Source organism: Brachyhypopomus gauderio, chromosome 1 (genome assembly GCF_052324685.1).
Source record: "Brachyhypopomus gauderio isolate BG-103 chromosome 1, BGAUD_0.2, whole genome shotgun sequence".
In the NCBI taxonomy this organism is placed as follows: Eukaryota; Metazoa; Chordata; class Actinopteri; order Gymnotiformes; family Hypopomidae; genus Brachyhypopomus; species Brachyhypopomus gauderio.
The window spans coordinates 48,815,942-48,888,030 of record NC_135211.1 but is presented as its reverse complement, the minus strand read 5'-3'; the positions used below and the strand labels follow the sequence as shown (position 1 = coordinate 48,888,030).

General features: G+C 38.7%; 4 long non-coding RNA genes across 10 annotated transcripts in view; 2 read left to right on the top strand and 2 right to left on the bottom strand.

Annotated features, from left to right (window-relative positions):
• The window catches only part of LOC143523340 (uncharacterized), a 2,539-nt gene extending 774 nt beyond the window's left edge, over positions 1 to 1,765 (top strand). Inside the window, exon 2 of the long non-coding RNA XR_013133314.1 lies at positions 1 to 1,765. This exon is cut by the window's left edge and continues 606 nt beyond it. This is a non-coding gene — a long non-coding RNA (uncharacterized LOC143523340).
• Positions 1 to 4,242, bottom strand: part of LOC143523333 (uncharacterized) — a 12,029-nt gene extending 7,787 nt beyond the window's left edge. The window contains exons 1-3 of one of the 3 annotated variants that reach the window (XR_013133308.1): positions 4,228 to 4,242; positions 2,819 to 2,844; positions 1,604 to 1,658 (exon numbers count right to left, since the gene is read on the bottom strand). This is a non-coding gene — a long non-coding RNA (uncharacterized LOC143523333). Of the gene's footprint in view, positions 1 to 1,603; positions 1,659 to 2,818; positions 4,170 to 4,227 lie in introns of those variants that run through there. The other 2 variants (XR_013133309.1, XR_013133307.1) reach the window with 2 other exon arrangements.
• Positions 4,243 to 38,035: 33,793 nt separating this feature from the next.
• Positions 38,036 to 52,649, bottom strand: LOC143523306 (uncharacterized). Of its 5 annotated transcripts, none has more exons than XR_013133289.1 (9): positions 52,635 to 52,649; positions 51,226 to 51,251; positions 50,011 to 50,065; positions 42,294 to 48,088; positions 42,034 to 42,149; positions 41,464 to 41,555; positions 39,481 to 40,841; positions 39,186 to 39,371; positions 38,036 to 39,084 (listed from the first exon to the last, which is right to left on the bottom strand). It is a non-coding gene; the product is annotated as an uncharacterized LOC143523306 (long non-coding RNA). The 5 variants fall into 5 exon arrangements; XR_013133293.1 differs by lacking the exon at positions 52,635 to 52,649 and having other exon boundaries at positions 39,481 to 40,136; positions 40,438 to 40,841; positions 51,226 to 52,551; XR_013133295.1 differs by lacking the exon at positions 52,635 to 52,649 and having other exon boundaries at positions 39,481 to 40,500; positions 40,745 to 40,841; positions 51,226 to 52,551.
• On the top strand, positions 47,629 to 50,172 carry LOC143523324 (uncharacterized). Its single transcript, XR_013133303.1, has 2 exons — positions 47,629 to 47,740; positions 47,778 to 50,172. It is a non-coding gene; the product is annotated as an uncharacterized LOC143523324 (long non-coding RNA).
• Positions 52,650 to 72,089: the final 19,440 nt, after the last annotated feature.

Here is a 72,089-nt window from a genome sequence, read left to right as displayed (position 1 = left end):
AGAATACAATGAGCAAAACCACGCTTTACTGCTCATTTAAAAGCTGTATAGCTTTAAAACAAATAACCACATCAGAATACTTGATCAGACAAGCTTAAGTTGCAAATATGTACATCACTAAACACTTTCAGCTCAACAGTTTAAAAATGTATTGTGTGTGTGAGATGTGTTCAGCAGGCTTTGCTTCAACAGGACATTCTTGCTTCTTCCTTGGAACGCCAACATTCATTCTTCATCTGATTCAGGAGCTTGATGTCAGCAGCACCTGTGTAACAGCTGTTTCATATACTCTACTTGTGCTAAGCACTGATCACTTAGTGTATATATAAATAAACAATTTAACACATTAAATGTCTTTGTTCCAATAGCGTAGTTAATCTAACAGACAAGTTAAACAAAAACATTCCATTTGGTTCCACTTTAGCAATTAAAACATATTACCACATAATGCATTGTGAAACAGAATATGTATTATGAAAATGTTGCTGGGTGTTATCGTGCCCATGCTAACTTCTAAGCATTAATTTCAATAGTAGTTAAATTAATAATACATTGTTCAGCTCATCATTTGTGCACTTACTCAACTGGACACTAAACTCAACCATGTTTACTCACTATATAATAATTTTGTATACCACCACTCAACACTAAATCAACTTCACAGCTAAAATGCATGTGTGTGTCATCTTCATACAGCAGGCATTGCTCCAAGATTAATCTTGTGTGTGTGGCACATCATCTAGCAGGCGTTGAGTGGCATCCTCAACCAGCAGGCGTTGAGTGGCATCCTCAACCAGCAGGCGTTGAGTGGCATCCTCAACCAGCAGGCGTTGAGTGGCATCCTCAACCAGCAGGCGTTGAGTGGCATCCTCAACCAGCAGGCGTTGAGTGGCATCCTCAACCAGCAGGCGTTGAGTGGCATCCTCAACCAGCAGGCGTTGTGTGTGTGTGTGTTATTCTTGTGTCTTAATTGTCACACCAACAGCACATTTCACATCTTTCAAAGTTGATCAGTATCATGTAATCAGCAGCACATGTGATACCTGTTGCACATACTCACAAGTGTATTACCATTTGATGGGCTATTTTATAGCATGCATTAAATATTTCTAGTGCAAATACTACACATTCACTGCATTAATGTAATTACTGCTGCATAATCTTTAAACTATTGGACAGAATATTCATGAGCCAATTAAACTGTGAGAATGCATCAAATTGTCCTCAACACAGAATACAATGAAGACTACTTCAAGACATCCGCTACACTGCAGTTTACTCTGTTCCAAATAGGAGTATAAATTTAGTCTAGGCAATAAGCAGGTTAACTTACTGTACCTAATCAAGTTTCAAACATCAAAGCACAATTAAGACAGGGTACACATTGAACAGGACTTTGAGAAGTTGGAGCTGCAGTTTCTGAGTTCTCTTCTATACATTTTACATTATTGCTTCCAAGTGTTTACATATCACTACAGATACTCATCATAAATGAACAATTATTCTGCAACACATCAACTACTCTCACCATTCATTGTGTGCACCGTTTTATAAAGGTATACCAGTTCAACCACTGTTCATACACGATACACTTCAAACGTACCTTTAATGTGTTCCAGCACAATTCTCCTTCACCACAATTCTCCTTCACCAACAAGCTATTCATACAAAATAGACAAAACACATTTGTAACAGTTAGTAAACATTAAGGGGTTAAAAAATTCATATGTATAATTTTAAAAAGCTGCTATAACGACATGAATCATCAATTGGACAAACACTTAGAATCTTTCTATTCTACTTAAGGCTACAGTTATACAGCATTACTAAAGCCCCATACTTATCAAGTTATTTGGCTAGTGTATATAAGTATGGTATGGAAGTTTATCTATGTTAATTTTAAAATGAAAATGTGAAAATAATTAAAATATTAGTCCATTCTAACTTCTAAGCATCAATTTCAACACAGGTTGTTAAATTAATAATACTATATAATAATTTTGTATACACCACTCAACACAAAATCAACTCCACAGCTAAAATGCATGTGTGTGTGTGGCATCTTCATCCAGCAGGCGTTGTGTGTGGCATCTTCATCAAGCAGGCGTTGCTCCAAGATTATCGCGTGTGTGTGGCATCTTCAACCAGCAGGCGTTGTGTGTGTGTTATTATTCTTGTGTCTTAATTGTCACACCAACAGCACATTTCACATCTTTCAAAGTTGATCAGTATCATGTAATCAGCAGCACATGTGATACCTGTTGCACATACTCACAAGTGTATTACCATTTGATGGGCTATTTTATAGCATGCATTAAATATTTCTAGCGCAAATACTACACATTCACTGCATTCATGTAATTACTGCTGCATAATCTTTAAACTATTGGACAGAATATTCATGAGCCAATTAAACTGTGAGAATGCATCAAATTGTCCTCAACACAGAATACAATGAAGACTACTTCAAGACATCCGCTACACTGCAGTTTACTCTGTTCCAAATAGGAGTATAAATTTAGTCTAGGCAATAAGCAGGTTAACTTACTGTACCTAATCAAGTTTCAAACATCAAAGCACAATTAAGACAGGGTACACATTGAACAGGACTTTGAGAAGTTGGAGCTGCAGTTTCTGAGTTCTCTTCTATACATTTTACATTATTGCTTCCAAGTGTTTACATATCACTACAGATACTCATCATAAATGAACAATTATTCTGCAGCACATCAACTACTCTCACCATTCATTGTGTGCACCGTTTTATAAAAGTATACCAGTTCAACCACTGCTCATACACGATACACTTCAAACATACCTTTAATGTGTTCCAGCAGAATTCTCCTTCACCAACAGGCAATTCATAGAAAATAGACAGAACACATTTGTAACAGTTAGTAAACATTAATGGGTTAAAATAATTCATATGTATAATTTTAAAAAGCTGCTATAACGACATGAATCATTAATTGGACACTTAGAATCTTTCTATTCTACTTAAGGCTACAGTTATACAGCGTCACTAAAGCACCATACTTATCAAGTTTTTGGGCTAGTGTATATAAGTATGGAAGCTTTTCTGTGTCAATATTAAAATGAAAATGTAGCCTAACACGCATGTTCCACACATACAAGCAACTTTGAGCTCAAAATTCAAATGCAATAACTCCATTTACATTTGCAATGTGATAGACGTCTATTCATATTTCACATACATTTTGGTGCTGACAAACCACCGACACAAAAAAACATTCACATTCAGACTAGTATAAAAAGCACAAATTGCCTCTGCAAGCACGTACATTTTTATACACAACGTAAAAAATTATATACATAACATACTCATAGTCCATTATTTTGACTAAAAAAATTAAAACCTGTGCGTGACCAGGTTTTCCAACGAGCACAAAACATGCATAGCAACACTCGACCCAGCAGACGCTTCATTTACCCAAATACACCATTATCTGGGCTACATTAAACCATATACACGAATCGCCCGATTGTACAGTTATAAATCAGTACGTGTAAGTGCTACTACTTCACTACATCTACAACCACGCCTACTCAGCCAGCGCCCTCGTGGTCAGCTGCACTGGGCGCCGCCATTACAGGCACAAGACCCACACGCCATCTTAGAGCAACTACAAAACCGCTCTTACTCATACATATACAAATCATGTATACTTGCTCATACATGTACACTGCAAATATATGTAACATCAAATAACTCGTTTTCATGAAAGAACTAGGCAATATAAATGAAAACTGATGGCACTCTGGACAACTACAACAGCACAAAAACGTTCCGCTAGCATACGCACGGAACATGCTAGCGTTGTACTAGCGAACGCACTAACCACGTTATAACATACTTTAATCCTTTATTTAGCTCATTTGCCATCTCATACACTAAAACGTCCATCTAAACACAATTAACCAAACAATCTAGAGCAAAAATCCGACGTCAAAAACAACACATTTCTGACATTTGTCTAATCGGACTAGCATGCTAAGCGCAAACAGCATGATAGCATTGAACTAGCACACGCGCTAATTACATTATAACATACTTTTATTCTTAATTTATCTCATTATCTCCCTCACTAAACTTTACGTCCACACAAGTAACTTTATCACAAACAAGAACATTAACCCAGCATATTAAAAAACAGCACATTTTAGACAATTGTCTTACACTACTTAAGAGACCAAAGCACATCTTACCTCAACAAGAGCAGAATGCACGAAAGAACCTGATCGCACGTGCGAGGGAACATTCTGGGGCGGGGCCATCGACCAGAACAGGATACACGGGCAGCAGACACCCTTCAACAACCACAATGACTTTAAGTCCACATTAGTCAGTCTTTTAAAGCCATCACATTTGTTGTGATCCTAATATTTATGATTCTGAAAATCAAATAATTAGAAGTAAATGTCTTGTGTGGTTTTCATGTCCCATGGCCTCAAAAACGCACACACACAGCCCTGTAAGTAAACATGCACTCACTTTCTTTATTATACTTGGCTACCACAAGAACACCATGACAAACCAAAATAAGTATTTGTCAGCATGTTGATAAATTCTGTTTTTTTTTTATTATTATTTAGTCATGTTTTTTACTGCCTCATAGGCCTATTGTCTAGACTTCTCATTAAGAAATCCACTTCAAGCATTCTAATCAAAACGTATCACATATAGCATAAACACTCACAGATCTACCTACAGTACTCACTACACATGGTCTTTTCTCCCTCTTATCTCTCTCTGTATTACACACTCCACCATATTATGTCAGACATGCTCACTGTGACAACTAACACTGCCCATTATACACACACAGACACACATTCACATACAGCCCTTACTCATGAACACTTTCACATAATCACAACAAACCTATCTCTCTCTCTCTCTCTCTCTCTCTCTCTCTCTCTCTATCTCTCTCTCTCTCTCTCTCTCTCTCTCTCTCTCTCTCTCTCTTATTATACATGCACACACATGCACTGGCCTACCTATTGGTTTCATATACACATTGCTTCACCCATACCTACCCAGTGATTACATACATGCTTACGCATCTCAGTCATAGGTTCAGCACATACACTACATACACCATCATCAGACATGTGAGTTGTCTGTGACAACTGACACTCCTAAAACCTCTTCATGACATATATATTTCATATTGCAACTGCCCCATAACTACACTGCCCTAGCCATTCTTATCCATACTTCAGGGACTAACAATCACATGCACAAACTAACATTTAGTTTGTTTTTGATAACACTCACACACTCTCTCTATCACACACACACATACACAAACAAATACAGCTCTAGCTCATGAATGCTTTCATGTACTCACACCAAACGTCACAGGCACACTCCTGTCTTGTCAGACATGTGAGTTCACTGTGACAACTGACACTGCCCATTATACACACACTCACTGCTGTGTAGTGAAAGTCTAAACAGCGAATGCCAGGGTGAGTCTGACTCCTCAGCCCACAGCTCTGCCCAGTTTTGGGGAGGGCTTGATTTCAGAGCTCAACTAGGTGAGGAAAAGCAATATGTAGCCTTTCCCTTTTACTCTTCCATCTAGAGGTTGCTGAGCACTTAACCACTTAACGCACGCACACACACACACACACACACGTGCAGTCAAAGGCCAAGTGGTTTATATATGCAAACTGAGTGAAAGTCACAATGTACACGAGTAGATGATTGGCAAATATTTTTATTAAAGATGAAATGATGAGTGATGGGTTTGTTTTGGTTTACAAAGATAAACAACTGACAATCAATAAGAGCTGTGTGAAGGATATATACAGCATGTTAAACAATGTAGTCCTACAAGAAATAACTAATAATTATGATTACGACAAGCATAGTCATCTACTTAGTTGTCATTCCTGAGAAGTCGTAGGCACTATGATAGTGCTTCTGTATGTGGTATGAGAAGACGACTAAACACCAGTAGCCAATCTGTGCAACAAATGTCATGGTAGAGGTGCAAATGTGCATAACAAGTGGCCCATTAATTGCAGTATTTTTCAAGCATTGTGTGAGTCCTGTAGTGCTTCATAGTGTCTTACGATGAAAGAAAGTCCACGTGAATGCAGAAATCATCAGTGCACTGGAGTGTACAGATTTCTCAAGCTGTTCATATTTCAATTCACATCCAACTCACATAGTATGTTAAGGCATAATATTGCCCATTATACGCAAACACAAACACACACATTCACATATACAGCCCTAATTCATGAACACTCTCAATCACACCAAGCCTATCTCTCTCAGTCTATTACACATGCACACACACATGTACTGGCCTACCTATGGGTTTCAAATACACATTGCCCTAGCCATACCTACCCAGTGACGACACAAACACACACGTGCACAAGCACAGGCACACACATGCTTACTCAAGTGTTTGCATCTCAGTCACAGGTTCAGCAGGGAGTGACACAGAGCCACAGTCTCCCACACACGCTGCCACTCACACAAACATCCCCCCGTCAACCACCACACAATACGTGGGAAACATATTGTAATTGCTGAAATTTTTCTTATTATTAGGGTTCACACACATAGTGTGGGAAACCTATTGTAATTGTTAGGTTGTTTCTTCTTCTTTTGGTCCATATCTCCCACACTGTAGGTCCTAGAAATAAAATTCCACTTCAGTTGCATTCCTTGGCTCAAGCCAAACGAAAAAGCCTCAAGAACCGCCCACTTAGATTTTTTGCTAATTTGCATAATAAGCAAAACTACTTTTTTATACGATTTTGGTGTCAAAATATTCACAAGAATCTCATTATCAAACATTTCGACATTTCCATACAGTCTGGTTGTCACATGTCAATCAATAGCTCAGAGGAGTGGCCAAATTTACTTAAGAAGCTGTATCTCAGCAACGCTTTGACCAATCTTCATGAAAATTTATCAGTTGTTAGGGCAAATGACTCAGAGGTAACAGGTCAAAGCTGGCCACGATTGTCCAATAGGGGGCGCTATAACATGGGAAAAACTGTTTCTCAGAAACCATTAGTCACATCAAGCCAAAACTTTACAGGCATCATCAGGGGCCCAAGTGATATCAAGACACACAATGATGACATCATCACTCAAAAAACCATTTATAGCCTGAGGTCTTTGTGAGGTATACCAAGTTTGGTTCAAACTGTCGGGGGCGCTACAGTACCCAAAAACCTATAAAATCATAAAAACGCATGCTGCAATCTTGTTATGCATAATACAGACAAGTAATTGGCCTTGTATGATTCAGCTCAATGAGATCTATAACATTGCAATTACATCTCATAACAAAAAGTGCACTGCCTGACCAGAAATGAACCTTTTAATTCACCAAAATGTCATTGCATTACTGAGATTAATGAGTTATCAGTATGATAGTACTTGGGCTCCATCTAGTGGCCAAACACCGAAACTGACTGAAAACTATTGCTCACATGAAACACCACACAAACACACACAAAGCTGATCTCAGCATGTGATTTAGTTCTGTGATCTGAATCATTTTGCCAATACACATTATTTTGATCCTTTTGGGCCTTTAGTGCCTCAACTGAATCTTTTTTTTTTACATAAAGTACACTGCCTGACCAGAAATGAACCTTTTAAGTCACCAAAATGTCCTATTTCATTAATGAGATTAATGAGATATCAGTATGGTAGTACTTGGGTCCCATCTAGTGGCCAAACACCAGAACAGACTGAAAACTATTGCTCACATGAAACACCACACAAACACACACAAAGCTGATCTCAGCATGTGATTTAGTTCTGTGATCTGAATAATTTTGCCAATACACATTATTTTGATCCTTTTGGGCCTTTAGTGCCTCAACTGAACCTTTTTTTGCACATTGATTTATTTGTGCATTTTTTCCATTCAAACAGCTTCTTTTCACATTTTGGGGTCTAAAGGACCTTTTGGGCCTCTGCCTATTGAGGCCAAGAAGCCTATTCGTGTGTGAACCCGCCAATTGCCGCTTGCGGCTATATTTAGGGTTCACACACACAGTGTGGGAAACCTATTGTTATTGTCGGGTTTTTTCTTTCTTTCTTTCTTATTAGGGTTCACACACACAGTGTGGGAAACCTATTGTTATTGTCGGGTTTTTTCTTTCTTTCTTTCTTATTATTATTATTTTTCTACTGATAAAACGCATACTGCAGCCTAGACCGTAAGGCCCAGGGAGACCAAACTTGGCAGGATGGTGTAGTCTCTTTGCGAGACCGTGCTAAAGCACAGAGACCCACATTGGCCTGATGGTGGCGCTATAGCGCACCATTTTGCGTTTTGGTCCATATCTCCCAAACCGTAGGGCCTAGAAACAAAATTCCACTTCTGATGGATTCCTTGGCTCAAGCCAAACAAAAAAGCCTCAAGAACCATTAAGCTCCGCCTACTTAGATTTTTTGCTAATTTGCATAATATGCAAAACCTACTTTTTTATACTAGTCCCTGGTTTTTTATCGGATCACCACAACCTTGGTGTCAAAATATTCAGGAGAATCTCATTATCAAAGTTGCTTAAAAACATTTTGAGATTTGCATATAGTCTGGCTGTCACATGTCAATCAATAGCTCCAAGGCGTGGCCAAATTTACTTAAACAGCCATATCTCAGCAACGCTTTGACCGATCTTCATAAAATTTTAACAGTTGTTAGGGCACATGACTCTGAGGTCACAGGTCAAAGCTGGCCACGATTGTCCAATAGGGGGCGCTATAACATGGGAAAAACTGTTTCTCAGAAACCATTAGTCACATCAAGCCAAAACTTTACAGGCATCATCAGGGGCCCAAGTGATATCAAGACACACAATGATGACATCATAACTCAAAAAACATGGCCGCCATGAGCCAATTAATTTTTATTTGAAATAATTGGCCATTTGACAGACTTACCATTGGCCAAACAACATGAAACCTCACCACTTTGCACATCTCAGGACTTCGTGTCATGCTGTGCAGTTTTGAAACTATTGGCCACTAGGTGGCGCTATTTGTGAAAATCATGCATAACTCCTCCAAATTTTCACTTAGGAACATGCAACTTGTTTCATTTTATTCCTTGCAGTAGACCTGACAACTTTGCAATTACAAGTCCTATTAAAAAATGCATACTTTTGTCACATTCATCAATTGTTTGAAAATAGCTATTTACAAACTAGTCATAGGAATTTGATCCAATTATGGAAAAATTGCTATGAGCATAATCAGTAGACTCTGATGATAAAAAGTGATTAAAAAAATGTTGGATTTTTATTTTTCTGATTGGTCCATTTTCCCATTATATCATTGTGGCCATGCCATATATGACCTATATTGCTATAACTCATAAAGCATGTATGCAATCAACTCCCAATTTGAAAGGCTTTTATATCCTGAAGTCCTTGTGAGGTCTGCCAAGTTTGGTTCAAATTGGCCTGTCGGGGGCGCTACAGTACCCAAAAACCTAAGAAAACATATAAACTCATGCTGCAATCTTGTTATGCAGAATACAGACAAGTAATTGGTCTTGTATGATCCAGATCAATAAGTTCTATAACATTGCAATTGCATCTTATAACAAAAAGTGCACTGCCTGACCAGAAATGAACCTTTTAATTCACCAAAATGTCATATTGCATTACTGAGATTAATGAGATATCAGTATGGTAGTACTTGGGCTCCATCTAGTGGCCAAACATCGGAACGGACTGAAAACTATTGCTCACATGAAACACCACACAAACACACACACAAAGCTGATCTCAGCATGTGATTTAGTTCTGTGATCTGACTCAATTTCCCAATACACATTATTTTGATCCTTTTGGGCCTTTAGTGCCCCAATTGAACCTTTTTTTGCACATTGATTTATTTGTGCATTTTTTCCACTCAAACAGCTTCTTTTGGGTCTAAAGGACCTATTGGGTCTATTGCCTATTGAAGCCAAGTGGCCTATTCGTGTGTGAACCCGCCAATTGCCGCTTGCGGCTATATTTATTATTATTATTTTTCTCCGCATAAAACGCATACTGCAGCCTAGACCGTAAGGCCCAGAGACACCAAACTTGGCAGAATGGTGTAGTCTCTTTGCGAGACCGTGCCAAAGCACAGAGACCCACATTGGCCTGATGGTGGCGCTATAGCGCACCATTTTGCGTTTTGGTCCATATCTCCTAAACCGTATGGCCTAGCAACAAAATTCCACTTCAGGTGCATTCCTTGGCTTCAGCCAAACAAAAAAGCCTCAAGAACCATTAAGCTCCGCCTACTTAGATTTTTTGCTAATTTGCATAATATGCAAAACCTACTTTTTTGTACTAGTCCCTGGTTTTTCATCGGATCACCACAACCTTGGTGTCAAAATATTCAGGAGAATCTCATTATCAACGTTGCTTAAAAACATTTTGAGATTTGCATACAGTCTGGTTGTCACATGTCAATCAATAGCTCCAAGGCGTGGCCAAATTTACTTAAACAGCCATATCTCAGCAACGCTTTGACCGATCTTCATAAAATTTTAACAGTTGTTAGGGCACATGACTCCGAGGTCATAGGTCAAAGCTGGCCACGATTGTCCAATAGGGGGCGCTATAACATGGGAAAAACTGTATCTCAGAAACCATTAGTCACATCAAGCCAAAACTTTACAGGCATCATCAGGGGCCCAAATGATATCAAGACACACAATGATGACCTCATCACTCAAAAAACATGGCCGCCATGAGCCAATTAATTTTTATTTGAATTAATTGGCCATTTGACAGACTTACCATTGGACAAACAACATGAAACCTCACCACTGTGCATATCTCAGGACTTTGTGTCATGCTGTGCAGTTTTGAAACATTTGGCCACTAGGTGGCGCTATTTGTGAAAATCATGCATAACTCCTCCAAATTTTCACTTAGGAACATGCAACTTGTTTCTTTTTATTCCTTGCAGTAGACCTGACAACTTTGCAATTACAAGTCCTGTTAAAAAATGCATACTTTTGTCACATTCATCAATTGTTTGAAAATAGCTAATTATAAACTAGCCATAGGAATTTGATCCAATTATGGAAAAATTGCTATGAGCATAATCAGTAGACTCTGTAGGTAAAAACTGATTTAAAAAATTTTGGATTTTTATTTTTCTGATTGGTCCATTTTCCCATTATATCATTGTGGCCATGCCATAAATGACCTTTATTGCTATAACTTATAAACCATGTAAGTGATCAACTCCCAATTTGAAAGGCTTTTATATCCTGAAGTCCTTGTGAGGTAGGCCAAGTTTGGTTCAAATTGGCCTGTCGGGGGCGCTACAGTACCCAAAAACCTAAGAAAACATAAAAACTCATGCTGCAATCTTGTTATGCAGAATACAGACAAGTTATTGGTCTTGTATGATCCAGATCAATAAGTTCTATAACATTGCAATTGCATCTTATAACAAAAAGTGCACTGCCTGACCAGAAATGAACCTTTTAATTCACCAAAATGTCATATTGCATTACTGAGATTAATGAGATATCAGTATGGTAGTACTTGGGCTCCATCTAGTGGCCAAACATCGAAACGGACTGAAAACTATTTCTCACATGAAATACCACACAAACACACACAAAGCTGATCTCAGCATGTGATTTAGTTCTGTGATCTGAATCATTTTGCCAATACAATTTATTTTGAACCTTTTGTGTCTTTACTGCCTCAACTGAATCTATTTTTTTTTTACATAAAGTACACTGCCTGACCAGAAATTAACCTTTTAAGTCACCAAAATGTCCTATTTCATTACTGAGATTAATGAGATATCAGTATGGTAGTACTTGGCCTCCATCTAGTGGCCATATTCCGGAACTGACTGAAAACTATTACATGAAACACCATACAAACACACACAAAGCTGATCTCAGCATGTGATTTAGTTCTGTGATCTGACTCAATTTCCCAATACACATTATTTTGATCCTTTTGGGCCTTTAGTGCCCTAATTGAACCTTTTTTTGCACATTGATTTATTTGTGCATTTTTTTTCCACTCAAATAGCTTCTTTTCACATTTAGGGTCTAAAGGACCTTTTGGGCCTCTGCCTATTGAGGCCAAGAAGCCTATTCGTGTGTGAACCCGCCAATTGCCGCTTGCGGCTATATTTATTATTATTTTTCTACTGATAAAACGCATACTGCAGCCTAGACCGTAAGGCCCAGGGAGACCAAACTTGGCAGGATGGTGTAGTCTCTTTGCGAGACCGTGCTAAAGCACAGAGACCCACATTGGCCTGATGGTGGCGCTATAGCGCACCATTTTGCGTTTTGGTCGATATCTCCCAAACCGTAGGGCCTAGAAACAAAATTCCACTTCTGATGGATTCCTTGGCTCAAGCCAAACAAAAAAGCCTCAAGAACCATTAAGCTCCGCCTACTTAGATTTTTTGCTAATTTGCATAATATGCAAAACCTACTTTTTTATACTAGTCCCTGGTTTTTCATCGGATCACCACAACCTTGGTGTCAAAATATTCAGGAGAATCTCATTATCAACGTTGCTTAAAAACATTTTGAGATTTGCATACAGTCTGGTTGTCACATGTCAATCAATAGCTCCAAGGCGTGGCCAAATTTACTTAAACAGCCATATCTCAGCAACGCTTTGACGGATCTTCATAAAATTTTAACAGTTGTTAGGGCACATGACTCCGAGGTCATAGGTCAAAGCTGGCCACGATTGTCCAATAGGGGGCGCTATAACATGGGAAAAACTGTATTTCAGAAACCATTAGTCACATCAAGCCAAAACTTTACAGGCATCATCAGGGGCCCAAGTGATATCAAGACACACAATGATGACATCATCACTCAAAAAACATGGCCGCCATGAGCCAATTAATTTTTATTTTAAATAATTGGCCATTTGACAGACTTACCATTGGCCAAACAACATGAAACCTCACCACTGTGCATATCTCAGGACTTTGTGTCATGCTGTGCAGTTTTGAAACATTTGGCCACTAGGTGGCGCTATTTGTGAAAATCATGCATAACTCCTCCAAATTTTCACTTAGGAACATGCAACTTGTTTCTTTTTATTCCTTGCAGTAGACCTGACAACTTTGCAATTACAAGTCCTATTAAAAAATGCATACTTTTGTCACATTCATCAATTGTTTGAAAATAGCTATTTACAAACTAGTCATAGGAATTTGATCCAATTATGGGAAAATTGCTATGAGCATAATCAGTAGACTCTGTAAGTAAAGAGTAATTAAAAAAATGTTGGATTTTTATTTTTCTGATTGGTCCATTTTTGCATTATATCATTGTGGCCATGCCATATATGACCTATATTGCTATAACTCATAAACCATGTATGCAATCAACTCCCAATTTGAAAGGCTTTTATATCCTGAAGTCCTTGTGAGGTATGCCAAGTTTGGTTCAAATTGGCCTGTCGGGGGCGCTACAGTACCCAAAAACCTAAGAAAACATAAAAACTCATGCTGCAATCTTGTTATGCAGAATACAGACAAGTAATTGGTCTTGTATGATCCAGATCAATAAGTTCTATAACATTGCAATTGCAACTTATAACAAAAAGTGCACTGCCTGACCAGAAATGAACCTTTTAATTCACCAAAATGTCATATTGCATTACTGAGATTAATGAGATATCAGTATGGTAGTACTTGGGCTCCATCTAGTGGCCAAACATCGGAACGGACTGAAAACTATTTCTCACATGAAATACCACACAAACACACACACAAAGCTGATCTCAGCATGTGATTTAGTTCTGTGATTTGAATCATTTTGCCAATACACATTATTTTGATCCTTTTTGGGCCTTTAGTGCCCCAATTGAACATTTTTTTGCACATTGATTTATTTGTGCATTTTTTCCACTCAAACAGCTTCTTTTGGGTCTAAAGGACCTATTGGGTCTATTGCCTATTGAAGCCAAGTGGCCTATTTGTGTGTGAACCCGCCAATTGCCGCTTGCGGCTATATTTATTATTATTTTTCTCCGCATAAAACGCATACTGCAGCCTAGACCGTAAGGCCCAGAGACACCAAACTTGGCAGAATGGTGTAGTCTCTTTGCGAGACCGTGCTAAAGCACAGAGACCCACATTGGCCTGATGGTGGCGCTATAGCGCACCATTTTGCGTTTAGGTCCATATCTCCCAAACCGTAGGGCCTAGAAACAAAATTCCACTTCTGATGGATTCCTTGGCTCAAGCCAAACAAAAAAGCCTCAAGAACCATTAAGCTCCGCCTACTTAGATTTTTTGCTAATTTGCATAATATGCAAAACCTACTTTTTTATACTAGTCCCTGGTTTTTCATCGGATCACCACAACCTTGGTGTCAAAATATTCAGGAGAATCTCATTATCAAAGTTGCTTAAAAACATTTTGAGATTTGCATACAGTCTGGTTGTCACATGTCAATCAATAGCTCCGAGGCGTGGCCAAATTTACTTAAACAGCCATATCTCAGCAACGCTTTGACGGATCTTCATAAAATTTTAACAGTTGTTAGGGCACATGACTCCGAGGTCATAGGTCAAAGCTGGCCTTGATTGTCCAATAGGGGGCGCTATAACATGGGAAAAACTGTATCTCAGAAACCATTAGTCACATCAAGCCAAAACTTTACAGGCATCATCAGGGCCCCAAGTGATATCAAGACACACAATGATGACATCATCAGTCAAAAAACATGGCCGCCATGAGCCAATTACTTTTTATTTGACTTAATTGGCCATTTGACAGACTTACCATTGGCCAAACAACATGAAACCTCACCACTGTGCATATCTCAGGACTATGTGTCATGCTGTGCAGTTTTAAAACATATGGCCACTAGGTGGCGCTATTTGTGAAAATCATGCATAACTCCTCCAAATTTTCACTTAGGAACATGCAACTTGTTTCTTTTTATTCCTTGCAGTAGACCTGACAACTTTGCAATTACAAGTCCTATTAAAAAATGCATACTTTTGTCACATTCATCTATTGTTTGAAAATAGCTATTTACAAACTAGTCATAGGAATTTGATCCAATTATGGAAAAATTGCTATGAGCATAATCAGTAGACTCTGTAGGTAAAAACTGAGTAAAAAAATGTTGGATTTTTATTTTTCTGATTGGTCCATTTTCCCATTATATCATTGTGGCCATGCCATATATGACCTATATTGCTATAACTCATAAACCATGTATGCAATCAATTCCCAATTTGAAAGGCTTTTATATCCTGAAGTCCTTGTGAGGTACGCCAAGTTTGGTTCAAATTGGCCTGTCGGGGGCGCTACAGTACCCAAAAACCTAAGAAAACATAAAAACTCGTGCTGCAATCTTGTTATGCAGAATACAGACAAGTAATTGGTCTTGTATTGTCCAGATCAATAAGTTCTATAACATTGCAATTGCATCTTATAACAAAAAGTGCACTGCCTGACCAGAAATGAACCTTTTAATTCACCAAAATGTCATATTGCATTACTGAGATTATTGAGATATCAGTATGGTAGTACTTGGGCTCCATCTAGTGGCCAAACATCGGAACGGACTGAAAACTATTTCTCACATGAAATACCACACACACACACAAAGCTGATCTCAGCATGTGATTTAGTTCTGTGATTTGAATCATTTTGCCAATACACATTATTTTGATCCTTTTGGGCCTTTAGTGCCCCAATTGAACATTTTTTTGCACATTGATTTATTTGTGCATTTTTTCCACTCAAACAGCTTCTTTTGGGTCTAAAGGACCTATTGGGTCTATTGCCTATTGAAGCCAAGTGGCCTATTCGTGTGTGAACCCGCCAATTGCCGCTTGCGGCTATATTTAGGGTTCACACACATAGTGTGGGAAACCTATTGTTATTGCTCGGATTTTTCTTTCTTATTATTATTATTATTTTTCTCCGCATAAAACGCATACTGCAGCCTAGACCGTAAGGCCCAGGGAGACCAAACTTGGCAGACTGGTGTAGTCTGTTTGCGGGACCGTGCTAAAGTACAGAGACCCACATTGGCCTGATGGTGGCGCTATAGCGCAGCATTTTGCGTTTTGGTCCATATCTCCCACCCCGTAGGTCGTAGAAACAAAATTCCACTTCAGGTGCATTCCTTGGCTCCAGACAAACAAAAAAGCCTCAAGAACCATTAAGCTTCGCCTACTTAGATTTTTTGCTAATTTGCATAATATGCAAAACCTACTTTTTTATACTAGTCCCTGGTTTTTCATCTGATCACCACAATCTTGGTGTCAAAATATTCACAAGAATCTCATTATCAAGGAACATCAACAAAACTGTGACATTGGTATACAGTCTGGTTGTCACATGTCAATCAATAGCTCTGAGGCGTGGCCAAATTGACTTCAGCAGCTATATCTCAGCAATGCTTTGACCTATCTTTATGAAAATTTATCAGTTGTTAGGGCACATGACTCAGAGGTCACAGGTCAAAGCTGGCCACGATTGTCCAATAGGGGGCGCTATAACATGGGGAAATTTGTTTCTCAGAAACCATTAGTCACATCAAGCCCAAACTTTACAGGCATCATCAGGGGCCCAAGTGGTATCAAGGCACACAATGATGACCTCATCACTCAAAAAACATGGCCGCCATGAGCCAATTAATTTTTATTTGAATTAATTGGCCATTTGACAGACTTACCATTGGCCAATCAACATGAAACCTCATCACTGTGCATATCCCAGGACTATGTGTCATACTGTGCAGTGTTGAAACATTTGGCCACTAGGTGGCGCTATTTGTGAAAATCATGCATAACTCCTCCAAATTTTCACTTAGGAACATGCAACTTGTTTCTTTTTATACCTTGCAGTAGACCTGACAACTTTGCAATTACAAGTCCGATTAAAAAATGCATACTTTTGTCACATTCATCAATTGTTTGAAAATAGCTCTTTAAGAACTAGTCCTAGGAATTTGATCCAATGATGGCAAAAATGGCATAGGCATAATCTGTAGACACTGTAGTTAACTAAATATGGAAAAAATGTTGCATTTTTATTTGTCTGATTGGTCAATTTTTCCATTATATCCTTCTGGCCATGCCATAAATGACCTTTATTGCTATAACTCATAAACCATGTAAGTGATCAACTCCCAAATTGAAAGGCTTTTATACACTGAGGTCCTTGTGAGGTAGGCCAAGTTTGGTTCAAATTGGCCTGTCGGAGGCGCTACAGCACCCAAAAACCTGAGAAATCATAAAAACTCACGCAGCAATCTTGTTATGCAGAATGCAGACAAGTAATGGGGCTTGTATGATTCAGATCAATGAGGTCTATAACATTGCAATTACATCTCATAACAAAAAGTGCACTGCCTGACCAGAAATGAACCTTTTAATTCACCAAAATGTCATTGCATTACTGAGATTAATGAGATATCAGTATGATAGTACTTGGGCTCCATCTAGTGGCCAAACACCGAAACTGACTGAAAACAATTGCTTACATGAAACACCACACAAACGCACACAAAGCTGATCTCAGCATGTGATTTAGTTCTGTGATCTGAATCATTTTGCCAATACACATTATTTTGATCCTTTTGGGCCTTTAGTGCCTCAGTTGAATTGAATGTTTTGTCACATTGATTTACTTATGCATTTTTTCCACTCAAACAGCTTCTATTCACTTTTGGGTCTAAAGGACCTATTGGGCTTCTTTTTGCCTATTGAGGCCAAGAGGCCAATTTGTTGGTCTAAAAGACCCTTTGGGCTTTTTTGCCTTTTTTTGTGTGAACCCGCCAATCGCCGCTTGCGGCTATATTTATTATTATTTTTCTCCGCATAAAACGCATACTGCAGCCTAAACCGTAAGGCCCAGGGAGACCAAACTTGGCAGACTGGTGTAGTCTGTTTGCGGGACCGTGCTTAAGCACAGAGACCCACATTGGCCTGATGGTGGCGCTATAGCGCACCATTTTGCGTTTTGGTCCATATCTCCCAAACCGTAGGGCCTAGAAACAAAATTCCACTTCTGATGGATTCCTTGGCTCAAGCCAAACAAAAAAGCCTCAAGAACCATTAAGCTCCGCCTACTTAGATTTTTTGCTAATTTGCATAATATGCAAAACCTACTTTTTTATACTAGTCCCTGGTTTTTCATCTGATCACCACAATCTTGGTGTCAAAATATTCACAAGAATCTCATTATCAAGGAACATCAACAAAACTGTGACATTGGTATACAGTCTGGTTGTCACATGTCAATCAATAGCTCTGAGGCGTGGCCAAATTGACTTCAGCAGCTATATCTCAGCAATGCTTTGACCTATCTTTATGAAAATTTATCAGTTGTTAGGGCACATGACTCAGAGGTCACAGGTCAAAGCTGGCCACGATTGTCCAATAGGGGGCGCTATAACATGGGGAAATTTGTTTCTCAGAAACCATTAGTCACATCAAGCCCAAACTTTACAGGCATCATCAGGGGCCCAAGTGGTATCAAGGCACACAATGATGACCTCATCACTCAAAAAACATGGCCGCCATGAGCCAATTAATTTTTATTTGAATTAATTGGCCATTTGACAGACTTACCATTGGCCAATCAACATGAAACCTCATCACTGTGCATATCCCAGGACTATGTGTCATACTGTGCAGTGTTGAAACATTTGGCCACTAGGTGGCGCTATTTGTGAAAATCATGCATAACTCCTCCAAATTTTCACTTAGGAACATGCAACTTGTTTCTTTTTATACCTTGCAGTAGACCTGACAACTTTGCAATTACAAGTCCTATTAAAAAATGCATACTTTTGTCACATTCATCAATTGTTTGAAAATAGCTCTTTAAGAACTAGTCCTAGGAATTTGATCCAATGATGGCAAAAATGGCATAGGCATAATCTGTAGACACTGTAGTTAACTAAATATGGAAAAAATGTTGCATTTTTATTTGTCTGATTGGTCAATTTTTCTATTATATCCTTCTGGCCATGCCATAAATGACCTTTATTGCTATAACTCATAAACCATGTAAGTGATCAACTCCCAATTTGAAAGGCTTTTATACACTGAGGTCCATGTGAGGTAGGCCAAGTTTGGTTTAAATTGGCCTGTCGGAGGCGCTACAGTACCCAAAAACCTGAGAAATCATAAAAACTCACGCAGCAATCTTGTTATGCAGAATGCAGACAAGTAATGGGGCTTGTATGATTCAGATCAATGAGGTCTATAACATTGCAATTACATCTCATAACAAAAAGTGCACTGCCTGACCAGAAATGAACCTTTTAATTCACCAAAATGTCATTGCATTACTGAGATTAATGAGATATCAGTATGATAGTACTTGGGCTCCATCTAGTGGCCAAACACCGAAACTGACTGAAAACAATTGCTCACATGAAACACCACACAAACGCACACAAAGCTGATTTCAGCATGTGATTTAGTTCTGTGATCTGAATCATTCTGCCAATACACATTATTTTGATCCTTTTGGGCCTTTAGTGCCTCAGTTGAATTGAATGTTTTGTCACATTGATTTACTTATGCATTTTTTCCACTCAAACAGCTTCTATTCACTTTTGGGTCTAAAGGACCTATTGGGCTTCTTTTTGCCTATTGAGGCCAAGAGGCCAATTTGTTGGTCTAAAAGACCCTTTGGGCTTTTTTGCCTTTTTTTGTGTGAACCCGCCAATCGCCGCTTGCGGCTATATTCTTATTATTATTATTCTTTTGCCCATTTTTTGACCTAAAACGCATTGTGCAGCCTAGACCGTAAGGCCTAGAAACACCAAACTTGGCAAATTGATAATGTATGGTCCAAGGACCAGACTCAAGTACAGAGACCCACATTGGCCTGATGGTGGCGCTATAGCACACCATTTTGTCTTTTGGTCCATATCTCCCAATCCGTAAGTCATAGAAACAAAATTCCACTTTTTATGGATTCCTTGGCAAAATTCAATAGGACTATTCATATACAACCATTAAGCTCCGCCTACTTAGATTTTTTGCTAATTTGCATAATATGCAAAACCTATTTTTTTATACTAGTCCCTGGTTTTTTATCTGATCACCACAATCTTGGTGTCAAAATATTCACAAGAATCTCATTGTCAATGAATATCAACAAAACTGTGACATTGGTATACAGTCTGACTGTCACATGTCAATCAATAGCTCTGAGGCGTGGCTAAATTTACTTCAGCAGCTATATCTCAGCAATGCTTTGACCAATCTTCATGAAAATTTATCAGTTGTTAGGGCACATGACTCAGAGGTCACAGGTCAAAGCTGGCCACGATTGTCCAATAGGGGGCGCTATAACATGGGGAAATTTGTTTCTCAGAAACCATTAGTCACATCAAGCCCAAACTTTACAGACGTCATCAGGGGCCCAAGTGGTATCAAGGCACACAATGATGACCTCATCACTCAAAAAACATGGCCGCCATAAGCCAATTAATTTAAATTTTAATTAATTGGCCATTTGACAGACTTACCATAGGTACATACACATGAAACTGACATGGTATGTTCATGTACACACCCTCTAAGACATACTCATGTTAGAAGGGAATTGCACCACTAGGTGGCGCTATACTAGAAAATCCAGAATTTCTCCTACATATTTTCACTTATCAAGAAATGCTTGCACTCATATGATTGTATGCAGAATTCCTAGCAACTTTCTAATTACATGTGCTTTGCAAAAATGTACCACTTTTTCACTATTATCAAATATATATAACTTGTCATTTTCATACTAGTCCTAGCATTTTAACTCCATCACCTTTAAATCACACCTTGTAATACTCAGCAGACTCTGAAATGCTAAGATTAGCAAGAAAATCCTAAGGTTTTCACAAATTAATATTTTTCATATACATCACAATGCTACCATCGTAACACATCAAATTCACAGTTCAATAACTACGCCATAGTATGTCTGATTGTTATGAAAACTGACATCCACATTCACATGACCATTGTGGTGAAGTGTGCCAAGTTTGAGCCAAATCCGCCTGCAAACGGCTCTACAGTGAATATTTTCATTTTCCATACTGACCAGTGCAGGGAGGCATAGACAGCTGCTAAGACACGCACGTTCTCACACACGCTGCCCCCCTCCTCCACTCCCCCATCCTTCTAACACTACAACCCTTGGGCTCTCCCTCCCCCTCTCTCTCTTTCACATGCACTCACACAAACAAAGGCCTCTCTGGCCTATAGGTTTTACATACACACTAATTCTAGCCATTACTACCAATTACCCAGTGACTAATATACAGATATTTAGCTTCTTTTTTTCCACACACCCTCACACAGGACTTCCTATATGCTTCATATATACATCTCTCTAGCCATTTCCAACACACTAACTGATATTTAGCTTCATTTTTCCATCCACACTCTCAACTCATGCCCTCTATACATCCTGAAATGACATAAGAGAGGACAGAGATATGTAATTCACATTTCACACACAACCTCTATATAACTGCATGCTTTACTTATCATCAAAGTCTTGTTAGATACACATTCCTAGTGGCCTCCCTACTATGGGCACAACAGTGAGAACATGTCAGAGTAGGGATGAGAACATCATGAACAGGCAAAGATAAGAATATTTGTGTTATTTTATTGTATAGTAACCCATCACTCTGGTTTGTTTGAGAATCACATGTGACATATTTTGTCAGCTAAATGAAAAGGGTTAAAGAGTGGTGTTTACATGTGGGGCATTAACCAGAGCTCTCCTGCTGCTATGTTCACAACATCAGTCAAATTCAGCCAAAGGTATATTTATTTGACTAGGCCCCTGGGTCAGTGTGTCAGTACTTTTAACCTAATCTCAGCATTTGATTTAGTTGTATTGTCTGAATCATTTTGCTAATATCTTCCACACTGTATGGCCTAGAAACAAAATTGTACTTCAGCTGTATTCCTTTGCTCAAGCCAACCAAAAAAGCCTCAAGAAGCCCTTACTGCATACATGAAAAAACACACACACACATACAAAGCTAATCACAGCATTTGATTAACTTCTATGATCTGAATCATTTTGCCAATACATTTTGTTTTGATCTTTTGGGCCTTTATTGCCTCAGTTGAATAAGACACGCACGTTTGCCATTCTCACACACGCTGCCCCCCTCCTCCACTCCCCCATGCTTCTAACACTTTACAACCCTTGGGCTCTCCCTCCCCCTCTCTCTCTTTCACATGCACTCACAAAAACAAAGGCCTCTCTGGCCTATAGGTTTCACATACACACTAATTCTAGCCATTACTATCAATTACCCAGTGACTAATATACAGATATTTAGTTTCTTTTTTCCACACACCCTCACACAGGACTTCCTATATGCTTCATATATACATTTCTCTAGCCATTTCCAACACACTAACTGATATTTAGCTTCATTTTTCCATCCACACTCTCAACTCGTGCCCTCTATACATCCTGAAATGACATGAGAGGACAGAGATATGTAATTCACATTTCACACACAACCTCTATATAACTGCATGCTTTACTTATCATCAAAGTCTTGTTAGATACACATTCCTAGTGGCCTCCCTACTATGGGCACAACAGTGAGAACATGTCAGAGTAGGGATGAGAACATCATGAACAGGCAAAGATAAGAATATTTGTGTTATTTTATTGTATAGTAAGCCATCACTCTTTGGTTTGTTTGAGATTCACATGTGACAGATTTTGTCAGCTAAATGAAAAGGGTTAAATAGTGGGGTTTACATGTGGGGCATTAACAAGAGCTCTCCTGCTGCTATGTTCACAACTTCTGACAAATTCAGCCAAAGGTATATTTATTTGACTAGGCCCCTGGGTCAGTGTGTCAGTGCTTTTAACCTAATCTCAGCATTTGATTTAGTTGTATGGTCTGAATCATTTTGCTAATATCTTCCACACTGTATGGCCTAGAAACAAAATTCTACTTCAGCTGTATTCCTTTGCTCAAGCCAACCAAAAAAGCCTCAAGAAGCCCTTACTGCATACATGAAAAAACACACAAACACACACATACAAAGCTAATCACAGCACTGATTAACTTCTATGATCTGAATCATTTTGCCATTACATTTTGTTTTGATCTTTTGGGCCTTTATTGCCCCAGTTGAATATTTTTTTGCAAATTAATTTATCTGTCCATTTTTTGGACTGAAGTAGCTTCATATCACTTGTTGGTCTAAAAGACCCTTTGGGCTTTTGTGCCTTTTTTTGTGTGAACCCGCCAATCGCCGCTTGCGGCTATATTTAGGGTTCACACACGTAGTGTGGGAAACCTATTGTAATTGCTGAGATTTTTCTTATTAGGGTTCACACACGTAGTGTGGGAAACCTATTGTAATTGCTGAGATTTTTCTTATTATTATTATTATTATTTTTCCCCCTGTAAAACGCATACTGCAGCCTAGACCGTAAGGCCCAGAAAGACCAAACTTGCCAGCAAGGTGCAGCAGGTGTGCAATGAGAGAAATAGAGACAGGGACCCACATTGGCCTGATGGTGGCGCTATAGCGCACCATTTTGCGTTTTGGTCCATATCTCCCAAACCGTAGGGCCTAGAAACAAAATTCCACTTCTGATGGATTCCTTGGCTCAAGCCAAACAAAAAAGCCTCAAGAACCATTAAGCTCCGCCTACTTAGATTTTTTGCTAATTTGCATAATATGCAAAACCTACTTTTTTGTACTAGTCCCTGGTTTTTCATCCGATCACCACAACCTTGGTGTCAAAATATTCAGGAGAGTCTCATTATCAAAGTTGCTTAAAAACATTTTGAGATTTGCATACAGTCTGGTTGTCACATGTCAATCAATAGCTCCAAGGCGTGGCCAAATTTACTTAAACAGCCATATCTCAGCAACGCTTTGACCGATCTTCATAAAATTTTAACCGTTGTTAGGGCACATGACTACGAGGTCATACGTCAAAGCTGGCCACGATTGTCCAATAGGGGGCGCTATAACATGGGAAAAACTGTATCTCAGAAACCATTAGTCACATCAAGCCAAAACTTTACAGGCATCATCAGGGGCCCAAGTGATATCAAGACACACAATGATGACATCATCACTCAAAAAACATGGCCGCCATGAGCCAATTAATTTTTATTTGAATTAATTGGCCATTTGACAGACTTACCATTGGCCAAACAACATGAAACCTCACCACTGTGCATATCTCAGGACTATGTGTCATGCTGTGCAGTTTTGAAACATTTGGCCACTAGGTGGCGCTATTTGTGAAAATCATGCATAACTCCTCCAAATTTTCACTTAGGAACATGCAACTTGTTTCTTTTTATTCCTTGCAGTAGACCTGACAACTTTGCAATTACAAGTCCTGTTAAAAAATGCATACTTTTGTCACATTCATCAATTGTTTGAAAATAGCTATTTACAAACTAGTCATAGGAATTTGATCCAATTATGGAAAAATTGCTATGAGCATAATCAGTAGACTCTGTAGGTAAAAACTGAGTAAAAAAATGTTGGATTTTTATTTTTCTGATTGGTCCATTTTCCCATTATATCATTGTGGCCATGCCATAAATGACCTTTATTGCTATAACTCATAAACCATGTAAGTGATCAACTCCCAATTTGAAAGGCTTTTATATCCTGAAGTCCTTGTGAGGTTGGCCAAGTTTGGTTTAAATTGGCCTGTCGGGGGCGCTACAGTACCCAAAAACCTAAGAAATCATAAAAACTCATGCAGCAATCTTGTTATGCAGAATACAGACAAGTAATGGGGCTTGTATGATTCAGATCAATGAGGTCTATAACATTGCAATTACATCTCATAACAAAAAGTGCACTGCCTAACCAGAAATGAACCTTTTAATTCACCAACATGTCATATTGCATTACTGAGATTAATGAGATATCAGTATGATAGTACATGGGCTCCATCTAGTGGCCAAACACCAGAACTGACTGAAAACTATTTCTCACATGAAATACCACACAAACACACACAAAGCTGATCTCAGCATGTGATTTAGTTCTGTGATCTGAATTATTTTGCCAATGCACATTATTTTGATCCTTTTAGCCCTTTAGTGCCCCAATTGAACCTTTTTTTGCACATTGATTTATTTGTGCATTTTTTCCACTCAAACAGCTTCTTTTTCACATTTAGGGTCTAAAGGACCTTTTGGGCCTCTGCCTATTGAGGCCAAGAGGCCTATTCGTGTGTGAACCCGCCAATTGCCGCTTGCGGCTATATTTATTATTATTATTTTTCCCCCTGTAAAACGCATACTGCAGCCTAGACCGTAAGGCCCAGAAAGACCAAACTTGCCAGCAAGGTGCAGCAGGTGTGCAATGAGAGAAATAGAGACAGGGACCCACATTGGCCTGATGGTGGCGCTATAGCGCACCATTTTGCGTTTTGGTCCATATCTCCCAAACCGTAGGGCCTAGAAACAAAATTCCACTTCTGATGGATTCCTTGGCTCAAGCCAAACAAAAAAGCCTCAAGAACCATTAAGCTCCGCCTACTTAGATTTTTTGCTAATTTGCATAATATGCAAAACCTACTTTTTTGTACTAGTCCCTGGTTTTTCATCCGATCACCACAACCTTGGTGTCAAAATATTCAGGAGAGTCTCATTATCAAAGTTGCTTAAAAACATTTTGAGATTTGCATACAGTCTGGTTGTCACATGTCAATCAATAGCTCCAAGGCGTGGCTAAATTTACTTAAACAGCCATATCTCAGCAACGCTTTGACCGATCTTCATAAAATTTTAACCGTTGTTAGGGCACATGACTACGAGGTCATACGTCAAAGCTGGCCACGATTGTCCAATAGGGGGCGCTATAACATGGGAAAAACTGTATCTCAGAAACCATTAGTCATATCAAGCCAAAACTTTACAGGCATCATCAGGGGCCCAAGTGATATCAAGACACACAATGATGACATCATCACTCAAAAAACATGGCCGCCATGAGCCAATTAATTTTTATTTGAATTAATTGGCCATTTGACAGACTTACCATTGGCCAAACAACATGAAACCTCACCACTGTGCATATCCCAGGACTATGTGTCATGCTGTGCAGTTTTAAAACATTTGGCCACTAGGTGGCGCTATTTGTGAAAATCATGCATAACTCCTCCAAATTTTCACTTAGGAACATGCAACTTGTTTCTTTTTATTCCTTGCAGTAGACCTGATAACTTTGCAATTACAAGTCCTATTAAAAAATGCATACTTTTGTCACATTCATCAATTGTTTGAAAATAGCTCTTTAAGAACTAGTCATAGGAATTTGATCCAATTATGGCAAAATTGCTATGAGCATAATCAGTAGACTCTGTAGGTAAAAAGTGATTAAAAAAATTTTGGATTTTTATTTTTCTGATTGGTCCATTTTCCCATTATATCATTGTGGCCATGCCATATATGACCTATATTGCTATAACTCATAAACCATGTATGCAATCAACTCCCAATTTGAAAGGCTTTTATATCCTGAAGTCCTTGTGAGGCATGCCAAGTTTGGTTCAAATTGGCCTGTCGGGGGCGCTACAGTACCCAAAAAACTAAGAAAACATAAAAACTCATGCTGCAATCTTGTTATGCAGAATACAGACAAGTAATTGGTCTTGTATGATCCAGATCAATAAGTTATATAACATTGCAATTGCATCTTATAACAAAAAGTGCACTGCCTGACCAGAAATGAACCTTTTAATTCACCAAAATGTCATATTGCATTACTGAGATTAATGAGATATCAGTATGGTAGTACTTGGGCTCCATCTAGTGGCCATACATTGAAACGAACTGAAAACTATTGCTCACATGAAACACCACACAAAAACACACACAAAGCTGATCTCAGCATGTGATTTAGTTCTGTGATTTGAATCATTTTGCCAATACACATTATTTTGATCCTTTTGGGCCTTTAGTGCCCCAATTGAACATTTTTTTGCACATTGATTTATTTGTGCATTTTTTCCACTCAAACAGCTTCTTTTGGGTCTAAAGGACCTATTGGGTCTATTGCCTATTGAAGCCAAGTGGCCTATTCGTGTGTGAACCCGCCAATTGCCGCTTGCGGCTATATTTATTATTATTATTATTTTTCTCCGCATAAAACGCATACTGCAGCCTAAACCGTAAGGCCCAGGGAGACCAAACTTGGCAGACTGGTGTAGTCTGTTTGCGGGACCGTGCTTAAGTACAGACACCCAAATTGGCCTCATGGTGGCGCTATAGCGCAGCATTTTGCGTTTGGGTTCATATCTCCCACCCCGTAGGTCGTAGAAACAAAATTCCACTTCAGGTGCATTCCTTGGCTCCAGACAAACAAAAAAGCCTCAAGAACCATTAAGCTCCGCCTACTTAGATTTTTGCTAATTTGCATAATATGCAAAACCTACTTTTTCATACTAGTCCCTGGTTTTTCATCTGATCACCACAATCTTGGTGTCAAAATATTCACAAGAATCTCATTATCAAGGAACATCAACAAAACTGTGACATTGGTATACAGTCTGGTTGTCACATGTCAATCAATAGCTCTGAGGCGTGGCCAAATTGACTTCAGCAGCTATATCTCAGCAATGCTTTGACCTATCTTTATGAAAATTTATCAGTTGTTAGGGCACATGACTCAGAGGTCACAGGTCAAAGCTGGCCACGATTGTCCAATAGGGGGCGCTATAACATGGGGAAATTTGTTTCTCAGAAACCATTAGTCACATCAAGCCCAAACTTTACAGGCATCATCAGGGGCCCAAGTGGTATCAAGGCACACAATGATGACCTCATCACTCAAAAAACATGGCCGCCATGAGCCAATTAATTTTTATTTGAATTAATTGGCCATTTGACAGACTTACCATTGGCCAATCAACATGAAACCTCATCACTGTGCATATCCCAGGACTATGTGTCATACTGTGCAGTGTTGAAACATTTGGCCACTAGGTGGCGCTATTTGTGAAAATCATGCATAACTCCTCCAAATTTTCACTTAGGAACATGCAACTTGTTTCATTTTATACCTTGCAGTAGACCTGACAACTTTGCAATTACAAGTCCTATTAAAAATGCATACTTTTGTCACATTCATCAATTGTTTGAAAATAGCTCTTTAAGAACTATTCCTAGGAATTTGATCCAATGATGGCAAAAATGGCATAGGCATAATCTGTAGACACTGTAGTTACCTAAATATGGAAAAAATGTTGCATTTTTATTTGTCTGATTGGTCAATTTTTCCATTATATCCTTCTGGCCATGCCATAAATGACCTTTATTGCTATAACTCATAAACCATGTAAGTGATCAACTCCCAATTTGAAAGGCTTTTATAGACTGAGGTCCTTGTGAGGTAGGCCAAGTTTGGTTCAAATTGGCCTGTCGGAGGCGCTACAGTACCCAAAAACCTGAGAAATCATAAAAACTCACGCAGCAATCTTGTTATGCAGAATACAGACAAGTAATGGGGCTTGTATGATTCAGATCAATGAGGTCTACAACATTGCAATTACATCTCATAACAAAAAGTGCACTGCCTGACCAGAAATGAACCTTTTAATTCACCAAAATGTCATTGCATTACTGAGATTAATGAGATATCAGTATGATAGTACTTGGGCTCCATCTAGTGGCCAAACACCGAGACTGACTGAAAACAATTGCTTACATGAAACACCACACAAATGCACACAAAGCTGATCTCAGCATGTGATTTAGTTCTGTGATCTGAATCATTTTGCCAATACACATTATTTTGATCCTTTTGGGCCTTTAGTGCCTCAGTTGAATTGAATGTTTTGTCACATTGATTTACTTATGCATTTTTTCCACTCAAACAGCTTCTATTCACTTTTGGGTCTAAAGAACCTATTGGGCTTCTTTTTGCCTATTGAGGCCAAGAGGCCAATTTGTTGGTCTAAAAGACCCTTTGGGCTTTTTTGCCTTTTTTGTGTGAACCCGCCAATCGCCGCTTGCGGCTATATTTATTATTATTATTTTTCTCCGCATAAAACGCATACTGCAGCCTAGACCGTAAGGCCCAGAGACACCAAACTTGGCAGAATGGTGTAGTCTGTTTGCGGGACCGTGCTAAAGTACAGACACCCACATTGGCCTGATGGTGGCGCTATAGCGCACCATTTTGCGTTTTGGTCCATATCTCCCAAACCGTAGGGCCTAGAAACAAAATTCCACTTCTGATGGATTCCTTGGTTCAAGCCAAACAAAAAAGCCTCAAGAACCATTAAGCTCCGCCTACTTAGATTTTTTGCTAATTTGCATAATATGCAAAACCTACTTTTTTATACTAGTCCCTGGTTTTTCATCGGATTTGTTCAATCTTGGTGTCAAAATATTCAGAAGAATCTCATTATCAATAAATTTGAACAAAATTGTTACATTTGCATACAGTGTCGTTGTGACATGTCAATCAATAGCTCTGAGGCGTGGCCAAATTCACTTCAACAGCTATATCTCAGCAATGCTTTGACCTATCTTTATAAAAATTTATCAGTTGTTAGGGCACATGACTCAGAGGTCACAGGTCAAAGCTGGCCACGATTGTCCAATAGGGGGCGCTATAACATGGGGAAATTTGTTTCTCAGAAACCATTAGTCACATCAAGCCCAAACTTTACAGGCATCATCAGGGGCCCAAGTGGTATCAAGGCACACAATGATGACCTCATCACTCAAAAAACATGGCCGCCATGAGCCAATTAATTTTTATTTGAATTAATTGGCCATTTGACAGACTTACCATTGGCCAATCAACATGAAACCTCATCACTGTGCATATCCCAGGACTATGTGTCATACTGTGCAGTGTTGAAACATTTGGCCACTAGGTGGCGCTATTTGTGAAAATCATGCATAACTCCTCCAAATTTTCACTTAGGAACATGCAACTTGTTTCTTTTTATACCTTGCAGTAGACCTGACAACTTTGCAATTACAAGTCCTATTAAAAAATGCATACTTTTGTCACATTCATCAATTGTTTGAAAATAGCTCTTTAAGAACTAGTCCTAGGAATTTGATCCAATGATGGCAAAAATGGCATAGGCATAATCTGTAGACACTGTAGTTAACTAAATATGGAAAAAATGTTGCATTTTTATTTGTCTGATTGGTCAATTTTTCCATTATATCCTTCTGGCCATGCCATAAATGACCTTTATTGCTATAACTCATAAACCATGTAAGTGATCAACTCCCAATTTGAAAGGCTTTTATACACTGAGGTCCTTGTGAGGTAGGCCAAGTTTGATTCAAATTGGCCTGTCGGAGGCGCTACAGTACCCAAAAACCTGAGAAATCATAAAAACTCACGCAGCAATCTTGTTATGCAGAATACAGACAAGTAATGGGGCTTGTATGATTCAGATCAATGAGGTCTATAACATTGCAATTACATCTCATAACAAAAAGTGCACTGCCTGACCAGAAATGAACCTTTTAATTCACCAAAATGTCATTGCATTACTGAGATTAATGAGATATCAGTATGATAGTACTTGGGCTCCATCTAGTGGCCAAACACCGAAACTGACTGAAAACAATTGCTCACATGAAACACCACACAAACGCACACAAAGCTGATCTCAGCATGTGATTTAGTTCTGTGATCTGAATCATTTTGCCAATACACATTATTTTGATCCTTTTGGGCCTTTAGTGCCTCAGTTGAATTGAATGTTTTGTCACATTGATTTACTTATGCATTTTTTCCACTCAAACAGCTTCTATTCACTTTTGGGTCTAAAGGACCTATTGGGCTTCTTTTTGCCTATTGAGGCCAAGAGGCCAATTTGTTGGTCTAAAAGACCCTTTGGGCTTTTTTGCCTTTTTTTGTGTGAACCCGCCAATCGCCGCTTGCGGCTATATTTAGGGGTCCAAGCACCAGCGGTGCTGGAACCCTATTGTATTTGTTCTGATTATTAGGGTTCACACACGTAGTGTGGGAAACCTATTGTTATTGTTAGGTTTTTTCTTCTTTCTTATTAGGGTTCACACACGTAGTGTGGGAAACCTATTGTAATTGTCGGGTTTTTTCTTTCTTATTAGGGTTCACACACGTAGTGTGGGAAACCTATTGTTATTGTTAGGTTTTTTCTTCTTTCTTATTATTATTATTATTTTTCTCCGCATAAAACGCATACTGCAGCCTAAACCGTAAGGCCCAGGGAGACCAAACTTGGCAGACTGGTGTAGTCTGTTTGCGGGACCGTGCTTAAGTACAGACACCCAAATTGGCCTGATGGTGGCGCTATAGCGCAGCATTTTGCGTTTGGGTTCATATCTCCCACCCCGTAGGTCGTAGAAACAAAATTCCACTTCAGGTGCATTCCTTGGCTCCAGACAAACAAAAAAGCCTCAAGAACCATTAAGCTCCGCCTACTTAGATTTTTGCTAATTTGCATAATATGCAAAACCTACTTTTTCATACTAGTCCCTGGTTTTTCATCTGATCACCACAATCTTGGTGTCAAAATATTCACAAGAATCTCATTATCAAGGAACATCAACAAAACTGTGACATTGGTATACAGTCTGGTTGTCACATGTCAATCAATAGCTCTGAGGCGTGGCCAAATTGACTTCAGCAGCTATATCTCAGCAATGCTTTGACCTATCTTTATGAAAATTTATCAGTTGTTAGGGCACATGACTCAGAGGTCACAGGTCAAAGCTGGCCACGATTGTCCAAAAGGGGGCGCTATAACATGGGGAAATTTGTTTCTCAGAAACCATTAGTCACATCAAGCCCAAACTTTACAGGCATCATCAGGGGCCCAAGTGGTATCAAGGCACACAATGATGACCTCATCACTCAAAAAACATGGCCGCCATGAGCCAATTAATTTTTATTTGAATTAATTGGCCATTTGACAGACTTACCATTGGCCAATCAACATGAAACCTCATCACTGTGCATATCCCAGGACTATGTGTCATACTGTGCAGTGTTGAAACATTTGGCCACTAGGTGGCGCTATTTGTGAAAATCATGCATAACTCCTCCAAATTTTCACTTAGGAACATGCAACTTGTTTCTTTTTATACCTTGCAGTAGACCTGACAACTTTGCAATTACAAGTCCTATTAAAAAATGCATACTTTTGTCACATTCATCAATTGTTTGAAAATAGCTCTTTAAGAACTAGTCCTAGGAATTTGATCCAATGATGGCAAAAATGGCATAGGCATAATCAGTAGACACTGTAGTTAACTAAATATGGAAAAAATATTGCATTTTTATTTTTCTGATTGGTCAATTTTTCCATTATATCCTTCTGGCCATGCCATAAATGACCTTTATTGCTATAACTCATAAACCATGTAAGTGATCAACTCCCAATTTGAAAGGCTTTTATACACTGAAGTCCTTGTGAGGTAGGCCAAGTTTGGTTCAAATTGGCCTGTCGGAGGCGCTACAGTACCCAAAAACCTGAGAAATCATAAAAACTCACGCAGCAATCTTGTTATGCAGAATACAGACAAGTAATGGGGCTTGTATGATTCAGATCAATGAGGTCTATAACATTGCAAATACAACTCATAACAAAAAGTGCACTGCCTGACCAGAAATGAACCTTTTAATTCACCAAAATGTCATTGCATTACTGAGATTAATGAGATATCAGTATGATAGTACTTGGGCTCCATCTAGTGGCCAAACACAGAAACTGACTGAAAACAATTGCTCACATGAAACACCACACAAACGCACACAATGCTGATCTCAGCATGTGATTTAGTTCTGTGATCTGAATCATTTTGCCAATACACATTATTTTGATCCTTTTGGGCCTTTAGTGCCTCAGTTGAATTGAATGTTTTGTCACATTGATTTACTTATGCATTTTTTCCAATCAAACAGCTTCTATTCACTTTTGGGTCTAAAGGACCTATTGGGCTTCTTTTTGCCTATTGAGGCCAAGAGGCCAATTTGTTGGTCTAAAAGACCCTTTGGGCTTTTTTGCCTTTTTTTGTGTGAACCCGCCAATCGCCGCTTGCGGCTATATTTATTATTATTATTTTTCTCCGCATAAAACGCATACTGCAGCCTAAACCGTAAGGCCCAGGGAGACCAAACTTGGCAGACTGGTGTAGTCTGTTTGCGGGACCGTGCTAAAGTACAGAGACCCACATTGGCCTGATGGTGGCGCTATAGCGCAGCATTTTGCGTTTTGGTCCTTATCTCCCACCCCGTAGGTCCTAGAAACAAAATTCCACTTCAGGTGCATTCCTTGGCTCTAGACAAACAAAAAAGCCTCAAGAACCATTAAGCTCCGCCTACTTAGATTTTTTGCTAATTTGCATAATATGCAAAACCTACTTTTTTATACTAGTCCCTGGTTTTTCATCGGATTTCTTCAATCTTGGTGTCAAAATATTCAGAAGAATCTCATTATCAATAAATTTGAACAAAATTGTTACATTTGCATACATTGTCGTTGTGACATGTCAATCAATAGCTCTGAGGCGTGGCCAAATTTACTTCAGCAGCTATATCTCAACAATGCTTTGACCTATCTTTATGAAAATTTATCAGTTGTTAGGGCACATGACTCAGAGGTCACAGGTCAAAGCTGGCCACGATTGTCCAATAGGGGGCGCTATAACATGGGGAAATTTGTTTCTCAGAAACCATTAGTCACATCAAGCCCAAACTTTACAGGCATCATCAGGGGCCCAAGTGGTATCAAGGCACACAATGATGACCTCATCACTCAAAAAACATGGCCGCCATGAGCCAATTAATTTTTATTTGAATTAATTGGCCATTTGACAGACTTACCATTGGCCAATCAACATGAAACCTCATCACTGTACATATCCCAGGACTATGTGTCATACTGTGCAGTGTTGAAACATTTGGCCACTAGGTGGCGCTATTTGTGAAAATCATACATAACTCCTCCAAATTTTCACTTAGGAACATGCAACTTGTTTCATTTTATACCTTGCAGTAGACCTGACAACTTTGCAATTACAAGTCCTATTAAAAAATGCATACTTTTGTCACATTCATCAATTGTTTGAAAATAGCTCTTTAAGAACTAGTCCTAGGAATTTGATCCAATGATGGCAAAAATGGCATAGGCATAATCTGTAGACACTGTAGTTAACTAAATAAGGAAAAAATGTTGCATTTTTATTTGTCTGATTGGTCAATTTTTCCATTATATCCTTCTGGCCATGCCATAAATGACCTTTATTGCTATCACTCATAAACCATGTAAGTGATCAACTCCCAATTTGAAAGGCTTTTATAGACTGAGGTCCTTGTGAGGTAGGCCAAGTTTGGTTCAAATTGGCCTGTCGGAGGCGCTACAGTACCCAAAAACCTGAGAAATCATAAAAACTCACGCAGCAATCTTGTTATGCAGAATACAGACAAGTAATTGGTCTTGTATGATCCAGATCAATAAGTTCTATAACATTGCAATTGCATCTTATAACAAAAAGTGCACTGCCTGACCAGAAATGAACCTTTTAATTCACCAAAATGTCATTGCATTACTGAGATTAATGAGATATCAGTATGATAGTACTTGGGCTCCATCTAGTGGCCAAACACCGAAACTGACTGAAAACAATTGCTCACATGAAACACCACACAAACGCACACAAAGCTGATCTCAGCATGTGATTTAGTTCTGTGATCTGAATCATTTTGCCAATACACATTATTTTGATCCTTTTGGGCCTTTAGTGCCTCAGTTGAATTGAATGTTTTGTCACATTGATTTACTTATGCATTTTTTCCACTCAAACAGCTTCTATTCACTTTTGGGTCTAAAGGACCTATTGGGCTTCTTTTTGCCTATTGAGGCCAAGAGGCCAATTTGTTGGTCTAAAAGACCCTTTGGGCTTTTTTGCCTTTTTTTGTGTGAACCCGCCAATCGCCGCTTGCGGCTATATTTATTATTATTATTATTATTTTTCTCCGCATAAAACGCATACTGCAGCCTAGACCGTAAGGCCCAGAGACACCAAACTTGGCAGAATGGTGTAGTCTCTTTGCGAGACCGTGCTAAAGTACAGACACCCACATTGGCCTGATGGTGGCGCTATAGCGCAGCCTTTTGCGTTTTGGTCCATATCTCCCACCCCTTAGGTCCTAGAAACAAAATTCCACTTCAGGTGGATTCCCTGGCTCCAGACAAACAAAAAAGCCTCAAGAACCATTAAGCTCCGCCTACTTAGATTTTTTGCTAATTTGCATAATATGCAAAACCTACTTTTTCCTACTACTCCTTGGTTTTTCATCGGATCACCACAACCTTGGTGTCAAAATATTCAGGAGAATCTCATTATCAAAGTTGCTTAAAAACATTTTGAGATTTGCATACAGTCTGGTTGTCACATGTCAATCAATAGCTCCAAGGCGTGGCCAAATTTACTTAAACAGCCATATCTCAGCAACGCTTTGACGGATCTTCATAAAATTTTAACAGTTGTTAGGGCACATGACTCCGAGGTCATAGGTCAAAGCTGGCCTCGATTGTCCAATAGGGGGCGCTATAACATGGGAAAAACTGTATCTCAGAAACCATTAGTCACATCAAGCCAAAACTTTACAGGCATCATCAGGGGCCCAAGTGATATCAAGACACACAATGATGACATCATCACTCAAAAAACATGGCCGCCATGAGCCAATTAATTTTTATTTGAATTAATTGGCCATTTGACAGACTTACCATTGGCCAAACAACATCAAACCTCACCACTGTGCATATCTCAGGACTATGTGTCATGCTGTGCAGTTTTAAAACATTTGGCCACTAGGTGGCGCTATTTGTGAAAATCATGCATAACTCCTCCAAATTTTCACTTAGGAACATGCAACTTGTTTCTTTTTATTCCTTGCAGTAGACCTGACAACTTTGCAATTACAAGTCCTATTAAAAAATGCATACTTTTGTCACATTCATCTGTTGTTTGAAAATAGCTATTTACAAACTAGTCATAGGAATTTGATCCAATTATGGAAAAATTGCTATGAGCATAATCAGTAGACTCTGTAGGTAAAAAGTGATTAAAAAAATGTTGGATTTTTATTTATCTGATTGGTCCATTTTCCCATTATATCATTGTGGCCATGCCATTTATGACCTTTATTGCTATAACTCATAAACCATGTAAGTGATCAACTCGCAATTTGAACTGCTTATATAGCCTGAGGTCCCTGTGAGGTATGCCAAGTTTGGTTCAAATTGGCCTGTCGGGGGCACTACAGTACCCAAAAACCTAGAAAATCATAAAAACTCAGGCTGCAATCTTGTTATAAAGAATACAGACAAGTAATTGGTCTTGTATGATTCAGATCAATGAGATCTATAACATTGCAATTACATCTCATAACAAAAAGTGCACTGCCTGACCAGAAATGAACCTTTTAATTCACCAAAATGTCCTATTTCATTTCTGAGATTAATGAGGTATCGGTATGATAGTACTTGGGCTCCATCTAGTGGTCAAACACCGGAACTGACTTAAAACTATTGCTCACATGAAATACCACACAAAGACACACAAAGCTGATCTCAGCATGCGATTTAGTTCTGTGATCTAAATCATTTTGCCAATACAATTTCTTTTGAACCTTTTGGGCCTTTAGTGCCTCAAATTGGCCTGTCGAGGGCGCTACAGTACCCAAAAACCTAAGAAATCATAAAAACTTGTGATGCAATCCTGTTATGCAGAATGCAGACGAGTAATGGGGCTTGTATGATTCAGAACAGTGAAATAATTAACTTTGAAATGACATCTCATAAAAGTGCACTGCCTGACCATAAATAAACCTTTTAATTCACTAAAATGTCTTATTTGTCACTATAATATCAGTATGGTAATACTAAATTCCGGAACTGACTGAAAACTATTGCTCACATGAAACACCACACAAACACACTCATACACACACAAAGCTAATCTCAGTATGCGATTTAGTTCTATGATCTGAATAATTTTTTTTCCAATAAAATGTATTTTTGTCTTTAGTGCCTCAATGGCCTGTTATTTCTTGATTGGGTCCATCTATATATGCAGTAGTGTCCATGTCTACTTCCTGTTGGATGATCTGCTGATCTGTGGATTAGTCCTGAACTTTTATGATGTCCTAATTCTTCTGTGGACAGAATAACATGAGTACTTGTGTTCGTTTTGCCTGTATTGTAAATTATTGCTTTTCTGATCATATGAAATAAAAGGCACTGCTGGCCAAAAGGTCAAAATGTGCAAATCTGTCCTAACAGCTTTGTTAAAGATTTATATTCATCATTGATGACATGTGACACTAACTACACTGCACTGTATATATTTACCAAAGGTATACAAACCTCTTTCATGCAATAAGTGTCAAAAGTTGCAAATTATTTGGCCAGTAGATGGAGCTGTGAGACAAAATTTGAAATGCACATATAGTTTTTAGACTTTTCCCTTCCAAAATACAGCGCATTGTTTAAAGGTCAAAGTTTTTAAACTCTTTCATAAAGTTCTCATGATCACTCATATGTGGAGATCTGTTTATACAGGCTATGTGCACTAAGTATCTGCATTCAAGAGGCTTATTTCCAGAGGTGGGCATTGCAAGTTCAGGAAGTAAAAGTCACCAGCAGGATTTTGCTCAGTCCTCCTGGATTGTGTTGATTCCACATTTTACCTGCATTGCACTAATTAGAAAATATAGCAAGCTTCAGTAAAATCCTGCTGAAGACTTTTACTTTCTGAACCTGTAATGTCCACCTCTGATTATTTCACCTCACATGCTCAAAGTGATTAAGGCCTTTGGTCTATGGCCTTTGTATCTAACCCTAATCCCAATTTTCTAAAAACAACAAGTGTATGTGATTTTCATTTGCATAAAATTGTCAGAACATTATATATTGACAAACATTTTCATATTTGGGCTCTATTTGAGACCAGTGCAAACTGTCAATATAATAACACACGAGAACCTCTTTATAAACATAATGTATTTTATTTATAACTGACAATCAACACAATGCAAAACTTTTCATGTTCAGTATAACAACTAGGAGAGAAGGCTGAATGCAAGTGCGGACTGACCAATGATTTAATACCAAAACGAATACATACACAGCACACAGAACAGACACCAAGAATAAATCAAACATCTAACATATGAACCAAACACTAACAGAAATAACTGGGTGGGCAAGGCTAAAGAAAAGAAAATACAACAAGCAAAACCACACAAAGTACATCTAACAGAGAATGTAAAATACAAGGAGTACACACAGACTAGTATTATAGACACAAAAGACCAAGATACCAAATAACATACAAGCAAGTGGTACTTACAATAACAGACCACATAAGAGACTAAACGCAAGACTTAAATACACTGACCAAAGAAGGTACTTAACAAGACACACCAGAAAGCAATAACGAGGGGCAGAAAACAAGGCAGGGGAGTGAAGTCAGACACAATGAGGAATTTCAAAATAAAAGACAAACGGAAGACATGACCGACAGGAGGGAGGCAGGACTGTGACATTCAGTCTGTTTATTTGAGATCATTTCTCTAGATAAATATAATAAAAAAAAATTTATGATAATGTATAGTATAACTATTGTAATAATCCCTCACTAAGGAGCTGAGGTGCCCTGTACTGGTTCACAGCAAATAAAAGAAACATCAGATAATAATACAGTCCACTGTAAATTAAAATTTTGTCATTATTGAGTTCAAAGCAGACCTGTAGTTAGTAATCACAATATGTGTAGATATCTATATATCTCTATGTGCAGTATGCAAGCAGCTTTACAAGCGCATGGGTCCATATCCCTAATGAGCAAGCCAGGGGCGACAGTGGCAAGGAAAAACTCCCTTGGCATGATTAGGAAGAAACCTTGGGAGGACCAAGACTCAAAAGGGAACCCATCCTCCATTGGGCGGCCCAGCTAGTAGTCACAGTCCCTCCAATATGGAAGTTGAGCCTCAGGTAGGAAGGACTTGTGTGACTGAATTCTCCTGAAGAATCATCTGAGCACATCAAATAGAGAGATAGTTAAGGTGCAGCTGTGACAGTTAGAGTGAAGGTGTTTGTCTGGTCTCTAAAGGAATATGAAATATGTTTAGCATACCTGCAGCAACACTTGTATCACAGACCTGTCCACCTTTTAATTCTGTGATAGAGTGTATGCCAATCCACATGTGCTAGATGTGACATCATTGGTAGATGACTGTAACATGGTCCTACAGTGCACACTGATGAACCATTGATGCCATCAAGACCACATGCCTTGTGTAAGGGAACCCTCCATAAAGATCTGAGCACATCAGACACAGACATGGTTAATGTGCACCTGTCACAGTACAATGGTAGTTTAACTTTACATAAAGATATGTTTGTCTCCAAATTACAATAGAACATCTTACCTGGTGAACGCAGCAGATACCAAATCTGTCCATCTCTGTAATCTGTGATAGCATGCAAGTGATTCCATATGTGCTTGATGTCACATCCTTGATAGTTGACTGCAACTTGTCCCTGGCCTTTAGAAGGACATTCCTGGCTTTCCTGTATGACACCAGGTTCCCAGACATGTAGGCAGCACTGACCACTCTTTGACCAATAGCTCCAGCCTTTAATCAGGAATTTTGGTTTGTGCAGGATTAGATGTGAAGTTAAATGTCCATGTTTATTGCTTCTTGGAAACTGTATTACCTGTGGATTCAGTCCTGAAGTATGATATTTGTCAACAGTCCTTTAACAGATGATTTGAGAACTGTTTTGCTTTGTTAAACATTTGGCCTGTATTTTATATTAATACCTTTATATTTCATAATAAAATAAAAAAATAAAATAAATAATACATACAATAAAATAAAATGCTGTGAACCAGTTAATAGGGCACTCTCAGCTCCTTAGTCTGTTCCCACAAGAGGCCGTCCAGAAAGTTTACCCCCTGTATCCCCCAGCCCCCCACATCGTGGACGCTTCAATTTGTGCCTGACTTAATCAAAAGTTTTAGTTCAAAGTGTCACCAAATTGTCAGTAAAGTGTCAGCAAACCGTCAGCAAACGTTAAGTACCTGAAATTGAAGATTAATGAAAACAATTCAGTACAATACATTCATGAAAACTGAAATATGTTGGCATAACAGAAACACTGACATCTTCTGCAGAAACATCTTTGATATATACATGATCAATCAAAGTGCCATGTTCAGTTGTTGGTTCTCTTATAACCTGAGTAAAGCCATGGAGTTGCATAGTATTACTGACTGTACTTGTTACAAAAAGATTTTCATTGAAATCTCCCATGATCACTTTTCTTCCTGGGAACCTGTCAATATGAGAAATCAAGTGTATCAGGTTATTTTGAAACATTACCAGATTGTAGGAAGGAGGTCTGTACAGAACTGCCACTGTTGTATTCAGCTGAGGTAGGATGAACTGCAGGCATTCAATGTTAATGCATGGTAAATCAACAATACTACAACCAGTATGTCGTTTATAATACACACCAACACCACCATGTTGTCGATCCTTCAAGTCAGCAAACATCACCTGACTAGTGTCATATGAAAAACATCTGGGTTTACTATAGAATGTAAATTCAGATAATTCAATATCAATGTTGCAATCATTTGGTTGTAACCAAGTTTCTGTCACACAGATAATGTCAGCTTCCATGTACCTCGTATCATGTCTCAGGTTTTCCACATGGCATGTTAGTCCTTCAACATTGTGCAGAAGAATCTTGTATGACCCACAGGGAGGTGGCAGCTCTGTCACTGGTTCAATAAATAGAGGCATGTTATGTAATGACTGTTCAATGTCTTCTTTTGCATAAATAGCACTCTCTTTGAAATCTTTTATCTTAAGCCCTTCCAAAGATGTTACACGACTCAAGGCCACATATGCTTGTCCTGCTGCAAATATCTTTTTTAGTGACACAACAGCTTTTTCCACAGTAAGACCTTGTACTTTGTGAACAGTGCAAGCCCAAGCTAATTTCAGGGGAAACTGTCGTCGCATTCCACCACTTTTTGTCACTCTTTCTTCTTCAGGGAAAATAGGAGTGGCTTTTTCAAATCCTGGTTTTAAACAAGGATGTTTTGCTCTTAATTTATTTCCTATTCTTTCATTTTCAAATGTGACATATATTTTGGCTGGAAAGTCATCTTCAGAATCAAAACACACTTCAGCAACTGTACCAAATGCACCGTTTACAAGTCCGTCTGCTACATCAATGTTTTTAAGAAGCATAACATGAGCATTTACAGCGATGTGAAGAGATTCTGGTAAAGACGTGTGGGTAGTATGAACATGATGTCCATGCATTTTTTCCAGCCGACCTGTTTTTGCAACCTTTTCAAAGTCCTGTGCATGAATGATAGTAATGTCTGCACATACCTTCTTCAACATGTTTGCATTGTGATCATCCACTTCAGCATTTGTTGCATAAATATACAGAGCAGTACTGTCCAGTTCATCACCTTCACCACCTGTTTCACATAATTTCAACATATTCACATCATGTTCTGACAAATTATCTTGTCTTTTGTGTTTCCTTAAACGACTCAGTAACTGAGCAAACTCCATGTTTTTTTGTCTCATGATTTGTGACAGCTCAACCAATGCAAAGTGGTTCTGCCATAGATTTACACCTTTAGGCTCAGTGTATAGAGACTTTCCTTTCACAGGAGAAAGTTGATAAAAATCTCCAACTGCAATTATAGACACATTTCCAAAAGCAGAATAATCTCCTTGTTGTTTAATTTGTCTCAATCTGCCATGAATATACGATAAGAGTTTGTGATCAACCATTGAGATTTCATCAATAATGACAATTTGTAGATTTCCCAATTTAGCTCTCAGTGAATTTATCTTTTCATCTCCGAGCGGTTGATAAGGCAGCGTTACCTCTGGTGATATAGAGAAACAGTTGTGTATTGTTGCAGCGTCGATGTTAAATGCACTTACACCAGTTGGAGCTGTTATTAACACATGCGTCTCATCTGGATTATCTGACAATCGGGACAGGATGCGACATGATTCGTAGTATATTGCTTTGATTAACATGGATTTTCCAACACCACCTGGACCAGATATAAACACATGAAATGGCTGCGGGTTTTTAGCAAGTGTCTTTTCTAAACACCAATGTCGAATTTTGTAAAATATTTCAGACTGTTGTTCGTTTAGTGAACGAAGCACATACATTGCTTCCTCTTTTCGCATACCTTTCTCTTTTCCTATAGCACAGCGTGGTTCAGCTGGTAATAAATCAGGTATGTCAGCAGCAGAAATATTTTGCTCTGTTTCATCAGTAGGATTTTCTTTTCTGTGAAGACATTCTAAACGTTCACGTTCATTCTCTGGACAGATTTCCGCCCAAGCATCTTCCACTGCACCGTTTCTTTTTAACTGTTCCTCGGCTTCATCTATTGTGTCAGCATCTTTCTCGAAATATGACATATTTAAGTCTACTATTGTTTTGACTGATTGGACTTCTTCATCAGAATATTTGATAAACCCAGTCTTATAAAAATCCTCATAAGTGTTGAAAGTTGGTGGCTTGAGTTGACAATCCAAATAATGAGGCAAAAACAATTGCAAAATACTTTGATAATGCTTCTCTGGATGTTTTGTGGGTGAAAAGCGAGCGTATCGCACAACAGCAGAATCTGTTCGTGTCCGTTTCCTTATGAATCCTAAGCTTTTCTCCAACTTTATGGCATCACGAGCTGAACTTTCAGATTTTGACAATATTCTGTACTCCGATGCAAAACTGGCTAAACACATCTGGGAAAATTCGTCCGTTTTTGGTCTATATCTGTATCTGTCTGTGATGCTGTTCATCCATATGTTTTGATTATCATCATTGTCATATTCAGCTCGCGTTTGTATTACGTGAAGTGGAAGACTCATTCTCACTACGTTATCACCAGTAGGAATAAATTGCACTTTGCGAGAGGCTTCTTTCAGTTTCATGTTAGTAAGTCGGTACACACTTTCCTGAGCTGAAACTTCACGATTGTGTAAAAATACACTTCCGAGTTTCCGTAAAGCATGTTTAGCGTCAAGGTTACCTTGTTCTGTGGCTTCTTTTTGAGTACGTGACAAAAGCAATCCCATCTCTCTCTCAGCTTTGGAAATGTAAGAGATTATATACACAATGCAAGAATATGCATCAACTACAAACTGAATGTCCATATTTGCATTCCAACAACGTATAAGATCTCTGTTGTATTGGTTTACCCATATGTCACCTGGTTTTCTTTTTAGGACAAAAGTAGTTTTTCGAGACACTCTGATGTAAGCAGCTTCAAATATCTCTTGACTTATACCAAGCGAAGCAAATAACTCCTCAGTAGAATCAAAGATAACATCTGTATTCAATAACGCATCTTTTACTTTTTTCATGATAGCCTCTGCTACATCTTTTTCCATTGAAGGCATGTTATTACCTTTGGCTGATTCCACATAATTCTCATCTTTCTCTTTAGCATCTTTTTCAGGATTGTCAGTTTTACGCCTTGTTATAAATGTTCTGCTACTCGGTGGGCGTGGAAAATTAAAACGACAAGTTGTTTTCTTTTTTCTGCATGATTTTGAATGTCTTTTGCTGTGTTGTTGTACACTGGAAACAATGTCATGCATTTCTTTGTCATCCTCCGATGGCATTTCACATGTCACATAGTGATCTACAAATGACACAACTTCATCATCATCATTTTTGTCCACTTGAGGTGCATCCTTGACCCAAAACAAGCAGTGAGTGTGAGGTGAGCCACGCTGTTGAAATTCAACTCTGTAAAAGTAATCAACAATTTCGCCAATCGGTTGTGCTTCAGACATAATCACATCTTTAAGGAAATAGTGGAATCGATGTTCAAACATCCTGGCTGCTGTGACAGGGTTAGTTTTTATTAGAGCACATCTTTCTGACCAGTCTAGATCATCAGTAGAAGTTTCTCTCCCCTCTTGTTTGAGAATAGTTTGCAATAATTCTGGCCAACGCAGATCAGCAGATGAAAATGAGCAAAACCATGTGGGAATACCCAGTTGTCGCACCATTGCAAACAGGTCTTTTTGAACACTTTGCCAGAAAGGGGGTGTACCACGAATAGGTCTTAAGAATTTATACCCTTCATCAAAATTGAAAATGTTCTGCAAGGCTTCTCTGTTAGTCAACATTTCTGATGTAATCACAGGTTTGTTGCGTGTATCATGTCCTTTTCTCAATGCAATAGACACATTTGACACAATCTGATTTAACTCTGACAAATATTGACCATAAAAAATGTAATCCAAGTTCTTTGCAAAACGTCCGTCTGCGTTGAGTATTCTGGTGTTCAAGTATCTGCTCAGTGTGAGTTTCTCTTTTCTGTGGTCATGAAAAGTACCCGTACCATTTGGAAATAGAACTGGAAAACACTTTGCCTCATTTGAATGATCGTTCAAGAGCCTTACAGGATTATTACCTTCTGCAGGTGCCACAGACATTATGCCATCAAAGTGCTGATCCAAAACCTCTTGTGCAATATCAACAGGTTGTAAACAGGTATCCATGAACATACCGTGCTGTTGTCTGTCGTGCAAGGTTTCATCTATATCCACATCTTCAGATTCATTATTCTCATCATTGTTCTCCTCATCAACATGCTGTGTACATGTGTCATCAGGCTCTTGTGTTTCATGTTCAGTTTTATTTAGTGGATTGACCCAGTCATTATTAAATGTCACATCTCTGTAAAAGTCATTATGTTGTTTGAGGTACAATAATGCATCCTTTATTTTTTCTGTATTAACAAATTTGTACTCATAGTGCCCCTTGTAAGTCAATTTCCTCTTTAGTTTTATGCGAATCATCAAATCAACATTTTCTGTTCTTGGTAGCACTTCAGTTACATCTGTAATGTTAGATGGAACACACACAACAGGTCCATGAACACCATTCTGTCCACCTTTTGGTAAAGACACAAGTCTCATGAATGGAATATTCATCCCAATCAGATGTTGTTCAAGTGAGTTTAGATTGTGTAGTTCAGGTGGAATTGGTTCTAGTGCAAGATTGTTCATAACACTTTCTTCTGGCATTTTCCCATTAAGAATCTTTCTGTGACATGTGTAGCAAATCCACAGTGATCCAGCAGGGCCAGTTTGAATGTTACACTTAGGAACACAGGTATGACTACATCGATGTAAGTATGTGTCAGTAATACATCTCTCTGCTATGGAAACAACCTCCTGGGCTTTATTGAGATATGTATCTTTTCTGCATTTGATTACTTGATTCTTGAACAATAGTCGATGGCATACTGAGCACACATATTCAGGACCAGTACTTATTTTCTCTCTGAAGTTTTCAGTCACATAGTTAATATCTTTGTGTTTCCTTTTTTCTGTGTTCTTTCTTTCTTTACTTCTGTTTTTAGTAACGTTAGCATAGCAGATGTCTGTTTTATACCTCTCAATACCAAGTTGTTTCTTAGCTGCTTGATGTTGAGGATCATGATGATAAGCTTCAAAACTCCTCTCCATACTCTTCTTTTTCTTAGCCGTTTGATATTCTGGATCGGTATGATAAGCGTCAAAACTCTGTCTTTTTATAGTCTCTCTGTGATGTTCATTTGAGGAATATTTATTAATACTTAATTGTTTCACATGTTCCCTGTGTTCCATATCCGTCGCATATTTGTTTACACTTGCTTGTTTAACTTTTCCACTGTGTTCCATATCCGTCGCATATTTGTTTACACTTGCTTGTTTAACTTTTCCTCTGTGTTCCATATCCGTCGCATATTTGTTTACACTTGCTTGTTTAACTTTTCCACTGTGTTCCATATCCGTCGCATATTTGTTTACACTTGCTTGTTTAACTTTTCCTCTGTGTTCCATATCCGTCGCATATTTGTTTATGCTTAACTGTTTATTCCGTTCTTTATGTTGCGAATTCGTTGCGTATTCAACACTGCTACGTGTTTTGACACTATCTCTGTATATTTCATTTTCACGGTATCGTTTCAGTGTTCTCTGAATCTTTTCCTCCTGGCTTGTTCCATATTTGATTCTCCGTTTCTCAAGTTCAGAGCGACTGGACTTTGTTTCTGATTTTCTGCTGTCACATCTCTTTAAACCTAGTGCGGCACAGGTCTGTCCATCAGGAACTTTAACACACGTCACTACTTCATAATGAGACTCGCTACAATGTTTGAGGTATATTCCCGCATCTTGGTCGCAACTATTGCACGATGAATATTTTAGCCACGTATTTCTAGTGAATGTAAATATATTGGTAAAAAAAAGATCGGCTGCAGCTTGTATTTCAACTTCAGTAGCCCAGGTTCCCACGTATTTCATTCGGGAAGTAGCAAGATAATTTGCAACAGATGAAAACCCTTGTCGAAGACAGTTAATGTACTTAGATTCGTTTCTCTCCATTTGTGTAGTTACAGCACGTCGTATTTTTCTGTGTTCTTTCTCACTTCCGCTAATTGCAAATGCCAGTGATCTGAATAAACAGTTACCGTCACCAATGATAGTTTTTGTTTCACAAGGATCACCCATCGGTACTGGTATGATTTGGTCGCTACGAGCATGTTCGATGTACACAACGTTTTGCCTTAAACATAATGTCTTCTGCTGTTTCACTGTCAATGGACAAAACTGAAAGTATTCACGTTGTGTGTCGCCAATCAGCACGTCACTGTCATTTCTCACAGATACATCGGTAAGGTTGTTTACATGCTTCATTCGTTTACCAACATGCAGTTCGGGTACCGTTTTCACCTCGGAATCATTGTCAGCTGCTTTGCGTTTACTTTGCACGTTTGCTTTGCTGCAGGGTTGTGAACGGTCAAATGCGTCACCTTTTTTAGTTTCATTTTCATTTGTGTTACGATTTCGTTTTAGCACACTGCTGTAGAGCTCTCGGTGTGTAGTGACAGACAAACCACCTTGTGTTTTCTCTTCCGCTGTGCTTCTGCCAGTTATGTTCACAACAACGCCAGTAACTTCAAATTGTGCTCCTTCAGCTTTCAGTGAAAGACCAAGTATCATAACGTGGTTAAGTAATGATTCCATGTCAGCATAAAAAGCAGCCAAACTCTTGCCTGAATCAATACGTGCACCGTTTTCGCTTCGTGAATGAGAGTCAATCAGCACATACCAGGAGTCTTGTTTAATGATAGCACATGTATTCTCTTTAACAGTAAACAAACATGCTTCACATTGCATAAACACTCTTCGGATTGCCTCATCATGTGACATAAGAACGTTTTGTAACGGTCCATATTCAGTGACGCCAAACTTCCCAGTAAACATTTCATCATGAAAATTTATTGAAAAGTCATATCCACACACAGTGTATTCTGTAGGTACATCTGTAACATATAAATAGCCCAATGGATCATGAATTTTGCCGGCATCTCTTATATTGCTGTAGAATCTGTCACCATTCAGCAGAACATCATCAAGGTCTCTGATTGTCCAAGAAAGCACATTTTTTACTTTGTTAGTCATGATGGCAGTAATACTATTTGCAACACATTGTTTGTTACTGTTTATGCCAAACTTTGGATGAGCTTGATGAAAAGAACCTCTGAGCATATCCACATGTACACATTCATCAGAATCAGTTTTGCAGCTTGTATCTGGTAAGGTATTTGGCAAGTATTTGGCAATTGTATTTGGCAATTGTATTTGGCAAGGTATTTGGCAAGGTATTTGGCAAGGTATTTGGCAAGGTATTTGGCAGGTATTTGGCAGCTTGAGTTTGTAAATTGCTTTGAGGAGTGCTCTTCAGGAGCACTCCCGTGTCAGTCAGACCTTTTTTGTCAAGGGATGAAGGCATAACCCCGTCAGTCAGAGACGAGATCTGGTCTGCAGGACAGCTGTGGCTCACAGGAACAGTCTCAGTCAGGACCTTTTTGTCAGGGGAAAAAGCCAGAACCCCGTCAGTCTGAGCCACAAGCCGCTCCGTAATCCTCCTCCTGGCTGCAGCCGACCTCAGCGAAGCTTTCGTGCGAGGCATCTGAAAATACAAACACACAACCAGTCAAAACCTATGATGTCTATCCCAACACGACATACTAATCAATCAATATTACTTAATACAAACAGCACATATCAAATCATAAAAAGAAAAAAGGTAAAAAAAAATCAGAACAGACATTGTATTCGTGACAGGTGTATTCATGACTAATTTCTTACTTGCATACATTGTTACAGTATTGCATATAGAAATTACTGTGAAGTAAATGCCTTCCTAACACCATGTTATACAAACTAAGCATTACTTTATAATCAAGGGACTTGATTCAAGGGACCATTTCCACTAATGTACATTTTTCAGAATACAATGAGCAAAACCACGCTTTACTGCTCATTTAAAAGCTGTATAGCTTTAAAACAAATAACCACATCAGAATACTTGATCAGACAAGCTTAAGTTGCAAATATGTACATCACTAAACACTTTCAGCTCAACAGTTTAAAAATGTATTGTGTGTGTGAGATGTGTTCAGCAGGCTTTGCTTCAACAGGACATTCTTGCTTCTTCCTTGGAACGCCAACATTCATTCTTCATCTGATTCAGGAGCTTGATGTCAGCAGCACCTGTGTAACAGCTGTTTCATATACTCTACTTGTGCTAAGCACTGATCACTTAGTGTATATATAAATAAACAATTTAACACATTAAATGTCTTTGTTCCAATAGCGTAGTTAATCTAACAGACAAGTTAAACAAAAACATTCCATTTGGTTCCACTTTAGCAATTAAAACATATTACCACATAATGCATTGTGAAACAGAATATGTATTATGAAAATGTTGCTGGGTGTTATCGTGCCCATGCTAACTTCTAAGCATTAATTTCAATAGTAGTTAAATTAATAATACATTGTTCAGCTCATCATTTGTGCACTTACTCAACTGGACACTAAACTCAACCATGTTTACTCACTATATAATAATTTTGTATACCACCACTCAACACTAAATCAACTTCACAGCTAAAATGCATGTGTGTGTCATCTTCATACAGCAGGCATTGCTCCAAGATTAATCTTGTGTGTGTGGCACATCATCTAGCAGGCGTTGAGTGGCATCCTCAACCAGCAGGCGTTGAGTGGCATCCTCAACCAGCAGGCGTTGAGTGGCATCCTCAACCAGCAGGCGTTGAGTGGCATCCTCAACCAGCAGGCGTTGAGTGGCATCCTCAACCAGCAGGCGTTGAGTGGCATCCTCAACCAGCAGGCGTTGAGTGGCATCCTCAACCAGCAGGCGTTGTGTGTGTGTGTGTTATTCTTGTGTCTTAATTGTCACACCAACAGCACATTTCACATCTTTCAAAGTTGATCAGTATCATGTAATCAGCAGCACATGTGATACCTGTTGCACATACTCACAAGTGTATTACCATTTGATGGGCTATTTTATAGCATGCATTAAATATTTCTAGTGCAAATACTACACATTCACTGCATTAATGTAATTACTGCTGCATAATCTTTAAACTATTGGACAGAATATTCATGAGCCAATTAAACTGTGAGAATGCATCAAATTGTCCTCAACACAGAATACAATGAAGACTACTTCAAGACATCCGCTACACTGCAGTTTACTCTGTTCCAAATAGGAGTATAAATTTAGTCTAGGCAATAAGCAGGTTAACTTACTGTACCTAATCAAGTTTCAAACATCAAAGCACAATTAAGACAGGGTACACATTGAACAGGACTTTGAGAAGTTGGAGCTGCAGTTTCTGAGTTCTCTTCTATACATTTTACATTATTGCTTCCAAGTGTTTACATATCACTACAGATACTCATCATAAATGAACAATTATTCTGCAACACATCAACTACTCTCACCATTCATTGTGTGCACCGTTTTATAAAGGTATACCAGTTCAACCACTGTTCATACACGATACACTTCAAACGTACCTTTAATGTGTTCCAGCACAATTCTCCTTCACCACAATTCTCCTTCACCAACAAGCTATTCATACAAAATAGACAAAACACATTTGTAACAGTTAGTAAACATTAAGGGGTTAAAAAATTCATATGTATAATTTTAAAAAGCTGCTATAACGACATGAATCATCAATTGGACAAACACTTAGAATCTTTCTATTCTACTTAAGGCTACAGTTATACAGCATTACTAAAGCCCCATACTTATCAAGTTATTTGGCTAGTGTATATAAGTATGGTATGGAAGTTTATCTATGTTAATTTTAAAATGAAAATGTGAAAATAATTAAAATATTAGTCCATTCTAACTTCTAAGCATCAATTTCAACACAGGTTGTTAAATTAATAATACTATATAATAATTTTGTATACACCACTCAACACAAAATCAACTCCACAGCTAAAATGCATGTGTGTGTGTGGCATCTTCATCCAGCAGGCGTTGTGTGTGGCATCTTCATCAAGCAGGCGTTGCTCCAAGATTATCGCGTGTGTGTGGCATCTTCAACCAGCAGGCGTTGTGTGTGTGTTATTATTCTTGTGTCTTAATTGTCACACCAACAGCACATTTCACATCTTTCAAAGTTGATCAGTATCATGTAATCAGCAGCACATGTGATACCTGTTGCACATACTCACAAGTGTATTACCATTTGATGGGCTATTTTATAGCATGCATTAAATATTTCTAGCGCAAATACTACACATTCACTGCATTCATGTAATTACTGCTGCATAATCTTTAAACTATTGGACAGAATATTCATGAGCCAATTAAACTGTGAGAATGCATCAAATTGTCCTCAACACAGAATACAATGAAGACTACTTCAAGACATCCGCTACACTGCAGTTTACTCTGTTCCAAATAGGAGTATAAATTTAGTCTAGGCAATAAGCAGGTTAACTTACTGTACCTAATCAAGTTTCAAACATCAAAGCACAATTAAGACAGGGTACACATTGAACAGGACTTTGAGAAGTTGGAGCTGCAGTTTCTGAGTTCTCTTCTATACATTTTACATTATTGCTTCCAAGTGTTTACATATCACTACAGATACTCATCATAAATGAACAATTATTCTGCAGCACATCAACTACTCTCACCATTCATTGTGTGCACCGTTTTATAAAAGTATACCAGTTCAACCACTGCTCATACACGATACACTTCAAACATACCTTTAATGTGTTCCAGCAGAATTCTCCTTCACCAACAGGCAATTCATAGAAAATAGACAGAACACATTTGTAACAGTTAGTAAACATTAATGGGTTAAAATAATTCATATGTATAATTTTAAAAAGCTGCTATAACGACATGAATCATTAATTGGACACTTAGAATCTTTCTATTCTACTTAAGGCTACAGTTATACAGCGTCACTAAAGCACCATACTTATCAAGTTTTTGGGCTAGTGTATATAAGTATGGAAGCTTTTCTGTGTCAATATTAAAATGAAAATGTAGCCTAACACGCATGTTCCACACATACAAGCAACTTTGAGCTCAAAATTCAAATGCAATAACTCCATTTACATTTGCAATGTGATAGACGTCTATTCATATTTCACATACATTTTGGTGCTGACAAACCACCGACACAAAAAAACATTCACATTCAGACTAGTATAAAAAGCACAAATTGCCTCTGCAAGCACGTACATTTTTATACACAACGTAAAAAATTATATACATAACATACTCATAGTCCATTATTTTGACTAAAAAAATTAAAACCTGTGCGTGACCAGGTTTTCCAACGAGCACAAAACATGCATAGCAACACTCGACCCAGCAGACGCTTCATTTACCCAAATACACCATTATCTGGGCTACATTAAACCATATACACGAATCGCCCGATTGTACAGTTATAAATCAGTACGTGTAAGTGCTACTACTTCACTACATCTACAACCACGCCTACTCAGCCAGCGCCCTCGTGGTCAGCTGCACTGGGCGCCGCCATTACAGGCACAAGACCCACACGCCATCTTAGAGCAACTACAAAACCGCTCTTACTCATACATATACAAATCATGTATACTTGCTCATACATGTACACTGCAAATATATGTAACATCAAATAACTCGTTTTCATGAAAGAACTAGGCAATATAAATGAAAACTGATGGCACTCTGGACAACTACAACAGCACAAAAACGTTCCGCTAGCATACGCACGGAACATGCTAGCGTTGTACTAGCGAACGCACTAACCACGTTATAACATACTTTAATCCTTTATTTAGCTCATTTGCCATCTCATACACTAAAACGTCCATCTAAACACAATTAACCAAACAATCTAGAGCAAAAATCCGACGTCAAAAACAACACATTTCTGACATTTGTCTAATCGGACTAGCATGCTAAGCGCAAACAGCATGATAGCATTGAACTAGCACACGCGCTAATTACATTATAACATACTTTTATTCTTAATTTATCTCATTATCTCCCTCACTAAACTTTACGTCCACACAAGTAACTTTATCACAAACAAGAACATTAACCCAGCATATTAAAAAACAGCACATTTTAGACAATTGTCTTACACTACTTAAGAGACCAAAGCACATCTTACCTCAACAAGAGCAGAATGCACGAAAGAACCTGATCGCACGTGCGAGGGAACATTCTGGGGCGGGGCCATCGACCAGAACAGGATACACGGGCAGCAGACACCCTTCAACAACCACAATGACTTTAAGTCCACATTAGTCAGTCTTTTAAAGCCATCACATTTGTTGTGATCCTAATATTTATGATTCTGAAAATCAAATAATTAGAAGTAAATGTCTTGTGTGGTTTTCATGTCCCATGGCCTCAAAAACGCACACACACAGCCCTGTAAGTAAACATGCACTCACTTTCTTTATTATACTTGGCTACCACAAGAACACCATGACAAACCAAAATAAGTATTTGTCAGCATGTTGATAAATTCTGTTTTTTTTTAATTATTATTTAGTCATGTTTTTTACTGCCTCATAGGCCTATTGTCTAGACTTCTCATTAAGAAATCCACTTCAAGCATTCTAATCAAAACGTATCACATATAGCATAAACACTCACAGATCTACCTACAGTACTCACTACACATGGTCTTTTCTCCCTCTTATCTCTCTCTGTATTACACACTCCACCATATTATGTCAGACATGCTCACTGTGACAACTAACACTGCCCATTATACACACACAGACACACATTCACATACAGCCCTTACTCATGAACACTTTCACATAATCACAACAAACCTATCTCTCTCTCTCTCTCTCTCTCTCTCTCTCTCTCTCTATCTCTCTCTCTCTCTCTCTCTCTCTCTCTCTCTCTCTCTCTTTATTATACATGCACACACATGCACTGGCCTACCTATTGGTTTCATATACACATTGCTTCACCCATACCTACCCAGTGATTACATACATGCTTACGCATCTCAGTCATAGGTTCAGCACATACACTACATACACCATCATCAGACATGTGAGTTGTCTGTGACAACTGACACTCCTAAAACCTCTTCATGACATATATATTTCATATTGCAACTGCCCCATAACTACACTGCCCTAGCCATTCTTATCCATACTTCAGGGACTAACAATCACATGCACAAACTAACATTTAGTTTGTTTTTGATAACACTCACACACTCTCTCTATCACACACACACATACACAAACAAATACAGCTCTAGCTCATGAATGCTTTCATGTACTCACACCAAACGTCACAGGCACACTCCTGTCTTGTCAGACATGTGAGTTCACTGTGACAACTGACACTGCCCATTATACACACACTCACTGCTGTGTAGTGAAAGTCTAAACAGCGAATGCCAGGGTGAGTCTGACTCCTCAGCCCACAGCTCTGCCCAGTTTTGGGGAGGGCTTGATTTCAGAGCTCAACTAGGTGAGGAAAAGCAATATGTAGCCTTTCCCTTTTACTCTTCCATCTAGAGGTTGCTGAGCACTTAACCACTTAACGCACGCACACACACACACACACACACGTGCAGTCAAAGGCCAAGTGGTTTATATATGCAAACTGAGTGAAAGTCACAATGTACACGAGTAGATGATTGGCAAATATTTTTATTAAAGATGAAATGATGAGTGATGGGTTTGTTTTGGTTTACAAAGATAAACAACTGACAATCAATAAGAGCTGTGTGAAGGATATATACAGCATGTTAAACAATGTAGTCCTACAAGAAATAACTAATAATTATGATTACGACAAGCATAGTCATCTACTTAGTTGTCATTCCTGAGAAGTCGTAGGCACTATGATAGTGCTTCTGTATGTGGTATGAGAAGACGACTAAACACCAGTAGCCAATCTGTGCAACAAATGTCATGGTAGAGGTGCAAATGTGCATAACAAGTGGCCCATTAATTGCAGTATTTTTCAAGCATTGTGTGAGTCCTGTAGTGCTTCATAGTGTCTTACGATGAAAGAAAGTCCACGTGAATGCAGAAATCATCAGTGCACTGGAGTGTACAGATTTCTCAAGCTGTTCATATTTCAATTCACATCCAACTCACATAGTATGTTAAGGCATAATATTGCCCATTATACGCAAACACAAACACACACATTCACATATACAGCCCTAATTCATGAACACTCTCAATCACACCAAGCCTATCTCTCTCAGTCTATTACACATGCACACACACATGTACTGGCCTACCTATGGGTTTCAAATACACATTGCCCTAGCCATACCTACCCAGTGACGACACAAACACACACGTGCACAAGCACAGGCACACACATGCTTACTCAAGTGTTTGCATCTCAGTCACAGGTTCAGCAGGGAGTGACACAGAGCCACAGTCTCCCACACACGCTGCCACTCACACAAACATCCCCCCGTCAACCACCACACAATACGTGGGAAACATATTGTAATTGCTGAAATTTTTCTTATTATTAGGGTTCACACACATAGTGTGGGAAACCTATTGTAATTGTTAGGTTGTTTCTTCTTCTTTTGGTCCATATCTCCCACACTGTAGGTCCTAGAAATAAAATTCCACTTCAGTTGCATTCCTTGGCTCAAGCCAAACGAAAAAGCCTCAAGAACCGCCCACTTAGATTTTTTGCTAATTTGCATAATAAGCAAAACTACTTTTTTATACGATTTTGGTGTCAAAATATTCACAAGAATCTCATTATCAAACATTTCGACATTTCCATACAGTCTGGTTGTCACATGTCAATCAATAGCTCAGAGGAGTGGCCAAATTTACTTAAGAAGCTGTATCTCAGCAACGCTTTGACCAATCTTCATGAAAATTTATCAGTTGTTAGGGCAAATGACTCAGAGGTAACAGGTCAAAGCTGGCCACGATTGTCCAATAGGGGGCGCTATAACATGGGAAAAACTGTTTCTCAGAAACCATTAGTCACATCAAGCCAAAACTTTACAGGCATCATCAGGGGCCCAAGTGATATCAAGACACACAATGATGACATCATCACTCAAAAAACCATTTATAGCCTGAGGTCTTTGTGAGGTATACCAAGTTTGGTTCAAACTGTCGGGGGCGCTACAGTACCCAAAAACCTATAAAATCATAAAAACGCATGCTGCAATCTTGTTATGCATAATACAGACAAGTAATTGGCCTTGTATGATTCAGCTCAATGAGATCTATAACATTGCAATTACATCTCATAACAAAAAGTGCACTGCCTGACCAGAAATGAACCTTTTAATTCACCAAAATGTCATTGCATTACTGAGATTAATGAGTTATCAGTATGATAGTACTTGGGCTCCATCTAGTGGCCAAACACCGAAACTGACTGAAAACTATTGCTCACATGAAACACCACACAAACACACACAAAGCTGATCTCAGCATGTGATTTAGTTCTGTGATCTGAATCATTTTGCCAATACACATTATTTTGATCCTTTTGGGCCTTTAGTGCCTCAACTGAATCTTTTTTTTTTACATAAAGTACACTGCCTGACCAGAAATGAACCTTTTAAGTCACCAAAATGTCCTATTTCATTAATGAGATTAATGAGATATCAGTATGGTAGTACTTGGGTCCCATCTAGTGGCCAAACACCAGAACAGACTGAAAACTATTGCTCACATGAAACACCACACAAACACACACAAAGCTGATCTCAGCATGTGATTTAGTTCTGTGATCTGAATAATTTTGCCAATACACATTATTTTGATCCTTTTGGGCCTTTAGTGCCTCAACTGAACCTTTTTTTGCACATTGATTTATTTGTGCATTTTTTCCATTCAAACAGCTTCTTTTCACATTTTGGGGTCTAAAGGACCTTTTGGGCCTCTGCCTATTGAGGCCAAGAAGCCTATTCGTGTGTGAACCCGCCAATTGCCGCTTGCGGCTATATTTATTATTATTTTTCTACTGATAAAACGCATACTGCAGCCTAGACCGTAAGGCCCAGAGACACCAAACTTGGCAGAATGGTGTAGTCTCTTTGCGAGACCGTTCTAAAGTACAGACACCCACATTGGCCTGATGGTGGCGCTATAGCGCAGCCTTTTGCGTTTTGGTCCATATCTCCCACCCCTTAGGTCCTAGAAACAAAATTCCACTTCAGGTGGATTCCCTGGCTCCAGACAAACAAAAAAGCCTCAAGAACCATTAAGCTCCGCCTACTTAGATTTTTTGCTAATTTGCATAATATGCAAAACCTACTTTTTCCTACTACTCCTTGGTTTTTCATCGGATCACCACAACCTTGGTGTCAAAATATTCAGGAGAATCTCATTATCAAAGTTGCTTAAAAACATTTTGAGATTTGCATACAGTCTGGTTGTCACATGTCAATCAATAGCTCCAAGGCGTGGCCAAATTTACTTAAACAGCCATATCTCAGCAACGCTTTGACGGATCTTCATAAAATTTTAACAGTTGTTAGGGCACATGACTCCGAGGTCATAGGTCAAAGCTGGCCTCGATTGTCCAATAGGGGGCGCTATAACATGGGAAAAACTGTATCTCAGAAACCATTAGTCACATCAAGCCAAAACTTTACAGGCATCATCAGGGGCCCAAGTGATATCAAGACACACAATGATGACATCATCACTCAAAAAACATGGCCGCCATGAGCCAATTAATTTTTATTTGAAATAATTGGCCATTTGACAGACTTACCATTGGCCAAACAACATGAAACCTCACCACTGTGCATATCTCAGGACTATGTGTCATGCTATGCAGTTTTAAAACATATGGCCACTAGGTGGCGCTATTTGTGAAAATCATGCATAACTCCTCCAAATTTTCACTTAGGAACATGCAGCTTATTTCATTTTATTCCTTGCAGTAGACCTGACAACTTTGCAATTACAAGTCCTATTAAAAAATGCATACTTTTGTCACATTCATCTATTGTTTGAAAATAGCTATTTACAAACTAGTCATAGGAATTTGATCCAATTATGGAAAAATTGCTATGAGCATAATCAGTAGACTCTGTAGGTAAAAACTGAGTAAAAAAAATGTTGGATTTTTATTTTTCTGAGTGGTCCATTTTCCCATTATATCATTGTGGCCATGCCATATATGACCTATATTGCTATAACTCATAAACCATGTATGCAATCAATTCCCAATTTGAAAGGCTTTTATATCCTGAAGTCCTTGTGAGGTACGCCAAGATTGGTTCAAATTGGCCTGTCGGGGGCGCTACAGTACCCAAAAACCTAAGAAAACATAAAAACTCATGCTGCAATCTTGTTATGCAGAATACAGACAAGTAATTGGTCTTGTATGATCCAGATCAATAAGTTCTATAACATTGCAATTGCATCTTATAACAAAAAGTGCACTGCCTGACCAGAAATGAACCTTTTAATTCACCAAAATGTCATATTGCATTACTGAGATTATTGAGATATCAGTATGGTAGTACTTGGGCTCCATCTAGTGGCCAAACATCGGAACGGACTGAAAACTATTTCTCACATGAAATACCACACAAACATACACACAAAGCTGATCTCAGCATGTGATTTAGTTCTGTGATTTGAATCATTTTGCCAATACAAATTATTTTGATCCTTTTGGGCCTTTAGTGCCCCAATTGAACATTTTTTTGCACATTGATTTATTTGTGCATTTTTTCCACTCAAACAGCTTCTTTTGGGTCTAAAGGACCTATTGGGTCTATTGCCTATTGAAGCCAAGTGGCCTATTCGTGTGTGAACCCGCCAATTGCCGCTTGCGGCTATTTAGGGTTCACACACATAGTGTGGGAACCCTATTGTTATTGTTAGGATTTTTCTTCTTTCTTTCTTTCTTATTAGGGTTCACACACATAGTGTGGGAACCCTATTGTAATTGTTAGGATTTTTCTTTCTTTAGGGTTCACACACACAGTGTGGGAAACCTATTGTAATTGCTGAAATTTTTAGGGTTCACACACATAGTGTGGGAACCCTATTGTAATTGCTCAGATTTTTCTTCTTTTTCTTCTTATTATTATTTTTCTCCGGATAAAACGCATACTGCAGCCTAGACCGTAAGGCCCAGGGAGACCAAACTTGGCAGTATGGTGTAGTCTGTTTGCGGGACCATGCTAAAGTACAGACACCCACATTGGCCTGATGGTGGCGCTATAGCGCAGCATTTTGCGTTTTGGTCCATATCTCTCACCCCGTAGGTCCTAGAAACAAAATTCCACTTCAGGTGCATTCCTTGGCTCCAGACAAACAAAAAAGCCTCAAGAACCATTAAGCTCCGCCTACTTAGATTTTTTGCTAATTTGCATAATATGCAAAACGTATTTTTTTATACTTGTCCCTGGTTTTTCATCTGATCACCACAATCTTGGTGTCAAAATATTCACAAGAATCTCATTATCAAGGAATATTAACAAAACTGTGACATTGGTATACAGTCTGGTTGTCACATGTCAATCAATAGCTCTGAGGCGTGGCCAAATTTACTTCAGCAGCTATATCTCAGCAATGCTTTGACCAATCTTCATGCAAATTTATCAGTTGTTAGGACACATGACTCAGAGGTCACAGGTCAAAGCTGGCCACGATGGTCCAATAGGGGGCGCTATAACATGAGAAAAACTGTTTCTCAGAAACCATTAGTCACATCAAGCCAAAACTTTACACGCATCATCATGGGGTCAAGTGGTATCAAGACACACAATAATGACCTCATCACTCAAAAAACATGGCCGCCATAAGCCAATTAATTTTAATTTGAATTAATTGGCCATTTGACAGACTTACCATGGGTACATACACATGAAACTGACATGGTATGTTCATGTACACACACTTTAAGACATACTTTTGTTAGAAGGCAATTGCACCACTAGGTGGCGCTATACTAGAAAATCCAGAATTTCTCCTACATATTTTCACTTATCAAGAAATGCTTGCACTCATATGATTGTATGCAGAATTCCTAGCAACTTTGTAATTACATGTGCTTTGCAAAAATGTACCACTTTTTCACTATTATCAAATATATATAACTTGTCATTTTCATGCTAGTCCTAGCATTTTAACTCCATCACCTTAAATCACACCTTGTAATACTCAGCAGACTCTGAAATGCTAAGATTAGTGAGAAAATCCTAAGGTTTTGACAAATTAATATTTTTCATATGCATCACAATGCTACCATCATAACACATCAAATTCACAGTTCAATAACTACGCCATAGTATGTCTGATTGTTAAGAAAATTGACAACCACATTCTCATGACCATTGTGGTGCTATGTGCCAATTTTGAGCCAAATCCGTCCACAAACAGCTCTACAGTGAATATTTTCATTTTCCATACTGAGCTGTGCAGGGAGAAGACGAGAACTGCTCAGCCCACACGCACGTGCCATTCTCGCACACGCTGCCCCCCTCCTCCACTCCCCCATCCTTCTAACATTTTACAACCCTTGGGCTCTCCCTCCTCCCTCTCTCTCTTTCACATGCACTCACAAAAACAAAGGCCTCTCTGGCCTATAGGTTTTACATACACACTAATTCTAGCCATTACTACCAATTACCCAGTGAATAATATACAGATATTTAGCTTCTTTTTTTCCACACACCCTCACACATGACTTCCTATATGCTTCATATATACATTTCTCTAGCCATTTCCAACACACTAACTGATATTTAGCTTCATTTTTCCATCCACACTCTCAACTCATGCCCTCTATACATCCTGAAATGACATAAGAGAGGACAGAGATATGTAATTCACATTTCACACACAACCTCTATATAACTGCATGCTTTACTTATCATCAAAGTCTTGTTAGATACACATTCCTAGTGGCCTCCCTACTATGGGCACAACAGTGATAACATGTCAGAGTAGGGATGAGAACATCATGAACAGGCAAAGATAAGAATATTTGTGTTATTTTATTGTATACTAAGCCATCACTCTTTGGTTTGTTTGAGATTCACATGTGACAGATTTTGTCAGCTAAATGAAAAGGGTTAAAGAGTGGGGTTTACATGTGGGGCATTAACAAGAGCTCTCCTGCTGCTATGTTCACAACTTCTGACAAATTCAGCCAAAGGTATATTTATTTGACTAGGCCCCTGGGTCAGTGTATCAGTGCTTTTAACCTAATCTCAGCATTTGATTTAGTTGTATGGTCTGAATCATTTTGCTAATATCTTCCACACTGTATGGCCTAGAAACAAATTTCTACTTCAGCTGTATTCCTTTGCTCAAGCCAACCAAAAAAGCCTCAAGAAGCCCTTACTGCATACATGAAAAAACACACAAACACACACATACAAAGCTAATCACAGCATTTGATTAACTTCTATGATCTGAATCATTTTGCCATTACATTTTGTTTTGATCTTTTGGGCCTTTATTGCCCCAGTTGAATAATTTTTTGCAAATTACTTTATCTGTCCATTTTTTGGACTGAAGTAGCTTCATATCACTTGTTGGTCTAAAAGACCCTTTGGGCTTTTGTGCCTTTTTTTGTGTGAACCCGCCAATCGCCGCTTGCGGCTATATTTAGGGTTCACACACGTAGTGTGGGAAACCTATTGTAATTGCTCGGATTTTTCTTTTTAGGGTTCACACACACATAGTGTGGGAACCCTATTGTAATTGTTAGCGTTTTTCTTATTATTATTATTCTTTTGCCCATTTTGCTGTCTATAAATGATACTGCAGCCTAAACCGTAAGGCCTAGACACACCAAACTTGCCAAACTTGTTCTCTAGGTCAAAAGGACCACACTCACTTATAGGGACCCACATCGGCCTGATGGTGGCGCTATAGCACACTATGTGACATTTTGGCCCATATCTCCCATACCATAAGTCATAGAAACAAAATTCCACTTCCTATGCATTCCTTGGCTCAATTCAATAGGACATTTCATATACAACTATGAAGCTCCGCCTACTTAGATTTTTTGCTAATTTGCATAATATGCAAAACCTACTTTTGCCTACTACTCCTTGGTTTTTCATCTGATCACCACAATCTTGGTATCAAACTACTCAGAAGAATCTCATTATCAAAACCTATCGCCAACATTGTGACATTTCCATACAGCCTGGCTGTCACATGTCAATCAATAGCTCTGAGGCGTGGCCAAATTTACTTCAGCAGCTATATCTCAACAATGCTTTGACCAATCTTCATGAAAATTTATCAGTTGTTAGGACACATGACTCGGAGGTCACAGGTCAAAGCAGGCCACGATTGTCCAATAGGGGGCGCTATAACATGGGAAAAACTGTTTCTCAGAAACCATTAGTCACATCAAGCCAAAACTTTACAGGCATCATCATGGGGTCAAGTGGTATCAAGACACACAATGATGACCTCATCACTCAAAAAACATGGCCGCCATAAGCCAATTAATTTAAATTTTAATTAATTGGCCATTTGACCTACTTACCATAGGTATATACACATGAAACTGACATGGTATGTTCATGTACACACCCTCTAAGACATACCCATGTTGGAAGGGAATTGCACCACTATGTGGCGCTATACTAGAAAATCCCGAATTTCTCCTACATATTTTCACTTATCAAGAAATGCTTGCACTCATATGATTGTATGCAGAATTCCTGGCAACTTTGTAATTGCATGTGCTTTGCAAAAATGTACCATTTTTTCACTATTATCAAATATATATAACTTGCCATTTTCATACTAGTCCTAGCATTTTAACTCCATCACCTTAAATCACACCTTGTAATACTCAGCAGACTCTGAAATGCTAAGATTAGCGAGAAAATCCTAAGGTTTTGACAAATTAATATTTTTCATATGCATCACAATGCTACCATCATAACACATCAGATTCCCAGTTCAATAACTACGCCATAGTATGTCTGATTGTTATGGAAATTGAAATCCACATTCACATGACCATTGTGGTGCGATGTGCCAATTTTGAGCCAAATCCGTCCACAAACAGCTCTACAGTGAATATTTTCATTTTCCATAAAAAGCAGTGGAGGGAGGCATACACAGCTGCTAAGCCACACACGCACGTGCCTTTCTCACACACTCTGCCCCCCCCTCCTCCACTCCCCTCACACTCCCCCTTGCTTCCAACACTTTACAACCCATGGGCTCTACCTCCCCCCTCCTCTCTCTCTTTCACATGCACTTACAAAAACACAGGCCTCTGTAGCTTTCACACTGCCCTTGCCATACCTACCCATTTCGCTATGAGTAACCCAGATACAAACACACAAACTAACGTTTAGCTTCTGTTTTTGAAAACACACTCTCTCTCTCTCACACACACACACACACACACACACACCTACTTATAGGTTTAACATACACACTGCCCTAGCCATGTATACCCATTACTCTTTGACTAAAACACACACACACACACACACACACACACACACACACACACACACACACACACACACACACACACACACACACACACACACACACACTTCTACCTAAATGTATGTATAGTTTGTATGCATATTTATAGTATATGTATAGTATATGTCATTCATGCCAGCAATGTCAGTCGTATCAGTCATATCAGGCATGCCATGCCAGTCATTTCAGTCCAGTCATATCAGTCATATCAGTCATATAAGTCAAATAATCAAATCATTACAGTCATGCCAGTTATGTCAGTCATATCAGTCATGTTAGTCCACATTCATACTTTGAATACACGGACAGTCATGTTAGGCATGCAAGGTGTGCAAGGAGTGAATTAACAAAGCATAGTCTCTGGCTCCCTCAATCTCTCTCTGTCGGTAATATACAGGCCCAATTATGTATAGACACATGCAGGCCTTGCTATATTGTTCACATAGATGCAGCCCTAGCCAGATGTGCTATTTCTGTGTCTCCTTTTCTGACACAAGCAGATGTCAGTCATGTCAGTCCAGTCATGTCAGACATAAGTCGTGTCAGTCATATCAGTCATGTCATGCCAGTCATGTCACTCATATCAGTCATGTCATTACAGTCATGCTAGTCATGTCACTCATTCCAGTCATGCCAGTTGTCAGTCATATCAGTCATGTTATTTTTGTTCATCATGCCAGTGAAGTCATTCCAGTCATATCAGTTATGTCAGTCATGCCAGTCATGTCAGTCATGTTATGGCAGGCTTTGCAGACTACGTTCATACTTTGAATACACGGACAGTCATGTTAGGCGTGCAAGGTGTGCAAGGAGTGAATTAACAAAGCATAGTCTCTGGCTCCCTGAATCTCTCTCTGTCGGTAATATACAGGCCCAATCATGTATAGACACATGCAGGCCTTCCTATACTGTTCACATAAATGCAGCCCTAGCCAGATGTGCTATTTCTGTGTCTCCCTTTCTGACACACGCAGATGTCATCACAAACTATCTGTAGAGTACACACTGGCCAAACCCAAACAGCTTCTTTTCACTTTTATTTTCCAATATCTTTCACACTGTAGGGCCTAGAAACAAAATACTACTTCTATTGTATTCCTTGGCTCAAGCCAAGATGTACTGCTTAAATCAAAAAACACACAAACACACATACACACAAAGCTACTCACAGCATGTGATTTACTTCTGATCTGAATCATTTTGCCAATTTTTTGGGCTTTTTTGCCTTTTTCGTGTGTGAACCCGCAATTGCCGCTTGCGGCTATATTTAGGGTTCACACACGTAGTGTGGGAAACCTATTGTAATTGTCGGGTTTTTTCTTTCTTTAGGGTTCACACACGTAGTGTGGGAAACCTATTGTAATTGTCGGGTTTTTTCTTCTTATTATTATTATTATTTTTCTCCGCATAAAACGCATACTGCAGCCTAGACCGTAAGGCCCAGAGACACCAAACTTGGCAGAATGGTGTAGTCTCTTTGCGAGACCGTGCTAAAGCACAGAGACCCACATTGGCCTGATGGTGGCGCTATAGCGCACCATTTTGCGTTTAGGTCCATATCTCCCAAACCGTAGGGCCTAGAAACAAAATTCCACTTCTGATGGATTCCTTGGCTCAAGCCAAACAAAAAAGCCTCAAGAACCATTAAGCTCCGCCTACTTAGATTTTTTGCTAATTTGCATAATATGCAAAACCTACTTTTTTATACTAGTCCCTGGTTTTTCATCGGATCACCACAACCTTGGTGTCAAAATATTCAGGAGAATCTCATTATCAAAGTTGCTTAAAAACATTTTGAGATTTGCATACAGTCTGGTTGTCACATGTCAATCAATAGCTCCGAGGCGTGGCCAAATTTACTTAAACAGCCATATCTCAGCAACGCTTTGACGGATCTTCATAAAATTTTAACAGTTGTTAGGGCACATGACTCCGAGGTCATAGGTCAAAGCTGGCCTTGATTGTCCAATAGGGGGCGCTATAACATGGGAAAAACTGTATCTCAGAAACCATTAGTCACATCAAGCCAAAACTTTACAGGCATCATCAGGGCCCCAAGTGATATCAAGACACACAATGATGACATCATCAGTCAAAAAACATGGCCGCCATGAGCCAATTACTTTTTATTTGACTTAATTGGCCATTTGACAGACTTACCATTGGCCAAACAACATGAAACCTCACCACTGTGCATATCTCAGGACTATGTGTCATGCTGTGCAGTTTTAAAACATATGGCCACTAGGTGGCGCTATTTGTGAAAATCATGCATAACTCCTCCAAATTTTCACTTAGGAACATGCAACTTGTTTCTTTTTATTCCTTGCAGTAGACCTGACAACTTTGCAATTACAAGTCCTATTAAAAAATGCATACTTTTGTCACATTCATCTATTGTTTGAAAATAGCTATTTACAAACTAGTCATAGGAATTTGATCCAATTATGGAAAAATTGCTATGAGCATAATCAGTAGACTCTGTAGGTAAAAACTGAGTAAAAAAATGTTGGATTTTTATTTTTCTGATTGGTCCATTTTCCCATTATATCATTGTGGCCATGCCATATATGACCTATATTGCTATAACTCATAAACCATGTATGCAATCAATTCCCAATTTGAAAGGCTTTTATATCCTGAAGTCCTTGTGAGGTACGCCAAGTTTGGTTCAAATTGGCCTGTCGGGGGCGCTACAGTACCCAAAAACCTAAGAAAACATAAAAACTCGTGCTGCAATCTTGTTATGCAGAATACAGACAAGTAATTGGTCTTGTATTGTCCAGATCAATAAGTTCTATAACATTGCAATTGCATCTTATAACAAAAAGTGCACTGCCTGACCAGAAATGAACCTTTTAATTCACCAAAATGTCATATTGCATTACTGAGATTATTGAGATATCAGTATGGTAGTACTTGGGCTCCATCTAGTGGCCAAACATCGGAACGGACTGAAAACTATTTCTCACATGAAATACCACACACACACACAAAGCTGATCTCAGCATGTGATTTAGTTCTGTGATTTGAATCATTTTGCCAATACACATTATTTTGATCCTTTTGGGCCTTTAGTGCCCCAATTGAACATTTTTTTGCACATTGATTTATTTGTGCATTTTTTCCACTCAAACAGCTTCTTTTGGGTCTAAAGGACCTATTGGGTCTATTGCCTATTGAAGCCAAGTGGCCTATTCGTGTGTGAACCCGCCAATTGCCGCTTGCGGCTATATTTAGGGTTCACACACGTAGTGTGGGAAACCTATTGTAATTGTCGGGTTTTTTCTTTCTTATTATTATTATTATTATTATTTTTCTCCGCATAAAACGCATACTGCAGCCTAGACCGTAAGGCCCAGAGACACCAAACTTGGCAGAATGGTGTAGTCTCTTTGCGAGACCGTGCTAAAGCACAGAGACCCACATTGGCCTGATGGTGGCGCTATAGCGCACCATTTTGCGTTTTGGTCCATATCTCCCAAACCGTAGGGCCTAGAAACAAAATTCCACTTCTGATGGATTCCTTGGCTCAAGCCAAACAAAAAAGCCTCAAGAACCATTAAGCTCCGCCTACTTAGATTTTTTGCTAATTTGCATAATATGCAAAACCTACTTTTTTATACTAGTCCCTGGTTTTTTATCGGATCACCACAACCTTGGTGTCAAAATATTCAGGAGAATCTCATTATCAAAGTTGCTTAAAAACATTTTGAGATTTGCATATAGTCTGGCTGTCACATGTCAATCAATAGCTCCGAGGCGTGGCCAAATTTACTTAAACAGCCATATCTCAGCAACGCTTTGACCGATCTTCATAAAATTTTAACCGTTGTTAGGGCACATGACTACGAGGTCATACGTCAAAGCTGGCCACGATTGTCCAATAGGGGGCGCTATAACATGGGAAAAACTGTATCTCAGAAACCATTAGTCACATCAAGCCAAAACTTTACAGGCATCATCAGGGGCCCAAGTGATATCAAGACACGCAATGATGACATCATCACTCAAAAAACATGGCCGCCATGAGCCAATTAATTTTTATTTGAATTAATTGGCCATTTGACAGACTTACCATTGGCCAAACAACATGAAACCTCACCACTGTGCATATCCCAGGACTATGTGTCATGCTGTGCAGTTTTAAAACATTTGGCCACTAGGTGGCGCTATTTGTGAAAATCATGCATAACTCCTCCAAATTTTCACTTAGGAACATGCAACTTGTTTCTTTTTATTCCTTGCAGTAGACCTGACAACTTTGCAATTACAAGTCCTATTAAAAAATGCATACTTTTGTCACATTCATCTATTGTTTGAAAATAGCTATTTACAAACTAGTCATAGGAATTTGATCCAATTATGGAAAAATTGCTATGAGCATAATCAGTAGACTCTGTAGGTAAAAACTGATTAAAAAAATGTTGGATTTTTATTTATCTGATTGGTCCATTTTCCCATTATATCATTGTGGCCATGCCATATATGACCTATATTGCTATAACTCATAAACCATGTATGCAATCAACTCCCAATTTGAAAGGCTTTTATATCCTGAAGTCCTTGTGAGGTATGCCAAGTTTGGTTCAAATTGGCCTGTCGGGGGCGCTACAGTACCCAAAAACCTAAGAAAACATAAAAACTCATGCTGCAATCTTGTTATGCAGAATACAGACAAGTAATTGGTCTTGTATGATCCAGATCAATAAGTTCTATAACATTGCAATTGCATCTTATAACAAAAAGTGCACTGCCTGACCAGAAATGAACCTTTTAATTCACCAAAATGTCTTATTGCATTACTGAGATTAATGAGATATCAGTATGGTGGTACTTGGGCTCCATCTAGTGGCCAAACATCAGAACGGACTGAAAACTATTGCTCACGTGAAACACCACACAAACACACACACAAAGCTGATCTCAGCATGTGATTTAGTTCTGTGATTTGAATCATTTTGCCAATACACATTATTTTGATCCTTTTGGGCCTTTAGTGCCCCAATTGAAAATTTTTTTGCACATTGATTTATTTGTGCATTTTTTCCACTCAAACAGCTTCTTTTGGGTCTAAAGGACCTATTGGGTCTATTGCCTATTGAAGCCAAGTGGCCTATTCGTGTGTGAACCCGCCAATTGCCGCTTGTTATTAGGGTTCACACACACAGTGTGGGAAACCTATTGTAATTGCTGAAGTTTTTCTTATTATTATTTTTCCCCCTGTAAAACGCATACTGCAGCCTAGACAGTAAGGCCCAGAAAGACCAAACTTGGCAACAAGGTGCAGCAGGTGTGCAATGAGAGAAATAGAGACAGGGACCCACATTGGCCTGATGGTGGCGCTATAGCGCAGCATTTTGCGTTTTGGTCCATATCTCCCACAACGTAGGGCCTAGAAACAAAATTCCACTTCTGTTGGATTCCTTGGGTCAAGGCAAATAAAAAATAAATTTGAACTATTAAGCTCCGCCTACTTAGATTTTTTGCTAATTTGCATAATATGCAAAACCTACTTTTTTGTACTAGTCCCTGGTTTTTCATCGGATCACCACAACCTTGGTGTCAAAATATTCAGGAGAATCTCATTATCAAAGTTGCTTAAAAACATTTTGAGATTTGCATACAGTCTGGTTGTCACATGTCAATCAATAGCTCCAAGGCGTGGCCAAATTTACTTAAACAGCCATATCTCAGCAACACTTTGATGGATCTTCATAAAATTTTAACAGTTGTTAGGGCACATGACTCCGAGGTTATAGGTCAAAGCTGGCCACGATTGTCCACTAGGGGGCGCTATAACATGGGAAAAACTGTATCTCAGAAACCATTAGTCACATCAAGCCAAAACTTTACAGGCATCATCAGGGGCCCAAGTGATATCAAGACACACAATGATGACATCATCACTCAAAAAACATGGCCGCCATGAGCCAATTAATTTTTATTTGAATTAATTGGCCATTTGACAGACTTACCATTGGCCAAACAACATGAAACCTTACCACTGTGCATATCTCAGGACTATGTGTCATGCTGTGCAGTTTTAAAACATTTGGCCACAAGGTGGCGCTATTTGTGAAAATCATGCATAACTCCTCCAAATTTTCACTTAGGAACATGCAACTTGCTTCTTTTTATTCCTTGCCGTAGACCTGACAACTTTGCAATTGCAAGTCCTAAAAAAAAATGCATACTTTTGTCACATTCATCTATTGTTTGAAAATAGCTATTTACAAACTAGTCATAGGAATTTGATCCAATTATGGAAAAATTGCTATGAGCATAATCAGTAGACTCTGTAGGTAAAAACTGATTAAAAAAATGTTGGATTTTTATTTATCTGATTGGTCCATGTTCCCATTATATCATTGTGGCCATGCCATATATGACCTATATTGCTATAACTCATAAACCATGTATGCAATCAACTCCCAATTTGAAAGGCTTTTATATCCTGAAGTCCTTGTGAGGTATGCCAAGTTTGGTTCAAATTGGCCTGTCGGGGGCGCTACAGTACCCAAAAACCTAAGAAAACATAAAAACTCATGCTGCAATCTTGTTATGCAGAATACAGACAAGTAATTGGTCTTGTATGATCCAGATCAATAAGTTCTATAACATTGCAATTGCATCTTATAACAAAAAGTGCACTGCCTGACCAGAAATGAACCTTTTAATTCACCAAAATGTCATTGCATTACTGATATTAATGAGATATCAGTATGATAGTACTTGGGCTCCATCTAGTGGCCAAACACCGAAACTGACTGAAAACTATTGCTCACATGAAACACCACACAAACACACACAAAGCTGATCTCAGCATGTGATTTAGTTCTGTGATCTGAATCATTTTGCCAATACACATTATTTTGATCCTTTTCGGCCTTTAGTGCCTCAACTGAATCTTTTTTTTTTACATAAAGTACACAGCCTGACCAGAAACGAACCTTTTAATTCACCAAAATATCCTATTTCATTACTGACATTAATGAGATATCAGTATGGTAGTACTTGGCCTCCATCTAGTGGCCATATTCTGACTGAAAACTATTGCTCACATGAAATACCACACAAACACACACAAAGCTGATCTCAGCATGTGATTTAGTTCTGTGATCTGAATTATTTTGCCAATGCACATTATTTTGATCCTTTTAGCCCTTTAGTGCCCCAATTGAACCTTTTTTTGCACATTGATTTATTTGTGCATTTTTTCCACTCAAACAGCTTCTTTTTCACATTTAGGGTCTAAAGGACCTTTGCCTTTGCCTATTGAGGCCAAGAGGCCTATTCGTGTGTGAACCCGCCAATTGCCGCTTGCGGCTATATTTATTATTATTATTATTATTTTTCTCCGCATAAAACGCATACTGCAGCCTAGACCGTAAGGCCCAGAGACACCAAACTTGGCAGAATGGTGTAGTCTCTTTGCGAGACCGTGCTAAAGCACAGAGACCCACATTGGCCTGATGGTGGCGCTATAGCGCACCATTTTGCGTTTTGGTCCATATCTCCCAAACCGTAGGGCCTAGAAACAAAATTCCACTTCTGATGGATTCCTTGGCTCAAGCCAAACAAAAAAGCCTCAAGAACCATTAAGCTCCGCCTACTTAGATTTTTTGCTAATTTGCATAATATGCAAAACCTACTTTTTTATACTAGTCCCTGGTTTTTTATCGGATCACCACAACCTTGGTGTCAAAATATTCAGGAGAATCTCATTATCAAAGTTGCTTAAAAACATTTTGAGATTTGCATATAGTCTGGCTGTCACATGTCAATCAATAGCTCCGAGGCGTGGCCAAATTTACTTAAACAGCCATATCTCAGCAACGCTTTGACCGATCTTCATAAAATTTTAACCGTTGTTAGGGCACATGACTACGAGGTCATACGTCAAAGCTGGCCACGATTGTCCAATAGGGGGCGCTATAACATGGGAAAAACTGTATCTCAGAAACCATTAGTCACATCAAGCCAAAACTTTACAGGCATCATCAGGGGCCCAAGTGATATCAAGACACGCAATGATGACATCATCACTCAAAAAACATGGCCGCCATGAGCCAATTAATTTTTATTTGAATTAATTGGCCATTTGACAGACTTACCATTGGCCAAACAACATGAAACCTCACCACTGTGCATATCCCAGGACTATGTGTCATGCTGTGCAGTTTTAAAACATTTGGCCACTAGGTGGCGCTATTTGTGAAAATCATGCATAACTCCTCCAAATTTTCACTTAGGAACATGCAACTTGTTTCTTTTTATTCCTTGCAGTAGACCTGACAACTTTGCAATTACAAGTCCTATTAAAAAATGCATACTTTTGTCACATTCATCTATTGTTTGAAAATAGCTATTTACAAACTAGTCATAGGAATTTGATCCAATTATGGAAAAATTGCTATGAGCATAATCAGTAGACTCTGTAGGTAAAAACTGATTAAAAAAATGTTGGATTTTTATTTATCTGATTGGTCCATTTTCCCATTATATCATTGTGGCCATGCCATATATGACCTATATTGCTATAACTCATAAACCATGTATGCAATCAACTCCCAATTTGAAAGGCTTTTATATCCTGAAGTCCTTGTGAGGTATGCCAAGTTTGGTTCAAATTGGCCTGTCGGGGGCGCTACAGTACCCAAAAACCTAAGAAAACATAAAAACTCATGCTGCAATCTTGTTATGCAGAATACAGACAAGTAATTGGTCTTGTATGATCCAGATCAATAAGTTCTATAACATTGCAATTGCATCTTATAACAAAAAGTGCACTGCCTGACCAGAAATGAACCTTTTAATTCACCAAAATGTCTTATTGCATTACTGAGATTAATGAGATATCAGTATGGTGGTACTTGGGCTCCATCTAGTGGCCAAACATCAGAACGGACTGAAAACTATTGCTCACGTGAAACACCACACAAACACACACACAAAGCTGATCTCAGCATGTGATTTAGTTCTGTGATTTGAATCATTTTGCCAATACACATTATTTTGATCCTTTTGGGCCTTTAGTGCCCCAATTGAAAATTTTTTTGCACATTGATTTATTTGTGCATTTTTTCCACTCAAACAGCTTCTTTTGGGTCTAAAGGACCTATTGGGTCTATTGCCTATTGAAG